The 53,123-nt window shown below is 48.6% G+C and overlaps 3 protein-coding genes across 3 annotated transcripts; 2 read left to right on the forward strand and 1 right to left on the reverse strand.

The window, feature by feature from the left end:
- The first annotated feature begins 1,014 nt into the window (after positions 1-1,014).
- Positions 1,015-16,770, forward strand: LOC122372178 (solute carrier family 23 member 2-like). Its single transcript, XM_043349073.1, has 14 exons — positions 1,015-1,195; positions 9,725-9,868; positions 10,304-10,461; positions 11,063-11,268; positions 11,806-11,932; positions 12,439-12,556; positions 12,865-12,966; positions 13,213-13,366; positions 13,622-13,761; positions 13,929-14,076; positions 14,620-14,699; positions 14,841-14,982; positions 15,294-15,408; positions 15,766-16,770. The coding sequence occupies exons 1-14, from the start codon at positions 1,157-1,159 to the stop codon at positions 15,905-15,907; spliced, it is 1,815 nt and encodes a 604-aa protein (XP_043205008.1). The 5' UTR covers positions 1,015-1,156; the 3' UTR covers positions 15,908-16,770.
- A 482-nt stretch (positions 16,771-17,252) lies between these two features.
- LOC122372173 (solute carrier family 23 member 2-like) lies at positions 17,253-31,584 on the forward strand. The gene is made up of 14 exons (XM_043349067.1): positions 17,253-17,549; positions 18,069-18,215; positions 19,570-19,727; positions 20,211-20,416; positions 22,679-22,805; positions 22,919-23,036; positions 24,061-24,162; positions 24,446-24,599; positions 24,893-25,032; positions 26,054-26,201; positions 29,225-29,304; positions 29,465-29,606; positions 30,304-30,418; positions 30,580-31,584. Exons 1-14 carry the CDS (start codon positions 17,511-17,513, stop codon positions 30,719-30,721), a joined length of 1,818 nt encoding a protein of 605 aa, XP_043205002.1. The 5' UTR covers positions 17,253-17,510; the 3' UTR covers positions 30,722-31,584.
- Positions 31,585-35,301: 3,717 nt separating this feature from the next.
- LOC122372174 lies at positions 35,302-38,049 on the reverse strand. Its single transcript, XM_043349068.1, has 3 exons — positions 37,915-38,049; positions 36,527-36,725; positions 35,302-36,244 (listed from the first exon to the last, which is right to left on the reverse strand). Exons 1-3 carry the CDS (start codon positions 37,982-37,984, stop codon positions 35,602-35,604), a joined length of 912 nt encoding a protein of 303 aa, XP_043205003.1. The 5' UTR covers positions 37,985-38,049; the 3' UTR covers positions 35,302-35,601.
- Between the last annotated feature and the right edge of the window lie 15,074 nt (positions 38,050-53,123).

A 53,123-nucleotide genomic window follows, 5' to 3' on the forward strand; every position in this document is an offset into this window, starting at 1 on the left:
CATTACTGCCACTGACCCCTAATTTTCGAAGTGTGTTTCGGACAATCAAAATACTTAGGCATTCTATAGAATGCCTGGGAGCTTAAGCCAGGCATTCTATAGAATGCCTAAGCAGTCAGGGATTCTATAGAATACCTAGGGATTCTATAGAATGCCTGGTCGGTCAGGCATTCTATAGAATGCCTAGGCATTCTATAGAATGCCTGATTCCACACATTGCCTGTAACAGTGCCACCAACGCCGGTTTGACCAACAGCGGGTCTTCATGCGCCGACTGATTACCGACACCGTGCAGGTGGAATACAGGGCACATAACCGCTGGCCGTCCCGCTTGCGTGTTGGAGTGAGATGGACGACCTTTTACGAATTTTGCTCGGACTGGCATTTGCGCCATGCTGATTTTGTTATATAACATGCCCGTTGCCCGCCAATAGCTAGCAGCGCGTCACACGGTCTACTACATATTTTCAAATACATAAGACCGACACTTGAGCCTCAGTCTGCAAGACTGATTGGACTGGAGGCACGTCATTTACTGATGTCAGAAGTGATAGGTATAGTTTTTGCTTCCTCCGGACTGGTGTTCGACGCGCCAACTCTCGAGCTAAGGAGAGACACTTCCCTGCGCAATGTTTCCTCCGATACTTTGTCACATAGGCGACGAAATCTTAGTTTAAACGAGGTATTTGCAGGACCATAAAGTTTGATTTGTTTCTAAAGATATCATTTTGCCTTCAGAAGTTTGAATAATGCTAAAAAAGTTGATAAATGTAAATCTTTCAAAACCAGATTATTGCCGCATGGTAACATAATTGATGTCGAGTGTCGACCACATGCTACCCCATATGATCTAGCCCGCAATCGGCGGCCAGTCCGCCGTGGCTCCGCCGTCCCTCAGAGCACCTGTCGATCGTACACCTGTCAGGACCAGCGTGGGCCGGGCGCCCGCCGTTCTCGGCTCGACCCGACCGCACGGCCCGACTGCTCGGCGCTCACCGCTCGGCGCTCACCAGCAGTACTACAGTGAAAGGCCGCGCGGCCGGTCAGTGCTGCGTGCACACGGGAGCGGGGTTCACGGCTGTGCGGGTAGGTGGCGAACGGTGGAGACTCGGCGAGAGACAGTGGAGAGACGACCGATCGGCGGACGGACCTAACCATGGCCGAGTCGGCGTCGACAACCAACGGCGCCGCACAGGTAACCATAGCAACGGAGGGATGTCAGGCTGTGTCTTGGTTGTGACCTAGACAATACGACGGCTGTTGTAGCGCCTCTCGTCTGCCTCAGGGCGTGATCAGCTGTCCAGCGCCGTCAGGTTGGAGCTGACAGGTCATGCAAATACATGCAGATGAGAAGCCTGACGGAGAAATCCAAAGGAGGCCAGGCGAGCTGCAGCTGAAAAGTTTTAAAGCTCAAATGATGTGCTGATTGGTTGGATACGTTTATTTAGCAAAAGAACGGGTGGCAGGTTCGATTGGAAATGCAGCGGTCTGGCGTTTAACAAGGACATGCACGGTCGCAGCTGAGAAAGAATATATATTACTGGACGGTCTGGGAAAGAAAAATGGAAACCGAGGTCTTAAAAAAAATGTAGGTAGGTACGAGGCGTAGCCGAGTGCCGGATATTTTTTTTAAGGCCAAGGGGACCGAGGTTTCCTTTTTTTCAGAGCAAGTTCGGTAGGATATTTCCTATGCGTCGTCTCGCTATCCATTCACAAACTCACAATTTTATTATTACATCACTTTAATGATAAAATCGCCAGCATTTTCACCAGTACTTTTTCAAACAGTATTTTATTATAAAATCACCATAACTGTAGGTCATCAACCCGTGCCGGAAAACAGGGCAGGAAAAATCACGTAGTGCAATGTTTCCTGCGCGGCTAGGATAATGCTAAAGGGATATCTCGGCGTATAGGAAAATAGCTATTGTGGTTGACCACAACTGCGACACCGCTGCGGTGTATGTAGTTTGCGTTTATCATATAGAATTATACCATTTCGTCAGAAAAAAAAAAAACACGGGAAAAGCCTATCCTTCCATTCCGAACGTTTGTCGAGCTCCCACAACCAACCAGTTACTTCAGTTGCCTGTGGAATTGTGTGATTTTAATTATGGTTGAAGTTCCTTTTTTAACTTGCAGAACTTTTGTATTATAGTGAAAACCCTGTCATGCGGATATGTTATATAACATACTTAATGTCTATGTTCCTATGTTAACATTCTCAGAATACTTTGAAATGTCTATAAAATGAGAATGTGAAACGTGAGACAGGAGAGGGTTTCGGATCTTCGTCAGCAACCGTATATCGTATCATAATTTCCGGTGGCATCAAATTGTTCATTGACTTGATCCGACGTAGACAGATTATTTGATACGATTCCTGACGATGATGCGTAAATACAAATCGGAAGCTTCGATGATATAGCGAACTTTGTGAAAAAAATCCCTTTTTGACCTTTCTTCATTTCAAACTTCTCCGTTGTTCGTAAGCTATATAGAAGTTACGACATTGCATTGGCATCACTTTCGGCGTCCGTGTCGATTCGCTGTATTGATTATTCCTATTCCAGCTTTGAATTATGAAAGCTTTGTTTGATGGGCTTAACTTCTGCTTGATGACTTTTATTACGTCCTAATCAAAGCGACCGATTTCTCTCATTTGTCAATCTGCACCAATGGCGGCTGTCATTTCTGAGGCAGCACTCACATTAACACGTGTGATGATTCAGCAGTTTTGCTGCTGTTGTTTTACCCATTCCAGCCGGTTATTTGAGTCATCAGGACGACTTAGCTGTGCGACGTGGTCTGATCAGTGATCAGGTGCATGATAGCCGTTTTCAGTGAATGCACCTTATTTGACCAAATCTGCACCTAATCTCTTTTACAGCAAAGCTCTTCATTTTATGAATTTATTTCAGTGTTTTAATCAATGATACTCTCTGATAATATGACAAAGCAGGCATATAAACAATTAGTGCAACCCTAGCTGATAGCTACTAAGAGACACACTGAACCTAATTTGACCAAATCTGCACCTAATCTGCACCATATGTGCACCAAATGTGTACCAGATGGCCGTCGTGAAAACGGCTGATATCCACCAGTCGAGGACGTACGCATGCCAAAAATGTCCATTTCGTGCACGTTGTTACTTAGCAACATAGGTATGTGCCGCCTGCAGAACCCGCATTTGGCAGTTGCAGTCGCCACTCACCGTTTCAAATCAGCTGATTTACGTCATGCGGTGGCGACAGGTTTCGTGGCCAGTTAAACATCGGTTGTCTTGTCGTGGATACTTGTTCCGGTTACGGGTAGGTGAAACCTGTCACATTTCTGTAATTAGTACTTCAGTAAGAGCAGGGGCTTATTTTATGCATTCGAGCGAATGTCAACAAACACACGATCCTAAAAGAATAGTTTTAGGATTGTTATTTAATGCTATTTTAGAATTGTGTGCTTGCTGTCATTCACTCGAATACATAAAATCATGTCTGATAATTCACAGGGATCTATTTTCGTTTCAGCTTCATTGGCCTAAACTTGCTCAACCGCAGTACCTCTGAAAACGAACAGAATATAGACAAATTATACGGAGTAAATGCAGTGTAGCGTTAGGTATAGATTAGGCCTGAGAGACGGCATGGGCTCTCAGCGGTCGGCGTGGTGCCCAAAAAGACCAGTGTGGCTCTTCCCGTCAGAAGCTTACTATACGTGGGGCTCTCAGAGGCCGGCATGAGCCATCAGCGGTTAGCACGGACCCTCAACTGTCAGGGAGAGGTAAAAAAAAAGAGGCTGATTTTGTGCCGACATAGGTCAGCATGGGCTCTTCAAAGGCTAAAATGGGATGGCGTAGAAACCTTGACGCAGGATAGGTACATTGACTGAGATGGCGAATTACATACGTTAGTTAACCCGCGCGGGGCTGGGGGGGGGTAAATTTTACCCCCCCTCGCGAATTTTTGCGATATCTCAAAAACGGCGGCGCGCAGCGCCGCCAAACTTTCAGTACCTTTTCTTACATCAATTTGACACGTTCCCTGAAAATTTGAGCGAAATCCGTCGGAAATTTTTTGAGAAATTGACGTTTTAGTGACGTCATGTTCGCCATTTGTTCGCCTAAAAACATGTACTTAATTTAAAGTTTGAGGTCAAGGTCAAGGTCAGGTCAAGGGTACAAATTGCAAGTTTCTACAGTATCGGCCTTGCACCGTAGTTGCCGAAGAATGGAGTCATGGACTGAGACTGATCGCCCAAAACGTGTTCTTAGGCTACCAAGACAATATTCGTTGCATACAACATCATTCAGAGGTCAAGGTCAAGGTCAGGTCAGGTCAGGTCAGGTCACCAAAAAACAAAATATAGAAAAGGGCATGTGCGACACATGTTTTATGGGTCATTTTACACATAGAATTCAATAGGCACACTCAATAAGTGATATGGACCACCTCTGGATGAATTTCAGGTCGAGGTCAGGTCAAGGTCAGGTCAAGTGAGGTCAAATTTTGAAGTTGGTTGTTAAGGCCTAAAAAGGTGTCTATCTGATGCAGTTTTTCACGGCGAATCGAATGGTGCTATTTTTGTTTCCGTACGAGGTCTAGAACTTCCAAAAAAGTCATTTTTCAAAAAATTTGTGTGTCGTGACGTCATAAAATTTTGAATAACTCCCACATTTTTTAACCGATTCTTCTAAAATTTGGTATGTAGGTGCACATAGACCACTTCTCTGACATATATTCCGGCTTTTTTGATAGACTCAAAATTTTGGATTTTTTAATGATTTTCCCAAAAAAATCAGTTTTTTGAAAAAATTTAGGCCAAAATCCAAAATTTTCAAAAACCGAGATAGCCATTTGATAGACAAAGTAAAATTACGTATAACCTTTTTTGTTACGTCTTGATTCCTTTCAAATGAAGATGTCAGCGGCGTTTGAACTTTTACCGTTTTTGAGGCGAAAATGGCGAACATGACGTCACTAAAACGTCAATTTCTCAAAAAATTTCCGACGGATTTCGCTCAAATTTTCAGGGAACGTCTCAAATTGATGTAAGAAAAGGTACTGAAAGTTTGGCGGCGCTGCGCGCCGCCGTTTTTGAGATATCGCGAAAATTCGCGAGGGGGGGTAAAATTTACCCCCCCCAGCCCCGCGCGGGTTAAAGTTGACCCCAACTCAACAGTTCCTAACCTAAGCATTCATTAGCGGCTAGAAAGGTCAAAACAAAATGACAATTGAAAGAAAAGATATAGCGTTTCCGAAGTCTTCAGTCTCTCTCTGTACCGAACTATACTCCCTAGTCCCTAAGTCAAACACCATATCGCCAAATTTATATGATATGTTGTATAACCGAAAGTCAGCCCGGCCCAAACATTAACCCGCGCACCGACGGGGGTCTGCGCCAACTTCGCACCGACGGGGGGGGCGGATGACCGCCCCCCCCCCCTGAGATCTCGAGAACGAAGCAAGATAGCGACAAGCGGTAAACGGCATCGGATACGCACGGCCAAGATCTACAATTTTTACAAAGGTCATTTTCAGGTCAGGTCAAAGATGACGTCACAGGGGTCGAAAAAGTCAAAATGGCGGCGCTAGATATGGAGAGAGTTTTTCTCGAATAACTTTCGAATTAGTCAAGATAGGAACAAACTAAGGGCATCATCGTGATTCTCTCGTCAATCCGCATCGAATGATATATATGTTGACCTCGAAAGGTCAAGGTCAAAGGTTGACCTCAGGTCACGTGACCTCGAGGTCATCATGTATATCATTCGATGCGTCTTGACGAGCTGAACACAATGAGACCATCCACGCGTCTGTATCTTGTTCCTGTACGGAGTTATTGGCCAAAAACCTTTGGTGACCTTTGATGACGTCACATGACCTCACAGCTGCCCAACAGCAAAACAGACCTCAAGGTAGTGAAGGTTGATCGTATATGAAGTCACGTAAAGTATATGGGACCATTCCAACCCGTTTTAGTGGTAAAAACAGGGAGTTGATTTTTCCCCCATTGACTTATCCCTCGCCCGCACATGGGGGGGGGGGGTTGCCACCCCCCCCCAGGCAGTCTTTCTGCTCTGAACTCAACATTTTTAGAGCTAGAAGGCTGATTTTTTGTATAGCTGCTTGTCTATCATTTTTTGATGTTCACTGAAAATTTCAAGTTTCTGTGATTTTTGGTTTCGGAGATATGACCTTGTTTTTCAGGTCATGTCATGACCCAAATGGCCAATTCTCAACATCTTGCGTTTGCCATGGGCCTTGTGAGCTTTTGACACCCTGATTTCGGCCTTTTTTGCCAGTCTTACCTCCCACCTATTATGGAACATGTTGTTCGACGATGTACAGGGGTCAAGGTCAGGGTCAAGGTCAACCTAGGTCATCTAAGATAATTGCGTTTTAGGCAAGCTGAATTTACTTTTTGTGAAGTTTTTTGACTGCATTTTTGGTAAAAGCTTCTCAGATCATGATTTCATGTGATATGGACCCAAAAACAATCGGTGCACACATCAGTATACACACAGACACACACAGACATACAAACACATATAATTGACCTTGACCTAACTTGACCTGAAATGACCTCAGCAGCAAAATTCTGGTCGGATAGTGTGACAAAGAGGTTCTAGCTGGCTTGGCACCAGAAAACAGCATCGTCATCGGTATTTGATAAGCAGCGCACTTGATATCCAACGGTGACCCAAAACAGCAACATTTTTTAGTTTGACCTGACCTGGAAGGTCAATGACTGACCTGAGAAGGTAAAACTGGGTATCATTGGATTCGTCTCTTCCCAAAGAATCTTTTTGGTCTTTACTGCTAAGCTCTATCTCCAACAGGAACGAAATGGCGCGGGGGGGTGGCAACCACCACTCCCCCCCCCCCCCATGTGCGTTCTAGGATGGGAAAATGGCATGTGCGGGCGAGGGTTATAATGGGGAGGTCGCGAAATTGACCTGACCTTAGGTCACCGATATCAAAATTCCGAGATATACAAATTGTAGCTACTAATGACCTAATAATATCCTGCGACTTTCAAAGGCCTCCGACATCTACTGTAGCTGTGGCACGGTGACAAAGTTGCAAAAAAGTGACTTGAGGTTGGGTCATTCAAAGTGACCTGGTGACCTGACCTTAAAAGGTAGGAAGTTCAAACTTGCACACCATGTGTAAAATTGATGAGGTTATAGTCATACCAAATTTCGCGGCGCTACGCGCCGCGGTTTTCCCACTATTCGCGAAAAACCTCAGGGGGGGGGCGGATATCCGCCCCCCCGTCGGTGCGCGGGTTAAAATTCCTTAGACGGCTCCATGTCCAACTGCGCTATGCCAGAGTGAGTAAATGATAAACCGCCCCCCCCTCCCCTTCGTCACGAAAAGGCTAGCCACGAGGACAAGCGCACCACGATTTTCTCAGGTCAGCACGACACTGGGGCCAAACGTGTATCGGTCTTGGAATTATGACACAACTCCAGAACCGGTGGACATACCAGCGTTATGCTGAAAATGACCACGTCGAAACTTATTGTTTTATTAGGCTTCGATACACTGTCGCGATGTTCAGCCATCACACAATCGATAGGTTGCTGAACATTGTTTAGGCAATACAGACTCTGGCAAATAGAACAGAATCACGAAGTCCTACCCTTTCCATCCCCCTCAACAATAGTCAGATTTCAGCGGGAAGTCATATGCGGCATTGTATTTGCAGCTAATGCGTTCTTGAATCATTTTTATTTGTTAAACCAGATGTCTTAACCCTCGCATGTGTGCGGCGTTTGCCAGCTTCTAATGTGTAGGGGGGGGGGGTCGGTTGGACCCCCCCTTGCCGTTTGGCCCCTGATCAAGCTAGAGCTTCGCGGAAAAACGAGCGTGTTGCCCGTGACGAGAGGAAGCCGATGATAACCAATTTTAAGGTCCTAGGTCATTGGTTAACCTTCCAGGTCAGGTCAATGACCCAAAGTCGGGAAAATCGGGACCTGTTAGAAAGTCGTAAAGTGTGGCTGCTGAGAGGTTTTTCGGGGTGTTCATCACGAATATCGTGTCAGTTTTGATCAGAGATGATGTCTTTAAGCATTTAGACCAGGTCGGGTCAGGTCAGGTCAGGTCAACCAGTAGGCGTCGTGACGGGTATTCGTAGTACGTGTCAATCGCCTCTGACAGCTTCGTAACGTGTTACGAAGTCACCAAAACTACTTCGTAAATGTTCAAATGGTTGCTAAACTCGAAATCAGCTCCAAAAACTAGCCTAGAACATGTAAAACTCGCAAAAGTGAACCGAGGTCACCCGAGGTCACCAAAGGTCAATGACCTGACCTGACCTTCAGGTGACCTTTACACCCTCCCTAATGCATGGGGGAAACATCAAATCACATGTTTGAACGTTTGAAACCACGAAAAGCTTGCAAATGCGCGGCTAATGCGAGCCGACATACGCGGAATCGCGATTCCGGCCAAACATGGTCTCAGAAAAGAGGTCACAGGTCAAAGGTGATTTGTGTCAGGGTCATGAAATTTTCAGGATAGGTGTAAAATTGATCAATGCGAGGGTACTGAAAGTTTCGTCGCAATCGGCCGCTTTTTACGCGAGTTATTCGCGAAAAACCATGGGGGTCCATCCGATCCCCCCCCCCTACACATGCGAGGGTTAAGTATGGAGAAATGATTGCAGAGAAACAATTTTGATACTGCACTTCTTTGCTCTTCTTGGCTGCTTCCAGTGACCTAAAATGACGCATTTAACCCTCGCCCGCACATGCCATTTTCCCATCCTAGAACGCACATGGGGGGGGGGGGTGGTTGCCACCCCCCCCCCCCGCGCCATTTCGTTCCTGTTGGAGATAGAGCTTAGCGGTAAAGACCAAAAAGATTCTTTGGGAAGTGACGAATTCAATGATACCCAGTTTTACCTTCTCAGGTCAGTCATTGACCTTCCAGGTCAGGTCAAACTAAAAAATGTTGCTGTTTTGGGTCACCGCTGGATATCAAGTGCGCTGCTTATCAAATACCGATGACGATGCTGTTTTCTGGTGCCAAGCCAGCTAGAACCTCTTTGTCACACTACCCGACCAGAATTTTGCTGCTGAGGTCATTTCAGGTCAAGTTAGGTCAAGGTCAATTATATGTGTTTGTATGTCTGTGTGTGTCTGTGTGTATACTGATGTGTGCACCGATTGTTTTTGGGTCCATATTACATGAAATCATGATCTGAGAAGCTTTTACCAAAAATGCAATCAAAAAACTTCATAAAAAGTAAATTCAGCTTGCCTAAAACGCAATTATCTTAGATGACCTAGGTTGACCTTGACCCTGACCTTGACCCCTGTACATCGTCGAACAACATGTTCCATGATAGGTGGGAGGTAAGACTGGCAAAAAAGGCCGAAATCAGGGTGTCAAAAGCTCACAAGGCCCATGGCAAACGCAAGATGTTGAGAATTGGTCATTTGGGTCATGACATGACCTGAAAAACAAGGTCATATCTCCGAAACCAAAAATCACAGAAACTTGAAATTTTCAGCGAACATCAAGAAAGGATAGACGAGCAGCTATACGAAAAATCAGCTTTCTAGCTCTAAAAATGTTGAGTGCAGAGCAGAAAGACTACCTGGGGGGGGGGGGTGGCAACCACCCCCCCCCCCCCCATGTGCGGGCGAGGGTTAAATTGGTTGTTCAAAGGGACGACTCGCTTTTTGACCAACTCCCCGATTTCATTGTATTTCCAGAACTCCTATGCCGAGGACCGACACCAGGCCACAACGGACCGACATGCAGAAAGGCATCCGAAGACCGACGATCCTTCTCATGAGCTGTTGTACGGCGTTAACGATGTTCCTCCGTGGTACACGTGTCTACTGCTCGGGTTTCAGGTAGGGCTGTCGCTGCTGTGCACAAGTGTTTAATGGTGATTTTGCAGTGATTATTTTGATTTAATTGTCTAGTTTACGTGTTATGCTTTGTTAGTATATCAACTTCCAAATAAATTTTTCACGACTTTTTTCTTATCCCCAAATACCCCCAATACATGACCATCTGTTGCGATGCATAAAAGCTCCAATAGCCGACGGCGACCGTCCATTTAGGCGTTGCTCCGGTCCCAAACAATTTTAGCTCTCTGAGTTCCTATTGCAGTAATTCCTGACCCGTCTTCAACTGCTGTACGACCATGTCTGTCCCACTCGGTCCGTCCTGTTGCACCAATTTCTGACGATCCGTCCATGCGTTGCAGCAATTCCTGACGACGTTGAACGGCTGGGTATCCAACATTCATCCCTGTCTCACTGTCATCTGTCCGGGCGTTGCAGCAATTCCTGACGATGTTGAACGGCTCTGTGGCGATGCCCCTGATGGTGACGCCGCTGACCTGCATGGCAGACGACGACCCGGCGAGGGGCTACATCATCGGCGCTACCCTCTTCGTGTCCGGCATCACCACGCTGCTACAGGCCACCTTCGGCACGAGGTCAGAATATCAGGCTACCCTCGGCACCAGATCAGAACAGGTCACCCTCGGCACCAGGCCAGATCAGGTCACCTTTTGCACCAGGTCAACATGTCGCCTCAGTCAATGCAGGTCATGTTAGGCCTGTAGGTCGTGGACCGTGGATATCCTTGTACCTCTGTTTCTGCTGTGACACGTCTGTAGCTGTGCAAGGTAAGCGATAAGACGCTACGCTACAGTACGGATGGCAATGACCACTTGACATTCAATGCATAGATGCTTAGTCATCTGACAATGGTATGCAGGAGGAAGGCATGCCCGGCTTCAAGGCCGAAAAACCGGTTTGCCAGTGAAGTTTTACATTGATGCTTCCTCCCTCCCCATATCCCCAGCCAATCATTCAGTTGTCCCTAGAGACCTCTTCCCACTTCACCTCTCACAGAATCATCCGACCATTGCCACTCTAGACTGTCTCTCGTCATTCACTAAATGATGCTTCTCACCCCTTCTCATCCATGACAGACGTGTCTCGCCAGTCTACAGATTGTCTCCAGCCCCCACCACCCCACTATCTCTCATTCTTCTCACACCGATTGACCCCCCCCCCCCCTCCCTTCCGCAGGCTGCCGATCGTACAAGGTCCGAGCTGGACCTACCTCGCGCCCATCGCCGCCGTCATGCAGCTGCCCCAGTGGAAGTGTCCTGATGATGACCTGCTGGCGAACATGAGCTCCGAGGAACGCAGCGCGCTGTGGCAGCCGAGGGTCAACGAACTGCTTGGGGCGCTGGCGGTGGCTTCGGTCATACAGCTGCTGCTCGGTGCTACCGGTGGGTGGGGCGATCGGTGGGCGAGGTTGATCGCTGGTGGGTAAGGGTGATCGCTGGTGGGTGAGGGTGATCGCTGGTGGGTGAGGGTGACCGCCGGTGGGTGAGGGTGACCGCTGGTGGGCGAGGAAGCAATCGGCGGCTGATGGGGAAGATGGCAATCCCACCGGCAATCGCCGGTGGGTGATGGGGGCTAGTAAACGGTGGGTTGCGGAATACGGAATACGGAATACGGATGGCAGTTGCGGAATGCGTCACATGATGTGGAAAATGAAGGCCTGCTGTTGGATTTCACTTGGGCAGTATCGTAGAGGACATTTCAATCCGTCTCTGAGAAGATTTTTTGCCTTTTTATTCAGGTGTTTGATAAATTGCCTGATTACAAAATCAAACAGGAAGCAGCGATGGGGTCGCATCGAGTGGAACGACGGTGTTTTTTTCTTTTAACTTTTTTATGAATGCATGAAGCAGTTCAATAAAGAGCTAGCATAGATTAGACGTCAACTGCCGTGTTGTGAACCATCGTGTCGTCGTTGACAGGAGCCGTCGGCCTGCTGTTACGCTTCATTTCGCCCATCACGGTCGTCTGTACCATCACAGTGCTCGGCATCGGTTTCTTCGAGTCATTCCGTGGAATGATGTCTTCCCACTGGCCTGTGTCGCTGCTGTGAGTGAATCCGATGTGAGCTGGGTAATTGTGAGTTCGTTTGAGCTGTGCTTTTACAGGCTGCTGTAGCTAGTTATAACTTATAACCTTCTGTAGCTTATAACCTGTGTGTAAGCAAAAGTTGCTATCGCTGCCTTTGCCCTGCCGTTTCCGTTACCCGTTGCCCCGTCTCTTCCGTTGCCGTTGCCCCGTCTCTTCCGTTGCCCGTTGCCCTGTCGCTTCCGTTGTTGGCTCCCGGGGTAAGGTCGGAATGAGGGCCTGTCACAGGATGTACCTCATTGAAGTTAATGGTAATTGGACAAGCGACCCTCCTCGCGCTGTAATTGGGACGTGCCTCGAGGTCAAGTTGTTCTGCCGAGCAGAGATCCCAAACATAATGTACGAGCCATTCCACGGAAATAATTTATTGCATTCAATGTTAGTATTTGAAACTTGGTATTTCTAGGATCATAAAACCTCCGTAAATTTCTAGCTGTGACCTAACTCACATTTTGTACCTTTTTCAGAACGATGTTTTTGGTGATTTTATTCAGCCAGTATCTACGAGACGTGAAGATACCATTTCCATATTGCACAAGGAAAAGTAAAGGAGTGATACGAGTTCCCATTTTCAAGCTTCTACCGGTGAGCTAACAAGATTTTCTCATTTCATGTCATGGGTTGTATTTTATTTTGTTGGTTTTGTGGGTTGTGTTTTATTCAAGCCATTTGTAAGAAGATAAAACTACTTTGATAAAAGGAAATGTCATTAAACCGTAAAACTGTCAAGTGGAAGTTCAAAAAGGTTTTCTGGGTTCCTGGCGTATTCTGCTGCAAGTCTCATTCGGCTGCTGCTGCTCAATGGTTGCTGTTCTTACCCGTCCCAGTCCATGATTGGTTCTGTCGCCTGTCCACACTCCACAGTTGGTGATTGGTGCCCCACCGGTCCGCAGGTGCTGCTCAGTATAATGCTGAGCTGGTCTCTGTGCGCCATATTGACTCACCTCAACGTGCTACCGGCCGGTTCGGCAGCCAGGACCGACCTGAATATTAACGTAAGACCTCGCCAATTTAGAGGTGTTATGAGTGGTTTATTTAGCATTATAAGATAAAGATCATCGTCATTCGGATTCGCGGTCTATCTATATCACAAGTATGTTTTTGCAAATAAATGTTGCAACACGCGCAAGCCGTTCAGCGTTTTAAAATAAACCCGCTCTGCTCTTCCCTGTCTCGTTATTCCCTACCCGTGTTCTGTCGTACTTTCCGCGGCCCCGTCCTGATCTGACCTCCCCCACCAGGCGCTGAGCGAGGCGGTCTGGCTGCGTGTGCCGCTGCCGGGACACTGGGGAGCCCCTACCGTCCACATCGGACCCGTGCTGGGCATGACTGCCGCCGTTCTGGCCTCCATCGTCGAATCCATCGGAGACTACTATGCGTGCGCCAAAATGTCCGGTAAGCACAACTGACGCCGTGACGAATGATGATGCATGTGCTTTGAGCTAACCATGTGTGGACTACGGGGGTCCGTTTGTTTTTTCTTCTAAGAATGTACATAGAAGTGGGTGTTTATTTTCATTTTCTAATGCTGCCAGGCAAACTTGGTCCTTTGAAAGTATGCATTACATACAGTCCGCCAGCTTTTATAACGCCGAAGCAATATATTTACCAGACTGTACGACTGTTTTCTGGATTGTTTTCTAATTCCAGGCGCGTCGGCGCCGCCCGTACATGCTATGAACCGGGGCATCACCATCGAGGGTCTGGGCGGCATCCTTTCGGGACTGTTTGGAGCCGCCAACGCATCCACCAGCTACAGCGGCAACATTGGCATCATCGGCGTCACCAGGGTCAGTTAGAGCTCATAGTTTTTTTTTTGTAATTCCTTCATCAATTGCTTGGAATTGTTTAATGGAACAAAGTCAAATCAAATAGTGCTTTGTTATTACAATTCTCTCAATCAAAGCTGGATGAATACAACAGTCGCAGTAAATCCATGCATTTGTTCTGTCGTCAGGTGGGCAGCCGCCGTGTGGTACAGTTTTCCGCCGTCTACATGATCCTGTTCGGCTTAGTTGGCAAATTCGGCGCACTGTTCGTGTCGATACCGGCGGCCATTTACGGCGGCGCATTTGTCGCCCTGTTCGCCATGATCGCAGGAATGGGTACGCTGGTCAAGGTTCAGCGCAGGCGTATACAGTCTCGTGTCTATCTGTTTCTCTTTTTCCACTCTGTTGCTCTCTATTTCTTTGTTTTTTTTCTACTCTGTTTCTCTTTCTTTCTTTATAGGTATCCTTCTTTTTCTTTCTTTTTCTTACTTTCTCTCTCTCTATCTCTCTCTTTCTCTCTCTCCCTCTCTCTCTCTCTTTCTCTCTCTCTCTCTCTCTCTCTCTCTCTCTCTCTCTCTCTCTCTCTCTCTCTCTCTCTCTCTCTCTCTCTCTCTCTCTCTCTCTCTCTCTCTCTCTCTCTCTCTCTCTCTCTCTCTCTCTCTCTCTCTCTCTCGGCCGTGAACGGATGCGAAGCGAACCGTGAGATGGGTCAATCCGGGAAATCGCATCACTCATGCCTTCCTTTCACTATCTGTTTCAGCATGGGCTAGTATTTACGTCGAACAGAATCATCTGCATATGCTTACCTGATACTTGTATTTACCATTCGCCATGTGTACATACATAATTATAGCTCTAGTGGGTGTGTTTGTTTTACAGGACTATCTCCACTGCAGTATATCGATATGAACTCTCCAAGAAACATGTTTGTGGTCGGATTCTCCGTTCTCATCGCATTGGTAAGAAACACCAATTTTTAACAGTAAATGTCCGCACATGGCTCATGTCATGCATGCACTGAATGAGTTATTATTTGGGTATTGGAGGGCACGATTATACCTGCTTGCGTTTATTTTCATAAGCTTTGTTAACCGTTTCAGGTTATTCCTGGGCATATTGAGAAGAACCCAGAGCTTCTGACCACAGGAATACCGACTCTGGACCAAATGACATATGTGGTCCTATCAACTGCGATGTTCGTGGCTGGACTAATATCTGCCGTTCTTGATAACACCATTCCAGGTAATATCACCGTCAATGCAATGGTAATATTTTCTGTTATTTTAGACTCTTTTTATCTCTTCGCAAGTCAACTTTTCAATCCTAAATAAAATGCATGCATCAGTTCCTTTAAGACAAACTGATCCGACCTGCATCGGGTTTGAGGGTTGTGCGGTGGATTTCGAACAGGAGAACGCAATGTCAGTAAGACACTGACCAGGAGCGTGTTTACCCGTCAGGTACCGACAAGGAGCGTGTTTTACCAGTCAGGTACTGATAAGGAGCGTGTTTTGCTCGGCACGTACTGATAAGAAGCGTGTTTTACTCGTCAGGTACTGATAAGGAGCGCGGGGTGGACCGGTGGCGAGCCCTGACAGCGGGAGCCGCTGCGGGGGCCGACAGTGACCCCACATACCGCCTGCCCTGGGGCATGCGCCTCCTCGAAAGGTAACTGGCATGACACACTAACATAAGGCTCTTAAATTCTATCTACTAGGTATTGAATGATAGCCAGGTATTTTTTTTATGAACCAATCCCCAGCAGTCGGCACGAATGAATGAAAAGTAACGCATGTTGAGGAAAATATAATAAGAATGCACTAAGTCTATTTCCAATAATTGTTAAAGATAATCAATGCGCTGCCAAAGGTGTGCGACATACACAATCCATTTCTTACAATCGCACGCATTTTTGTTCAATATGTTTCCCCCTTGCTATCGATCGAAATAACTTTACATATGTATTGTTACCGTAATGGCCAATAAGACCCCCGGTAACCGCCATCGCTCTGCCCTCGTGCCCAGGTGGCGGTGGACCCGCCTGCTGCCCTTCAGCCCCACATTTGAGGGTTTCCCAGAGCTGGGAGACACGAACTGCTGCCGCCGGCCACGCTCCCGACAGTGCAGCGTCGAACTCAAGAAGGCTGCGGCCATCAGCCCCGCCTAGATGAGGGCGGAGAGGGTCACTACGTGAGGGGAGGCGTGGACCCGTGAAGAGGTGTACCAGCTTGTGAGAAAGGATGTCGTAAAATGGTGTACGCGCCTTCAACGCCGACTGTGATCCTGCGTGATGCCTCTCGGTGCCTTAGTAAGGGCAGGTAGTGCCGCATGGATGCCGTCAAGCCATGCAGATGGCCCCTGTTGGATGCGTTGAAGAATTAATGACATTTTTACTATATATGTATGAACGTTTCATCATGGATTGTACGTTTGGGCAATGACGCCGTATTTTCCATGTCGTGCACCATATATAACTATATACTTGTAGGCATGCGAGATGTCAATTGCATGTATGGTTATTGGTTATCGTCTATTAAATGTAAACGATACCTAATTGCAAAGGCTATTTATGCTTTGTTCTTTATTCACATGCTTTTTACACCGTTTGGAAGGCGTAAATGTATTTATAAATGTATTTAGGTAAAAGCAAATGGTAATACTTAGCTCTAAAAATACCTTTCACTTTCAGAGTGCGTCAGCCACTTCTCTATACCTGATCGCATCAGAAGACGTCTCGATTATAAGTCGATACTGCGATCATGAGCAGGCAACAGCTTGAAGGTCGTGTTATTATGATTTTTTTTTTAGAATGGTCTGAAAACGAATGGACCGACTTAATGTAGGTAGAGAACAAGTACGTCATCCAATCACTTCAGTACCTACTCATGAACACCGTTTCTTCAAAGCCGTCCTTTTGAACCGCGTTGTATTTATAATTAAGGCTGATGTTATGATACTGGAAATAGTTAGTGCAACGGTATGAATATTGTTCAATACAACATCGACACTGACGTCCATAACCATCACGAATCGTGCCTTTTCCTCTAGGAAACTGTATCTACGTTTAGCAATGCTATTAACCCGCCCCCGTGTGGGCCTCTCAGCCCTCTTCTCCATGGTGGGAGGGGGGATATTTGACCACACCTATCTGTTCCATTCTGTCTCTGACCCTAGAGCATAATGCCAATAAGCAGCCAACTGCATCATGTAGTGCTGCGGTGCATTATTTTCAAATGGAGACGGACACTCAGGGGCTCACCGTGCGCCGCCGACTGGACTCGTTAGCCCACGTCGTTTACTGTCAGACTCAGCAGGTGATCCACGGTATATATAATATAGAGGATTATCTAGCTGATCAATATATGAATACCGACCGGGCTGACGAAATTATTTAATCAGCTGAACAACATCATCCATAACAGACATGGTTTACAAAATTGACGGAGGCCCGAGTGTGAATCACGAGGGCCGGAGTCAATTCTTTATTTCTTTTCTCACTCCGTGCTTACTCCGTGCTTGCTCCGTGCTGATCAAGGCAGTAGGATCAAGGCCCTATCGTGCTGATATTTGATCGACCGCCGACAGACAGATGCAGCAGTGAAAGGCCGCGCGGCCGGTCAGTGTTGGGTCAGTGCTGCGAGGCCTTGGCTGCGAGTATACCCGGGAGCGGGGTGCACGGGTGTGGGGTGCTGCGGAGTGGTGGCGAACAGCGGACTGAAAGACCGGCGAGAGACAGTGGAGAGGCAACGGATCGGTGGACGTACCTAGCCATGGCTGAGACGGCGTCGACAGCCAGTGGCGACACACAGGTAAGCAACGGATGGATGATAGGCTGCGACTTGGTTGTGACCTAGACAAGACGACAGCTGTTGTAGCGCCTCTCGTCTGCATCAGGGAGTGATCAGCTGTCCAGCGGGGGCCAGTGGCGGATCCAGGGTGGGGGGGCAAAATGGGCTTTTGCCCCTCCCAAACGGCATTACGCCTATGGACGAGGCATGGAAAGAATCGATAAATTGTTATGGTTTGCCCCCCCCCCCGAAAAAAAACTCTGGAGTTGGATCCGCCTCTGGCGGGGGCAGCCCCCCCCCCCTCGCTACAACCCGCCATCCCTTGTTCCCGGGCCTGTAGTAAGAAAAGGTCTGACGAGGATCAAGGGTAGGTTTATCAGTTTTTTTTTTAATTCCGGAGTTTTAGTGTAACGTGTAAGCCAGCCCATAGGCTAAACACCACCTATGAAATTTCAGTCAAATTGACGATGCCAGCCAAGCGCTGAGAATCGCTATCAAGTCCGTCTTTTGTCCAACTGTCCAATTTTGCTTCATTTACAGAACTCCTCAGCAGAAGACAGGCGCCAGCACACAGCGGATCGAAACGATCAGAGTCCCTCTGAGACCACCGACGACCCTTCTCATAAGCTTCTCTACGGCGTAAATGATGTTCCTCCCTGGTACACGTGTCTGCTGCTTGGGTTACAGGTAGGGCTGACACTGCTGTGCACAGGTGTTGAGTGGCGATTTTGCAGAATATTGATATGAGGGGCTTCCATTCTAAGCTTAGCATGTGAATTTTCAAAACAGCTTTTCTTACTAAAATATCACCTATCCCGAAGACCCGATTTTCTAATTCAAAGCATGACAAAATTAACCCGCGATGGGCCCGGGGTGGCCTATTGGTTTTCTACATACCGAGGGGGCCGAGGGGGCGGGGGGGCGGGTACGACCCCCATCCTCGCCGTTTCTCCCATGATGGAGCTAGAGCGTCTTGAAAAAACAAGCATGTGCGCCGTTACGAGATGCAGTGATCGGTACCCACTTTTAAGGTCTCAGGTCAACCGGTGACCTCTGAGGTCAGGTCAAGTGGTCCAAGGTACGGTTCGGTTTTTGGCAAATAACTTCGCAAAATGGCCGCAGAACCGCGATTTTGATAGTATCGTGCTCGCCTTGCTCAGGCGCGTCGAATGGCATACTTTTTGTTTGGGTGAGGTCAAATTGAGGTGTTGACCTCGGGTCACGGTCAGGTCAGAGGCCCCAGGTCACGCTCTTGGTCGAAGGAGGTCATGTCGCATATCATTCGATTTTGCATGTTTTCTCGAGTCCATTGGTGGATTTCTCGAGTCGCTCGCTTAATTTGAACAGGAGTTATTGACGAAAAGCTTGGTGACGCCATATATGACGTCATGCAAGGTTAACAATGCAAAGGTGAAGCATAAAAACTTGCAAGGAGTGAGATCACGATTCCGTGTGGTTGAGATAGTTTGAGATCGTTCCCGGCGCCAAAATAGCAGTTTTCATTTTTCCCATTGAAATAATGGTGAGGTGACGCAACTGACCTGACCTCATGTGACCTTAAGAAAAAAAAAATCCGAGATGTACAAATTGTGAAGCCTCTAATCTGTTGACTAAAGCGTTAATGTTTTTCGACGCTAAGGGTAGGGAGAACAGGAAGAACGTTAAAAGAGCTATCAAACTCGCTTCTTCTCCGCGGCGTTCTAACTCTATTCGTTCCCTAGTTCTGCGCCTGTTTACATAAAAAAAATGGAATAGACAAAATTCGACCTTAAATGACCTGTTATGACCTGAAATTTGACATGACCTAAGAACGTCACATGTACTTATGTCATGATCTTTGACACTCTTTCGAATGCTGCTTACCGCTTGTCGCTACGTGGCCCAGTAGCCGAGTTAGAGGATGGCATGGGATGGCGTTCAAACATCCCCTAGCCCGGCGCGGTTGGCACCGAGCGCCGTCGCGGCGCGGGTTAACTTTCAACCATCAATTTGGGGATTACCTCGGTTCAGCCGGTTTCAGCTTTTTGTCCTCCTGTTGCAGCAATTCCTGACGATGTTGAACGGCTCTGTGGCGATGCCACTGATGGTGACGCCGTTGACCTGCATGGCAGACGACGACCCGGCGAGGGGTTACATTATCGACGCTACCCTCTTCGTGTCCGGCATCACCACGCTGCTACAGGCCACCTTCGGCACCAGGTCAGAATATCAGGCTACCTTCGGCACCAGGTCAGAACAGGTCACCCTCTACACCAGGTCAGAACAGGTCACCCTTGGCACCAGGTCAGATCAGGTCACCCTCGGCACCAGGCCAGGACATCAAAGCAGGTCAACTCGGCCAATGCATGCCATGTCTTAGGCTCGTAGGCCGTTGACCGTTGGCATACTCGTAGCACTGCTCCTACTGTGACTCTTCTGCTGCGGTGCAGGGTAAGCGATATAGACTAGACGCCCACAACCAGTCGATCACCATTCAGCCGCCTTCTACTCCGCCTGTCTCTCTCTCCCACCATTCCCATTCCGTAGATGCCTCTCGTCATCTCCAAATAATTCCACTCACATCCTCCCTATCCGTAACAGACCTACAGGCTGCCTCCGACCTCAACACCAACAGAGAACCCTCATATCGCACCACTGTCTGTCTCACCCCCTCTCACATCGCTTCACCTTCTCTCTCCGCAGGCTGCCGATCGTACAGGGTCCCAGCTGGACCTACCTCGCGCCCATCGCCGCCGTCATGCACCTGCCCGAGTGGAAGTGTCCCGATGTCGACCTGCTGGCGAACATGAGCTCCGAGGAGCGCAGCGGGCTGTGGCAGCCGAGGGTCAACGAACTGCTTGGGGCGCTGGCGGTGGCTTCGGTCATACAACTGCTGCTCGGTGCTACCGGTGGGTGGTGACGGCCGACGGGCCATCGGTGGATTACGGACACCGAAAGGCAGGGACGGAATACGTAGCAGGCTGGTGGCTCGTTTTTATCACGTTTGTGTGCTGTAAAAAAAATTGTAAAGGCATACGCGTGAAACATGTCAGAGATTTATGTTTTTATGGTCGCCATCGGTGTTTGAAGACGTTTCACCTAGTTGCGAAAGCCTATATTAGTTGGAAAAAAACGAGACGTGAATGGGATCCTGCGATAAATGCGTGAAATCAACAGGCATCGGTAAAATCCTTTTTGAAAGGATTGCATTCCCAATCCACATTCCTAGTGCCGAAGTGGATTGCATTCCTACCCGCAGTCCCCTTTTTCACTTGGATTGTGATCAAATCCACAATCCTTTTTTGCAATCCTGTTGTATTATCCCGCGCCGTGCTGGTGGCCTGAACTTTCCGCCGAGTGCTGGGGGGGGGCGTTTTCACGCCCCCCCGTCTAACTCGGCTCCTGGGCCACGTAGCGACACGCGGTAAGCGGCAATCGAAAGAGCGTCAAAAATAAGGACGAAAACACTTCGGTCATTTTTTGGGTCAGGTCAAAGGTCAGGTCACCAGAGGTCACCAAAGGTAAAATGTTGACTATTTCAACATTTTGGAAACTGCCAACGGCTATCTCGGGAACCGATAGAGCTACAGCGCCGCGGAAAAGCGCATTCGATAGCCCTTTTACAGACCTTTCTGAGTAATGTTCTCAGATTTGACCTCAGGTCAACGGTTTAGCCTCCAGAGGGCAAAAACTCCAAAAATAGCCAAAAATAAAAAATAGTTTTTACGAAAAACGTTTTTTCGTCAATAACTTTTGACTCATAAGCGCCATGACATTACTTTTGCCAGCATCGTGTTCGTCTCGTCGAGACGCGTCGAATGAACTATTTGTTGACCTTGAAAGGTCATTTTGAAAATTTGACCTCAGGTCAAGGTCATGACCTGACCGAAAAGGGTCATGTTGCATATCAGTCGATCCGTATCGTCGAGCTGAACACATCTAACGTGTTTTCACCGCTCTAGCACGTCTCTATCAAAAGTTATAGCCAAAAAACTGCTGGCGACCGTTCATGACCTGAGATGACCTCAGGGGCACACAGAGGGGTCACAGGTGCATTTTTCCTATTCAGTGTGTCATGTTTACCTATGAACCGATGTTTGAGAGCGTTTTGAACGATATTCGTCCAAAAGAGGCGCATTTCAATTTTCTCCCATTGACTTATAATGGAGAGGTCGCAAAATTGACCTGACCTTAGGTCACAGATATCAAAAATCCGAGATATACATTTTATACATACTGTTACTCATATCAACCGCTGAAAGTTTCAAAGTGATCGTTCAGTCGGTGTAGCTATAGCGAGCCTTTGAACTTTTTCTGAGGTAAGGTCACTTGACGTGACCTGGTGACCTGACCTTGAACGGCCTAGGTCTGAAATTTTCACAACATGTGCGGAAATGATGTAGGAACACGTGTACCAAAAACGGCGGCGCTGCGCGCCGCCGTTTTTGAGATATTCGCGAAAAACCTGAGGGGGGGGCGTAAAAACGCCCCCCCCCCAGCACGGCGCGGGTTAATATGTGCACTATATGGATCTGGGGAGGGAGGGGGCATAGGGCCGTGCCTCCATCCCCAAATCACCCATTTCTAGTACCTAGTCTTGCGAGTAATTCCTATCTAACGCACAGGTATTTTATGGGAAATATTTTTTGCCTCAAACACCCCCACATTTAAACCTCTACCCAACCAGTGTTTTACATTTTTAAAACTCGCCTTCAAATACATAATTTTGCCCTTCATATGTAGTTCATCAGCGTATATTATTTTGAGCGTTTAAATCAAAAGCTTTTAAATTATTTCAAGTTTCGATGCAAAGCCCTTGATAGCAAAGTACATTAAGCCGATGAAGCCGATCTCATAATTTTCAATCGCAGCAACCATTTCAAAGCACTAATCAAACACAATCCGGATTGGATTACAAAAAATTGGAAGTATGATGCAATCCAATCCGCAATCAAATCCTGTTTTTTGGAATGGATTTCAAATCCAGGTGCAATCCACCAAAAAGCAATGCAATCAGGATTTTGCAATCCTGCAATCACAATCCTACCGATGCCTGGAAATCAAGAAAGATGATACTGTTCCTCTCTGACCATAACACACTCAAATGCATAGAGCTCGATCATGAATGAAACGCGGCTGTGCTGTGTACCATATACTGTTCTCGCTTACAGGAGCCGTCGGCCTGCTGTTGCGCTTCATTTCGCCCATCACGGTCGTCTGTACCATCACAGTGCTCGGCATCGGTTTCTTCGAGTCGTTCCGTGGAATGATGTCTTCCCACTGGCCGGTGTCGTTACTGTGAGTTGATCCGGTCCATATTCACTTCGGAGATGCCACTTGATACTTTTAGGATCATACAATCTCCGTAAATTCCTTGCTGTGACCTAACTCACAGTTCATACCTTTTTCAGAACAATGTTTTTGGTGATTTTATTCAGCCAGTATCTACGAGACGTGAAGATACCATTTCCATATTGCACAAGGACAAGTAAAGGAGTGATACGTGTTCCCATTTTCAAGCTTCTACCGGTGAGCTGCTATTTTATTATTTAACCCTCGCCGGCACAGGGAGGTTGATGCTACGGGTTTTCACAAATAACTACGGGTTTTCGCGTTGATGCCCCCCCCCTACGGGTTTTCGCAAATAACTCGCGTAAAAAGGGGCCGATCGCAACGAAAGTTTCAGCACCTTCGTGTTCATCAAGTCTGCACCTACCCTAAGAGTTTCATGACTCTGACCCAAATGACCTTTGACTGTGACCTACTTTTCGAGACCATGTTTAGCCGGAATCGCGATTCAGCGTATGTCGGCTCGCATTAGCCGCGTTTTTGCAGTTTTTCGTGCATTAGGGTATTATTACATTAGGCATTAGAGTTTTTTCAAGCATTCAAACATGTGATTTGATGTTCTCATGCATTAGGGTAGATGTTAAGGTCACCTGAAGGTCAGATCGGTAGACCTGACTTGACCTGACCCGAACTGGCCTAAATGCATAAATACATCATCTGTGATCAAAACTAACATGATATTCGTGAGCAGCACCAAGAAAAAAACCCATGGCAGGCACACTCTACGACGTTATAATAGGTCCCAATATCCCCGACTTTTGGGTCATTGACCTGACCTGGAAGGTCAACCGATGACCAACGACCTTAAAATTGGGTATCATCGGCTTCTTTTCGTTACGGGCTATGCGCTCGTTTTTTTTCGGCGAAGCTCTAGCTCGATCAGGGGCCAAAAGCGAGGGGGTCGTACCCTTATGCCGTCGAAGGACGCAAAATGGCCTGTGCCGGCGAGGGCAATGGATGGGCCATATGTTTTATCGTGTAGTCCAAGTCATTTGTAGCACGAGAAAACAGCTTTCATGAAAGAAAATGTCATCAAAACGGTAAACACATTACTGTTTAGTTCAAGTGCAAAAAAAGATTAGTGTGGTCCTTACGTATTCCTATTCCTTGTTTTGCATTCCCCTGTACTCTGCTTCCAGCTCCTGCTGCTCAAAGATTGTTGTTCATGTTCGTGTCAGTGAGTGGTGCTCTATCCTGCTGACAGGTGCTGCTGAGTATAATGATTAGCTGGTCTCTGTGCGCCATACTGACCCACGCAGACATACTGCCGGTCGGTTCCGCGGCCAGAACAGACCACAATCTCAACGTAAGGCATTACAGATTTAATCCGGTGTTTATTTCTATTTCATTTAGCAATGTAAAAATGTTCATCACGAACTGCGAAGTGGATATGTCTCCTTATGTTTATTTTGTATCACTGCACTGGTGTGGTTCAGCAAACAAATGTCAAAACTCGCACATACGATCTTGCGTTTTGCACCAAGGAAAGCATTCTACTCTGTATGCCCCGTTTTTCCTGTTCAGCATTCAATGCTGTCTTGCACTTCCTGCAGTCCCGTCCTGACCTACCTCCTGCATGTATGTACCAGGCGCTGAGCGAGGCTGTTTGGCTGCAACTGCCGCTGATCGGACGCTGGGGCGCCCCCACCGTCCACATCGGACCCGTGCTGGGCATGACTGCCGCCGTCCTGGCCTCCATCGTCGAATCCATCGGAGACTACTACTCATGCGCCAAAATTTCCGGTGAGCACCCGTGGAAAGCTCAATGTGATTCATGTGCTTATATAATCATTCATTTCATTGAGTCCATTTTCTCTAATCATTTACTTATAGAAACGATTTTTGTGCATGCTTACGGTCAGACTTCTTTGTTCTGTTGAAATCCACCAACAACTAAACTGCCAAAGCAATACAATGATCATGTCGGTGCCCTCTGTCACATACTTTTTGCAGTAGCGGATGGAATGCATGGCGTGTGTGACGGTGTATAGTAACGAGACTGTACGGCTGTATTTTGAATCGTGTTTCGATTTCAGGCGCGTCGGCGCCGCCCGTACATGCTATGAATCGTGGCATCGCCATCGAGGGTCTGGGCGGCATCCTCTCGGGACTGTTTGGAGCCGCCAACGCGTCCACCAGCTACAGCGGCAACATTGGCATCATCGGCGTCACCAGGGTCAGTCAGAGCTTACATATCCTTCTTGGAGCTTATTGAGGGCAGAAAGGGAGACAGAAATATTTACCTCTGGATTTTGTTCAAAATATTTCGGTCCCGAACAAAGAAGTTGAATTGATTTTTGGTACATACGTTTATTGTATATTCAGTAGCAGGTACGCATTGCAACGACAATATGATGACTTTATGTGGCCACATTTGGCCTTCAACACTCAGCCTCGACACGTCCCTCTGCGGAGGGGCTCAAGCGCCGCGCAGTAAACTCGCCGAGATTTGACCGTGCCGCCTCGAGGGCCAGCCTCAGAGCGGTGATGCTGCTGTGTCGCGTTGCATGCACCTCCCTCTCCAGGATGGCCCAGGTGGCGAAGTCGATCGGCCAAGTCTATCGGGTTCAGGTCTGGACCTGATAGGTGCTGAATATTCTTGTCCCAGAAGCGAGGCATGTGGCCCGTTCACCACTGTTGTGTGATGTTGGCCGTTTTTGACGGCGCACCGTCCTGGTTCTAGACGTACACTGTAAAAAAGTTTAGCACCACCAAGCAGCTAAATGCACTAAAGTACCATGGTAGAAACGAGCACCACCCACCGGCTTATTTTAAGCAGGCTAAGAGGGTGCTATTTGAGTTATTTATTTTTAGCACCATAAATATCGTAGCATCATGGCTCCTGATGGGGCTAACAAGATGCTTTCTAATTAGTACCTCATATTTAAAAGATATTGACTGAAAAGGAGAGGGTCTGTTTTGCCCTCCCCCTTCCAATGGGCGCGGGTTTACATCGATACACGAGTTAGTTGAAAAGCCGCATGCACAATTTTTCCCAAATCTGTTAATCACTTTTTGACTTATTGACTGAAAACAAACAGGTAAATATTTCTGCCCTACCTTATCATCTACTGCTTGACACTTTTGAATGAAAAAACAAATGGAATCACGGAAGGTTTTGATATTACGATTCATTCAATCACAGGCCACAGCTATTTTTCGCAACCAGTGCAAATGCAGTGTTTCACTGTCGTCAGGTGGGCAGCCGCCGTGTGGTGCAGTTATCCGCCATCTTCATGATCCTGTTCGGCCTGGTGGGCAAATTCGGCGCACTGTTCGTGTCGATACCGGCGGCCATTTACGGCGGCGCATTTGTCGCCCTGTTCGCCATGATCGCAGGAATTGGTACGCTGGTCAACTCAACACACTTTATATTGTGCTCTGTCTGTCTACCTGTTCTTCCTTCTCTCTCTCTCTCTCTCTCTCTCTCTCTCTCTCTCTCTCTCTCTCTCTCTCTCTCTCTCTCTCTCTCTCTCTCTCTCTCTCTCTCTCTCTCTCTCTCTCTCTCTCTCTCTCTCTCTCTCTCTCTCTCTCTCTCTCTCTCTCTCTCTCTCTCTCTCTCTCTCTCTCTCTCTCTCTCTCTCTCTCTCTCTCTCTCTCTCTCTCTCTCTCTCTCTCTCTCTCTCTCTCTCTCTCTCTCTCTCTCTCTCTCTCTCTTCTCTCTCTCTCTCTCTCTCTCTCTCTCTCTCTCTCTCTCTCTCTCTCTCTCTCTCTCTCTCTCTCTCTCTCTTTCGCTCTAGCTATAACATTCCATTTCATAGCAAATTAGTGCTTGTTCTTTTTATTTTAGAAAACAGACTGGCCTTTTTTATTGACATCAATGGTGGAACAATTTATTTTATTACGGAGCGAGCGAAGCGAGCGGAGTCTTACGTAGAATAACGGAAATTTCTGAGTATGAGCGGCCGGCCGGCCGGCCGGCCGGCCGTGCGGACGCTTTTGCGAGGCTTATATCTCAGCAACCACTTGACCGATTTACATGCGGTAATTTTTGTAGGGTAGCTTCATTCCTTCTACCAAGTATTGGACTATTCCCGATGCATGTGGGTGACCCCTTATGCACGTGCCACGTGCAAAACGAAGAGGTGTCAGTTTTGTAATTGTTGCAATATCTCGGTAACTACTTGGCCGATTGCGCTGAAAGTTGGCATGTAGGTAGGCACCCACTAGGCACTGCATATCCATGTGCCAGAGTTGGGGTGCTGCTGCACGTGCGCACGTGCAGGGGTCGTTTCCAGATCTCGAGAACGGCTGGACCGATGGCGCTCAAATTTGGTACACAGTTAGGGACCAGTTAGTAGGGTGCCGTGCACAAGTCAGTTGGGACCCATTTTGCACGTGCGCACGTGCAGGGTGCCGCTCCCAGATCTCGAGAACGGCTGGGCCGATTCACGATTGTGCTCAAATTTGGCACATCGCTAGAAACCGGTCAGTAGGGTGCCGTGCACAAGTCAGTTGGAGGTACCCCCTCGAAATTTCGCACGTGCAAGACTCACCCCCTCGCTCGCTCCGTTAGTCGCCCCAAAAGGCGCTATACTGGTATTAAGTGCTGTCAAAAAACGCAAAATTAAGTTTTAGTCAATTTACCGTTGTGAGGGATGAGAGGACCCGTTGCGTGGGTCAGGAATGACGTCACTCAGGATCCGCCTCTGATTGGCTGGTGGGAGAGTGGCTGTATCTTCTATGGATGAACGTGAAACAAACCGTGGAATGGGTCGACCGGGAAATCTTATTAGGCACCCATATCCTCCTACAGTATCTGAGTCCTATATTTGGCCTTGATCTGAGTCATCATGGTTTAAAGTGCGCTTTTCTTTAAAGGACGCTGGCTCCCAGTTCATTTTCGAAGCTCTCACGTAAGGTTTGGCAGCTTCAGCGTCTGGTCGATAATTTCTCACCGAAAAATATTATATTTCAAATTGTGGTAAGCACCCATAAATTGTACTGAAAAAAAAATTAACTATGATGACGTCGCTGGTGACAGCAAGCACCCAATGTCCGTACGATGTGTCGACAAATTTGGGGAAAACTTTGTTTTGTTTTGTTTTTCACTGTCGCCGAGGTTTAATCGAATTAGCGGTTCCGTCTATGGTATTTATACGTTACAATGCAATACCAGTAAAACGCCTTTTGGGCGAAGAACGAGCGAGCGAGATAGTGAGCCCTGCAGGCTGCACGTGTGGAAGGGCGAGAGGGTTCTTCCAACGGGCTTGCGCATAGCACCCTTCTAACCGGTCGCTAGCGGTGTACCAAATTTGAACGCAATCGGCCCAGCCGTTCCTGAGATCTGGAAGCGGCATTCTGCACGTGCAAACGGGTCCAAACTGACTTTTGCACGGCACCCTACTAACTGGTCCCCAACCGTGTACCAAATTTGAGCGCAATCGGCCCAGCCGTTCTCGAGATCTGGAAGCGCCCCCCCTGCACGTGCGCACGTGCAGTAGCACCTTAACCGCAACACATGGGAATGCATTGCCTGGTGGGTGCCTATACCTGTATACCAAGTTTCAGCGAAATCGCCCCAGTAATTACCGAGTTATTAAAATGGGAACAAATTTGACACCTCTTATTGTTGTATTTTGCACGTGCACTGGGGGTGCCCCACATGCATCGAGAGTATCCTATTTTTGGTAGAAGAGATGCTGCTACCCTACAAAAATTACCGCAAGTCAATCGCCCAAGCGGCTGCTGAGATATGAGCCTCTCAAAATCACTACTTTTGCAAAACAGCTTGAACACCCTTGACTTTTCACGTGGCACGTGCCACGACGGTCACTGAGATGCATCAAAAGTAGTCAATTACGGGGTAGAAGGGATGGGGCTACCCAGCAAAAAAGACCGCAGGCGAATCGGTCCAGCGGTTGCTGAGATATAAGCCTCTCAAAAGCGTTACAGGCCGGACCGGGCCGGGCCGGGCCGCTCATACTGAGATTTTTCCGTTATATTGAAAAAGACTCGCTTCGCTCGCTGCGCTCGCTCGCTCGTAACAAGCTCTACAGCATGACGTCACTACTGTTCTAATCAAGATTACTTTACTACTCGTTCTAATATCTAGTCCCAAAAATTGCACGTACCTATGGAAATTATCGGGAAAAAATTACATGTTAGAAAAATTCGACGTTCAATTTTCTCAGGTTCAGTTTTTGCCCGTTTTGCTCGCTAAAACACGTGCTTATTTGAAAACAAATTCACTTGGATCCAAAGTCCTTAAAAAAAAACGCTAGAGTATTTACCTACGGCACTAACAGAATCATCTGCATCAATATTTGCATACATGTCTGCTTGACAGATTTTATTCAATGTTCACCGTCTGCACGTGCCATCTTATCTAATGACCGTCTGATCTAATGACTGCGTTTGTTTTACAGGTCTATCTCCACTGCAATATATTGATATGAATTCTCCAAGAAACATGTATGTGGTTGGATTTTCCATTCTCATCGCATTGGTAAGAAAAAATAGGTACCCTCAGTTCTCAGTCAGTATATTCACAATGCAGATAATTCAACAAATGCACTGTATTGGCTACACATCGTTCAAGCATTGGTGTAGGCACGAATATACCAGCTTCCGCTTATTTTTTGTGACCATTGCCTAAACCGTTTTAGGTTATTCCTGGTTATATTGAAAAGAACCCAACGCTTCTGACCACGGGAATACCGACGCTGGACCACATGAGCTACGTGGTCCTATCGACTGCAATGTTCGTGGCTGGACTAATATCTGCCGTTCTTGATAACACCATTCCAGGTAATATCACCGTCAATAGATTGTTTGTATTTGCATTTTAGTCCTAATACCATCTTTGCATCTTTGTATCTCGGCGCATTTTATATCCTCAAGCTAACTTTTGAGGAAAAATTAAAATACACGTGCCAGCTCCACAATCATTCAGATATACCGATCCGACCTGCAAGGGGTTTGAAGTTTATGCAATACGTTTATACTATCAGGCGGGTGACCGTTTTGTCAAAAGAATACTGAATTATAGGGCCATGTTCTACTGCAGGCATTGATAAGGGGCGTGTTTTACCCGTCAGGCACTGACCAGAAACGTGTTTTACCCGTCAGGCACTGACCAAAAGCGTGTTTTACCCGTCAGACACTGATCAGGAGCGTGTTTTACCCGTCAGGTACTGACAAGGAGCGTGTTTTACCCGTCAGGTACTGACAAGGAGCGTGTTTTACCCGTCAGGTACTGACAAGGAGCATGTTTTACCCGTCAGGTACTGACCAGGAGCCCGTGTTTTACCCGTCAGGTACTGATAAGGAGCGTGTTTTTCTCGTCAGGTACTGATAAGGAGCGTGTTTTACTCGTTGCAGGTACTGACAAGGAGCGTGTTTTACCCGTCAGGTACTGACAAGGAGCGTGTTTTACCCGTCAGGTACTGATAAGGAGCGTGTTTTGCTCGGCACGTACTGATAAGGAGCGTGTTTTACTCGTCAGGTACTGATAAGGAGCGCGGGGTGGACCGGTGGCGAGCCCTGACAGCGGGAGCCGCCGCGGGGGCCGACAGCGACCCCACCTACCGCCTGCCCTGGGGCATGCACCTCCTCGAAAGGTGACTGGCACGACACATTAACACTGAGGCTCCTAATTTCTATCTATGCATGTTTGTACATTTACATCCATAGATACATTTCTATATATGTACTTTTATCTATGTATCTATGCCAGGTATTTTTTATGAGGTAAACGCTCTCGCTCTGCCCTCGTGCCCAGATGGCGGTGGACCCGCCTGCTGCCCTTCAGCCCCACCTTCGAGGGTTTCCCAGAGCTGGGAGACGCAACCTGCTGCCGACGGCCACGCTCCCGACAGTGCAGCGTCGAACTAAAGAAAGCTGCAGCGATCAGCCCCGCCTAAATGAGGGCGGAGAAGGTCACTACGTGACCCGTGGAGTCGTGGAGTGACAGCTTGTGAGAAAGGAGTGTCGGAAAATGGTGGACGCGCCTTCAATGCCGACTGTGATCCTGCAATGCCTGTCAGTGCCTTAGTAAGGGCAGGTAGTGCCGCATGGATGCCGTCAAGCCAGGCAGATGGCCCCTGTTGGATGCGTTGAGGAATTAAAGACATTTTTACAATGGGTATCGACCTTCCAGCATGGAATATGCGTCTCAGAAAGGACACCGTATATGTTCCTATTTGTCGTGTGCCGTATAATGTATAGGACTACATAGGTATACTTGAATGCCAGCTATGTCAACGGCAAGGTTATTGCCTCTTTAATTGTTAAATATAGCTATAATGGCTATTTTATATTTTGTTCGTTATTTATATGTGCCTTGCATCAATTGAAAGGCGTAAATGTATTTAGGGAAAAGCAGAAAGTCATGATGCTTAGCTTCAAAAAATGCCTTTCATTTTTTTAGAGGGCGTTGGCCACTTTTCTACTTGATCGCTCCAGAAGATCGTTCCATGAACAGTCGTAAGCCGGTAATGGGCAATCAACAGCTTGATGACCGTATGAATGTTTTTCTTATACATAGAACAGACAGGAAACCAATCGACCAGCTGTACAGTACAGTACGCATGACCACCCTGTCTTCCAAGCCGTCCTTCTGTATCGTTGCATTTAGAATAAGGGCTAAGATTATGGTCGTGGAAAGCAAGGTCTAGTATGTAGATTGATCAATATACGACATCGACATCGTAACGATTACGGGTCGTGTCTTTTCCTTTAGGATACTGTAGCTGCGTTTAGCAGTGCTAAAATGAGCGAAAATGCCTAGATTTATGTGTCAAATGTACGAGTATGCGATGCATTTATGAATATGTTATCACTTGTAACTTTTATTGATTCTTAAGCGGGACGAATAAGAATATGGCAGCCGTCAATCCGTCATCATCATTGCGGCGACTCACCCAAGTTCAATTCATCTGGTGTTGTTTTTCTGGCTGGCTCAGGGAAGAGCAGGGGAGCTTTCCGTCCCTCCGTCCTCTGTCGTCGCGTTTGACAGGCCTCACCTCGAGGGAAATCAACATTCAACAGTGCCTGTGTCTCCTCAGATCGGCATGGAGGCGATCGACAGATCTGTCAGCGCGATCTCTCTCCCCGTGCGATATCTTCCTGCACGCGCTATTTCGCTGTCCGCGCGATCTCTCTGGCCGCATGATCTCTCTATCCGCTCAGAGCTCTTCAGCGGCCTTCTGCGTGGAGGGGGAAAATCCATGCCACAAAAATAGAAACACAAGAATGGCGGAAAAGGTTTCACTCGACTGAAACCCTTCTTATTCTTGCTGAACGCGGTTACCGCATGAGCTGATACATACATGCTTATTGCTCACTGCTCAGCGATCTGGCAGGGTGGGGAACATCGGCAGCGCCTTCACTGTAGTGTCGCCGCTCACGGAGCTGTCCGGCGGATCAGAGGTGGCCGCTGACAGTCTGTCCCACCGGTGACCACCCGGCGACGGTGGCAGCTGCGTCCCGCGGTACCCCGTCCCGGACAGTGACACCACCACCGACCGCACCCCCGCGCCGTGACGCCGGTCGCAGACCGATGACGCCATTCGCAGACGGATGACGGCTCCGGCCGTCATCGTCGCTGGCAATCGGTAACCATTAGTGAGCGGCGGCGGCGGCTGGCTGCTGCGGCTCATCACGCGACCGCTGGGGACAGCCCTCCCCTGCGGTCACTCATCCCCAGGGACAGCCCTCCCCTGCGGCCACTCATCCCCAGGGACACCTCTCCGCTAAAGACACCCTTGTCCGTCTGCACCTCATCCCTCCTCTGTGTTACACATTAAAACTATCATTATTTGGCGGCTCTATCAGCAGACAGACTCGAGTTGTTCCGAGCTGTCAGGCGCGATTCTGTCCGTTCTGCCTTCTTCTCACTGTTGAGCCGATCAAAAAAGTTGGCCACCGCCTTGTACAGATCACTCATGAAATATTGATACGCGGAGAGTGGGGTTGGTTTCTCTCTGCAGCGTGTTCCGACGTCCGGTCAACAGCAAACACTCGGCGAAAAACGCGCCGTGTTCGACGGGCCGCGCTGACGAGCGCCGACAGCGCTCTGTCGATTCGCCGCGGCAGAACTGACGCGCCGTCGTTCGCCGCATTAGCGGCGCGGCGGCGTGTGTGGCGCAGTGGCGGCGCGCGGCGCGGAACGGGACACCCAGCGCGTGCGGAATGGCTCCGCCGGCGGACAGAGGCGGACGCGGGTGGAGCGCCGTGCCCCCGGGGGCAGAGCGAGGCTCACATTTCAGCTGATGGGAGCGTTAATTGGTGCCGCTCATGTGTCAGTAGGACAATGAATTGAATGGTGCAGCTCAACGATAAATAAACGAATGACAGATCTACCTCAATTTTTTCTGTGAATTCGATTAACAGCAGGAGGTGCTTACATATATGAAGCTTAAACAGAATTATCAAAATCACTGAAAGACTAAACAATAATGAATATATGTGGCGCCCTTTTTTGCATAATAAATCATCAGCTTCCATCACACAAAAAAAAAACGTGACACGCAGTGTCAAACTGTGTAGGGACAAAGGTAAATGGCAATTATGATATCTTTCGATAAAATGGATTAAAAAGAAAAGATTATTACGGAGCGAGCGAAGCGAGCGTAGTCTTTCCTTAGATTAACGGAAATTTCTGAGTATGAGCGGCCGGCCGGCCGGCCGGCCGGCCGTGGTCACGCTTTTGCGAGGCTTATATCTCAGCAACCACTTGACCGATTTACACGCGGTAATTTTTGTAGGGTAGCTTCATTCCTTCTACCAAGTATTGGACTATTCCCGATGCATGTGGGTGACCCCTTATGCACGTGCCACGTGCAAAACAAAGAGGTGTCAGTTTTGTAATTGTTGCAATATCTCGGTAACTACTTGGCCGATTGCGCTGAAAGTTGGCATGTAGGTAGGCACCCACTAGGCACTGCATATACATGTGCCAGAAATGGGGTGCTGCTGCACGTGCGCACGTGCAGGGGTCGTTTCCAGATCTCGGGAACGGCTGGACCGATTGCGCTCAAATTTGGTACACGGTTAGGGACCGGCTAGTAGGGTGCCGTGCACAAGTCAGTTGGGACCCATTTTGCACGTGCGCACGTGCAGGGTGCCGCTTCCAGATCTCGAAAACGGCTGGGCCGATTGTGCCCAAATTTGGCACATCGCTAGAGACCAGTTAGTAGGGTGCCGTGCACAAGTCAGTTGGAGGTACCCCCTCGCAATTTCGCACGTGCAAGGCCCACCCTCTCGCTCGCTCCGTTAGTCGCCCCAAAAGGCGTTATACTGGTTCGTATGTTCGTCGTCAATTCATGGGATTTAGTAAAGAGTCGCTTTGTCCCGCAAATGCCAGTCGTTACAGGGGTAGCCAGTAACAGTTGGTAGCATTACGCCAAATGGGCGCTCAAAAACTACTACCCCATAGGGTTTGCGTGTTAAATCGACCTTTTTCAAGCGAGCCCCACACGTAAGCTAAAAGATAAAGTGCCAATATTATTGTGGGGAAAGGTAGCCTCAAGCTTCCTCTACAACCTTTTTATCTAGCGTTTTTCGATGCGGAGGCCATAACAGGTCCAAAACGCATTGGGCGCTGCCCGAGGTACCAAAAGCCCCTCCATGAGAGCACTGGTTCCTGCGCATGCGCACATTGCCTCAACCCTGTACTAGCGTAAGATAGCGATACTGCTCACGGACTCGATTAGCCAATGAGCGTCCCGGATTGCATTAATAGATGTCGCTAGCGTCACGTAAATTCTGCTTGCGAACACATTTCAAGAATGAAACAGCTGCGCCATTTCCGCCTTCCATAGATTCCTTCCATTTTAGTATCAACTATAGGCTTTTCAACTAACTTTATGCTAAGTTTTAAACTATGGTCAGTATGTTATTTCTGGTTCATATAATTTAAAAATAACTGCTTTATGAATTTGGCTTTACTCGTCAACATAGAATACTCTATTTATTCCATCTTCAAAAAATATATCACCTACCATGTAACTCATCCAGGTAAAATGGGCGCTTTCCGCGTCGTTGGTGTACCCGTTGTTCTATATACCCTGAGTCGTTATCCCTCTCAACTGCACGCTCCATTCACGCTCCATTCACCATCCATCCATTCACGTTGCACGCTCCATTCACGTGCACCGTGCACCGTGCTGCGCTGGTGACACTCGCCGTCTGCCCACACATGCGAGCTATGCCGGCTATGCTGCCGCCGGAACAGGGTCGTTTCCGACGAGTCGCAGTATGTCCTACTGCAGTGGCCATCCGGCGAGCCGCGCCGCGCCGCGCGGGGCAGTCAGCCCGAAAACACGCGGCCCAAAACGGCCCGCCCGGGGTTCCGTCATGTCGGTATTGCATTTTTTGTCATCCTATGACGAACGTTCGCACATCAAAATGTTATGCAGGAAAATAGAGGTATGCCGCCAGATGCTTGTTTCTTCAAATTATACCCAGTGACGCCTTCCGAGCATTTTGGCGGCATGACAGATTTTGAGCCAAACAATGTTTATTTCAAAGCATCTTCATAAACATGCAGGCATGGGTAGCATCAAAAGATGAAATTACATAGACTTACGCGAATCGGAACAACGCGTGCCCCACACTTAGCCCACACCCAAACAGTGTTTGTCACTCTCGACGGAAGTGAACCTCCACCATCCAGCACCCCGCAGCCTCGTGAAGCTGTGCCGCTGCCTACATATGTTTGATAACAAGCAGTAAAAATTTAAAGTGCATACTCGTCAATCGTGCTCCTAACTCATCCCCCGTGCAATCGCGCAGTCTTAGTTCACACTGGCTCCTCCGTGTCCTGTTGCTGGAGCGCCTCGGCCACTGCTATGGCCCTGCTGATGAGACACTGCTCCGGCGCCGTCTCACTCCAGCAGTTGATGATGGCGTCCAGATCGGTCTGCGGACACGCTTCCAGGATGTCCAGGAGGGCGTCGCTGTCACCCAGCTCGGAGATGGCCGTCTCCAGCTGGGCGCGATCCACAGTGTCACCGTCGGCCAGCGAGACGTTCCTCATGGCACAGCCGGTGACGTCCACGGCGGCAGCCAGCAGCTCGGAGCAGTTGAGCGCGCCCCGCCGCCACCAGCCGCCGGGCAGCGAGCCGCCGGGCTCCTCGAGCAGACAGCGGCGCCGGCTGCTCCACGGCAGCAGGTTGGCGAGCGAGCACCTCCGTCTGCGCAGCAGGCCACTTCTGGCGCGCCGGCACAGCGCGGCGTCCTCATCTTGGAGCGCGCAGTCGAGCTTGAGTCTCCCTTTGATGCAGGCCAGGAGGAACACGGGCTGCTGCTCGGCGGTCAGTTCCTCGGGCAGGGCGCCCAGACACGCGCTGGAGCTGGTTTGCCAAAGACTGATCAAATCAGTATCACTTGTGAGGCCCTCAATGGCCGCGTCTAGAGATTCTTGGCTGTTTTCAATGGTTAGGCTGCAAAGCAAAACGGGATGAATAATGTTATCGATAATATGTTTATCCGCCTATCAGCCTAATGTGTTACCTCGCAACAACAGTCAACAGCATTTACTAAGCACGACTGTTTCCGCCTCCGCAGAGGAGATAACACCGTGCACCACGTCAGCCATGAATATGTCTGCATTTTGCAACACCTTCTATCGATACCCGATCATGCTTATTCGTCACAAAGGTTTTGAAAAAGGAAAAAGAAACGACAAACGTAAATGAGTCGTTGGGATGCATAACGAAACTTACTTGTTAGCCACACATCCATACAGAGCTGCCTTCCACGCCAGCCATGAGTCGCGGCCGCGCTGGCCACCCCTTAGGGAATCACGGCACTGGCGCACAATGGCACAGACGGCCTCCACCGTCGCCCCGTCGTCATCAGGCGCGCACGTGCGGGGCACCAGGAACCGACTAAAGCGGCCACCGCCTCGACTGCCACCGCGAGCTGAGGAGGACACAGAAACATGAGCGGGGACTCACTAATGAGGCGCGTGAGATTCACTTATTCATATTGATCGGGCCTTCTCATAAAATGGCACGTTACTACTGCTCTTTATGTATATTTTTCTTTATACAAAATGCGCAATCAAAATATTTTTTCCCGTGCCGTGCATTACAATCATCAGTTTACTCGAGGTTCGAGCCTACGACATAGCAGCTGTGATAAAATCAAATCACTTAGGACAGAATCTACAACTGTTTCAATGAAGAGAGGGAAGCGGAAAGATTATCTTTAACTACATATTTAACCAATAATTTCCCTAACTTTTTACATATACCTACTTGGCTTCGCGTAAAAATTATCAGATAGCGACGAAGCATTTACAGCCCTCGAGTTGCTCAATTTTACACCTACCCTAAAAAAGTAATAGTCCTGAATTAAACGACCTTTGACCTGTGACCTCCCCCTTGAGACAATACCAGGCCAAAATGGCAATTCAACGCTGTTTGTGCCATGGTTTATGGTGGCTTTCAAGGTCACGTGAGGGTCAGATCAAGGTCATTGCCCTTTGGAGACCTAGCTAGGTTGACCATTCAATTTTACTTACTTTAAAGGAAGTTTTTTAACTGATTTCTAACAAAGCACTCACTTACGCATTTCGAAACCAGTTTGTGAGCGCATGGGGCACATGTTGCGAAGCTTTCATTGGCGGTGAAAACCTTTCAAGAATTCTCAACCTGACGCCTGATAGTTGACCCGACCTAACCCGACGTATGTATGCCAAATGGACAAAGGCATCCTTATCGAGCAACATAAATGCTAAATTTAGAATCGTACCCCAAAATACGCTAGAAAGAGCTAGCGTATTTTGAAGTTCTAGTAGGACCTGATACCCCAACCCTGTGTTCATTGACCGCTTGGAAAGTCAACCAATGACCCGGGATATCACACTTGGGTATAGAATTAGCTTCCTCTTGTCGCGAGGACTTCACTCTTGATTTTCCGTGAAGCTTAAGCTCGAGCAGGGACCGATCACCGAACGATTGGAGGTCTTAACAACCCCCTCCCCCCTCCCCCCGTCATACACTGCGGCTGTGAAAACGTGCCAATACGGGCGACGCGATGGTTGAAATTAGGCATAGCCAAAACCTGAATCTATGAACTGCCCAATATGGCACGCAAAGGTACTCGCCATGAGTCCAGCCCAGCAGCAGAGCCGCCACCAGGAGCCGCCCGACGAGGCCGCTGTGCAGTGTCGCCATGCCGCCGTGACGTTCTCTGACTGCCTGGAGAGGAGTGCCGAGCTGTGCTGCGTGTGAGGGCCGCGCTCCGCTGCAACTGTGCGCTGCCGCAGCCGCTGGGTGTGCGGCAGACTCACACAGGCCTCCGCAGCCCGGGACCAACGGGCGCGGCTCGGCAGCTAGCCATTGTGCTACATGAAACGGGCATTTTTGTGCTGCTATTGCAGATGCTTATGTAATTGGTCAGCGCCGTCGAAAAAAAAAACGGAAGCTCCCAGGTGGAAAGATTCGTCACCATATCGCTGCATTTTTCAATGGCCGTGTCTAGGTGTTTAATCTATGTACGAAGCGGGACTGCTGGATTTAAAAGCCCTGCTGAGGGTAGGGGATGTTTGAATATAGTGACGTAAGTGACGTTTGAAAGAGCGTTAAAATTCATGAAGGAATTGCTTCAGTCATTCTAGGTCACGTAGCTCCAGTCTCTAGGAATATAAGGACATCGATGATCGAGCCAACTTTTACGCACTCCTGTGCTGTCGAAAGATGCAGAATGGCCACTAATTGCACTGCACTGAAAACAATTGAACCCGAGGCCGGCAAGTAAACATGTGCCCATCTGCCACTACCATTTTTAACACTCGCCGGACCTATTGGTTTTCTACATACTTACCCCTCGGCCGGCGCGGCCGAGGGGAGGCGGGTACGAACCCCCCCCCCTCGCCGTTTCGCCCCTGGTAGAGCTAGCGGGTCGCGGAAAAAACGAGCGTGTGCGCCGTTACGAGACGCAAAGATTGATACCCGATTTTTAGGTCCTAGGTCAGCCGGTGTCCTCTGAGGCCAGGTCAAGTACGCCAAGGTACGGCTCCGTTTTTGGTGAGTAACTTCGCAAAAAACGGCCGCAGAGCCGCGATTTTGGCAGCATCTTGTTTGCCTCGCTCAGGCGCGTCGAATGATATAGTTTTTGTTTGGGTGAGGTCAACTTAGGGTGTTGACCACGGGTCACCGTCAGGTCAGCGCCCCCAGGTCACGAAATTGGTCGAAAGAGGTTATGTTGCCATATCATTTGACTCCGCAGGTCTTCCTGAGTCAATTGATGGCTTCCCCGACTCGGCAGCTCAATTTGATTGGGAGTTATTATTGACAAAAAATAATATGACCCTAATGACGTCATAAATGACGTCACGCAAGGTCAACATTGCGAAAGTGACGTATCGAGCTTTGCAAGGAGTGCATGAAATCACGATTCTGTGTGCCAGAATAGCAGTTTTCATTTTTCTCCATTGACTTACAATGGTAAGGTTACGAAATTGATCTGACCTCATATGAACTTTAGGAAAAATCTGAGATATACAAGTTGTGAGACCTCTTACGGATACTAGGTCCTTTTGTCCCTGAGGTCATATAAGGTCATGAAAGGTCCCCAGCAGTTTTTTGACAACAACAATAACATCTAGCATGTCTTAACCCGCGCCCGGCTGGGGGTCCTGGATTTCCACGCCCTGCTGGGGGGGGGGGGGGGGTGTTTGAACACCCCCCCTTGTAACTCGGCTCCTGGGCCACGTAGCGATACGCGGAAGGCGGCGTTCGAAAGAGCAGCAAAAATAATGACGAAATCACTTCGGTCAATTTTTTGGTCAGGTCAAAGGTCAGGTCACCAGAGGTCATTGAAGGCAAAATTTCGCCGATTTCCAGGTCGAATGTCGAAAATTTCCAAGAAGCCAACGCATAACTCGAGAACCAATAGAGCTACAGCGCCGCGGAAAAGCGCATTCGATAGCCCTATTAAAGCCCTTTCTGAGTAATTCTCTCAGATTTGACCTAACGTCAACGGTTTTGCCTGCAGGGGGCAAAAACTGCAAAAATAGCCGATTTTTTTCGGAAACAGTTTTTCTGCAATAACTTTTGATCCAAGCCTTGAACGAGCTTACTTTTACCGGCATTGTGTTCCTCTCGTCAAGACGCATCGAATGAACTATAAGTTGACCTTGAAAGGTCAACTTGAAAATTTGACCTCAGGTCAAGGTCATGACCTGACCGGAAAGGGTCATGTTGCATATCAGTCGATCCGTATCATCGAACTGAACACATCTAAGGCGTTTTCATCGCTCTAGCATGCCTCTATCAAAAGTTATTTGCGAAAAACTGTTAGATACCATTCGTGACCTAAGATGACCTCAGGGCATAAACAAGGGTCACGGACACCATTTTCATGTTCAGTGTGTCTAAACCACTTGTAATTCGGTGTTTGGGAGTGTTTATAATGTCTTTTGTCCAAAAGAGGCGCATTTCAATTTTCTCCCATTGACTTATAATGGGGAGGTCGCAAAGTTGACCTGACCTTAGGTCATCGATATCAAAATTCTGAGATATACATTTTGTACATGCTATTGCTCTTAGCAATCGCTGAAAGTTTCAAAGCGATCGGTCACTCGGTGTAGCTATGACAGACATTGAAACTTTTTATGAGGTGAGGTCACTTCAAGTGACCTGGTGACCTGACCTTGAATGACCTTGGTCTAAAATTTTCACAACATGTGTAGAATTGATGTATGATAAGGTGTACCAAAAACGGCGGCGCTCCGCGCCGCCGTTTTTGAGATATTCGCGAAAAACCACAAGGGGGGTGTTCAAACACCCCCCCAGCAGGGCGCGGGTTAACCCGCACCCCACTGGGGTCTGCGTATAACGCGCCCTACTGGGGGAGGGCTATTCATTGCCCCCCTCCTAACTTCGAAACTACTGGGCCGATCGTCAAAATTCAAACGGCTTGTGATAGCCCCGTAAAAACTGTTCCTTGAAACTTAATTTTATTGACCTCAAGGTCACCGATGACGTCACAGGTCAAGTCAAAATAAAAATTATGGATGTTTGGCTTGTTCACATTTTGGGCTCTAGCCGCCGTCTTAACCCTATTCCTGGCCTTAAGGCCCCCTTCAGGTTTTTTTTGTGCGATTGCCAAACGCCGCAAGACTGAAAGCTCATACTCTGTGACTTTTTCTAAACATTCATTGCGCACATTTTGACAAAAAAAAAGTTGCCGGGTCAGGTCAGGTCAGGTCACCAGAGGCGGTTTAGTGACCCCACCTCAGAAAAGTTTGCAATCACGCCAGAGCTAGAGTTTTTGACCGATCAATTTCTTCTCTTCAGGTTTTAGTTAGGGTACCAGTATGTGCAATTTGTATATCTCAGAATTTTCATATCTGTGACCTGAGGTCAGGCCAGACTCGTGACCTTTACATTGCAAGCCTATGGGAAAATAGGTATTGAAACGCCTCCTGCTTCGTGTAAAACTGTAAACGAGTCAAAACCACCCAATTCTTTCAGTATTATGAAAGATTATCTCATCGGTGATGATCCTGGTGCCGCTAATTGACAGGGGCACCGGCAAAGGTCATCTGAGGTCATGTGACGTCATAAATCGTTTTTCTGTCAATAAATCACGACATGATGGAAAGAGTTGTAAGTGGTACCAAACTGCTCGCCTGGTCAAGGCGCGTCGTTTGGTATGCAGCATGACCATACCTTACAACCTCATTGATAATGAAATGACCTTGACCTCAGGTCAAATTTCAAGTTGACCTGTGAAGGTCATCACATACTTATTTCGCATTGCCTCGGCGAGAGTAACAAAAAATGTATTGGTTTTATGTCTCTATGTTTTTTAGTTTAAAAGTTATATAGGTAACTAATTCCAAAACATTTTATCGTTGATGACCTCTGGTGACCTCAATATTGACCTGACCTGAAAATGTTTTATATAAAAGTTGTAGATCTTTAAACGACCTATCAAATGCCGTTTGCCGTTTGTCGCTGCAATGTGTAGTTTTTGAGATCTGAAGGGGGCCGAATCGCCCCCCCCCCCCGCCAGTTTCTTGTCCCGGTGGAGCCCGCCAGGAATAGGGTTAAAAGTCAGATCAAGCTCAGTTTTGGGTTTCACACTCGTAAGCAGATGCTTTAGATACCCTGAGGGTACCAAACTTGTACTTTAATTTTTAGATCAAGGTCAGGTCATCACAGGTCACGGAAATCTGATATCATACGTCGGTCACGTGACACATGTTGTATGGTCCATTTAGGTATAGACCATAGATTTCGAATTCAATGTCGTTTATGTCATTCGAAGTCATTTTGAGTTGAATTTAGCTTAGATCAGGCTACTTTCAGGTCAAAAAGGTCACATTTTGAGGTTGAATATTGGAACAAAAAAGTGTCTATTGGATGCGGTTTGAGCTCAGTAACACGATGTTGCCATTTATTTTGGTGCAAGATGTCAAATACGTACTGAAAAATTGATTTGAAAAATTTATATTTGTGAAATATTGGCTATAATGCGTATAACTTGGCCATTTTTGAAGATAACTGACTAAGTCATAGCGTGTGTTCTATCACATATATTCCGGTTTTATCAAAAAGTCAAAAACGTTTTGAAAAAGGAAAAAATATAAATTTTGAATTTTAATATAAATAATTTTCGAAATTTTCAATATTTTGACAATTTGAGATAGCAGTTTGATAGCGCAATGTATTTTGAGCCCTCCCATGCAAAGAAATTGGATCTAGCCAGGCCCATGTCACTCCACTTTTGATGACATCATATGGGGGCCTCAGGACAATAACCCGGCCGGGCCCGGGGGGTAATCCCAACCACCGCAGCCCGGGGGGGGGCGTTTTTCGCCCCCCCCCCCCCTGTCTAACTCCGTAAATAAGGGAGCTACGGAAACAAAAGCGATACCAAACGAAAGCTCCTTACGAGACGATTCTAAAACACCTAAAATTTTTGACCTCAGGTCAATTTCCAAGGTCAGAGGTCAAGGTCAAAGGCAAAAACCGGCACATATGTAGTGATCTCAAAGTAAGCCTTCTAGAGGACGGCAGGCTGCATCAAACCGGCAAAATTGGGTGTCAAACGAAAGAAGAGAATCTGAGGATTCCGAAACTGTGATCAAAATCAAAGGTCAAGGTCAAGGTCACGCTCAAAATTGACCTCAAACTTGGCACTTTTTCGCACATCTTGCGTGCTAACTTCCAAGATGTTTTGAAATGTTTTGAGGCTTATCAGTTCCCTATTTGTGGTTCATCTTACGATACAAGGCTGCTCAAAGGTCAAGGTTACAGAAGAGTATCCCTGCTAGAGGCTATTTCACTAATTCAAGTTAGTTATAATAAATAAGACAATTTTGCCATCCGGAAGCTCTAAATGAAGACTGAGAGGAAAATAGATGCCAGATTCGTGATCAGCGGATACAAATCGATCATAAACGACCTTTCATGTGTCAAGGTCAACCAGAGGTCATCCGAGGTCACATGAGGTCAACATAAAATTTGGCCTTTTCCGAACAAAATATTTTCCGCTTCCCCTTCGAGCTGCCAGCAAACATAGAGACAATTAGCTATGCTATGCGTAACCAATCTCAGCGCAAACCTCACAACCAAGCCCCTCCAGGAAAACACTGTAGCTGTACAAAAAGGGGCTATTGGTATATTCAGCCCAAATGAACACGACACAAACATACTAGCAAGTATACAAGTCTCAACCGAGACTGCCCTGCCAACGGGCCGCCACCCCTCCCCCCGCGCGGCGCAATGGTGTCCCCACCCAAACTAGAAACCCTGTCGTGTGTGTCCTCCCCCGGAAAAAGTCCTAACTAGAAAAAAACCGGGGGACCTAGCTGGGGAAAAACCACATTTTGTGGAAAAAACCCATCTTTATTTAAGAGTGTGGTGCGTGTAAAAAAAAAAGTCCCAAAAATGGTGGTGGGTGGGTGGGAAACGCAAAAACATTTCAGAGCGAGAACACTGCTGACTTGCGTCAGACCGGACGGCTTAGAACAGAGTGACCGCGCAAATGCACTCAAACCCCGCGCCGTCACCGTCACGTGACACAAGTCGCTCCACCAATCAGAGGAGGCCGCCGCCTTAGCGGCCTTGCCGCCCGGGGGCGCAGGCGGCCGCTCGCCTGCCGCCGAACGCTGCTCGCCGAGGCCGGCCCGGCTCCGGGGCCGCCCCAGAGAAGACGCTCGTAGTATCGCGGAAAAACCGGTTATATCTTGTCATATATAACCGGGCGTATTTTCCGCTTCCCCTTCGAGCTGCCAGCAAACATAGAGACAATTAGCTATGCTATGCGTAACCAATCTCAGCGCAAACCTCACAACCAAGCCCCTCCAGGAAAACACTGTAGCTGTACAAAAAGGGGCTATTGGTATATTCAGCCCAAATGAACACGACACAAACATACTAGCAAGTATAAAAGTCTCAACCGAGACTGCCCTGCCAACGGGCCGCCACCCCTCCCCCCGCGCGGCGCAATGGTGTCCCCACCCATTCAATACATCCACCCAGACACCAATGCGCCATAAGAAAACACCCCCTTCCCGAGACCAGCAGACCGAGTGGGGGATACAAATTAACACAAAAGACCTACAGTCGCCGCCAGGGTCGAGACCAGTGGCGGAACCCACCCAAATACGTGCTTGGTTGAAGGTAGGTAATTATTTCCTCAACCTGGCCCGAAGCTTACCAGAAACGCCACGATTCCTTAAACCTGTCAACATGAATGTGAGCGATACAGCGGTCACCAATGAAGAACAATATTACGGTATTTATACCGAAGCCCTCACATGACTAACAACCAGAAGATTAGCCACTACTGCGATGATAGCCTCCACCAAGTAAAGGCCCTCGATATACCCGCCGAAAAAAACAACCATCCATGAGTTCTGAGGCATCTGCCAACGGAAGCTGTATTTTCCTTTACCTTGAACCCTATGCACATGCTTATCAGCGCGACCATTAATTTTCCCAGAACTTTGGAAGGGGTTAGAATAGTATCAACGAAGGTCGTTGACAGCCGCCCAGCAAAAAAGGAGAGGGCTCTCAGCCCGCTCCAGGAATCAGGCTGTTGTAGGAGGGGACGCCTGCGGGCAGACCAGCGAGCTGCCCAGAGGCCGTGTAGAAGGGACACCCCCGGGCAGACTAGCGGGCTGCCCCGAGGCCGTTGTAGAAGGGGACACCCCTGGGCAGACTAGCGAGCTGCCCCGGGGTCGTAGAAGGGGACCCCCCCGGGCAGACTAGCGAGCTGCTCCGGGGTCGTTGTAGAAGGGGACACCCTGGGGCAGACTAGCGAGCTGCCCCGAGGCCGTTGTAGAAGGGGGCACCCCGGGCAGACTAGCGAGCTGCCCCGGGGTCGTTGTAGAAGGGGACATCCTCCCCCCGGGCAGACTAGCGAGCTGCCCCGGGGTCGTTGTAGAAGGGGACACCCTGGGGCAGACTAGCGAGCTGCCCCGAGGCCGTTGTAGAAGGGGGCACCCCGGGCAGACTAGCGAGCTGGCCCGAGGCCGTTGTAGAAGGGGGCACCCCGGGCAGACTAGCGAGCTGGCCCGAGGCCGTTGTAGAAGGGGGCACCCCCGGGCAGACTAGCGAGCTGCCCCGGGGTCGTTGTAGAAGGGGACCCCCCCCCGTGCAGACTAGCGAGCTGCCCCGGGGTCGTTGTAGAAGGGGACCCCCCCCCCCGGGCAGACTAGCGAGCTGCCCCGGGGTCGTTGTAGAAGGGGACACCCCCGGGCAGACTAGTGAGCTGCCCAGGGGTCGTTGTAGAAGGGGACACCCCCGGGCAGACTAGCTAGCTGCCACGGGGTCGTTGTAGAAGGGGACACCCCCGGGCAGACTAGCGAGCTTCACCCAGGACTTGCAGAATTGGGCATCCCAAGATTCTCCGAATGTCTAGGGCAATTACCCGACCTGAATACCAAAAATGCCCGCTTTTGAAATCTGATAGTATCCGCATCACCCGCCACGGGCAACAAGCTTGCCTTTCCGCGAAGCTCCGGATTGATCAGGGACCAAATGACCGGCATACAGACAGCCCCTACGCTGTAAACAGGCCAATATGGGTATAAAGGTTGCCGTTGCTTCCTAGCTCGACACGTTTAGGAGGAGCTTACTGCCTCCAAACGCCGAGCTGGCTCAATGTCACCCATAGAAGGTACAGTAACTCACCCACCAACCAACCATAGGCAGGTCCTGAGTGACGTCAACACTGATGCTGGCGAGGGGTACCAGTGCCCCCAAACTTTGCTGATTTAGGTGGGAAACGACATCCAAATGAAAATCATTTTCACTCGCCTCCATTTTTTAATAGCCCATTTTCCACTCCCAATTTTACCAAGAAAAAGCATTTGCATGGATCGATAGCCATTTTACTTCCCATATACCAGCCTTGTATTAAATTTTGCTGTACATTCTTTTTCCACTCTTTTTGGGCCTTATCTGACCATCAATTTTGCACCCTTATCCCTTATTTGGTGAATAATTTTCATAGACCCGGGAAACAGGTGGGCAGCGGGGGCGCTTGCCCCCCCCCCCCCCACCTGAGAGCCGAGGGGACGGCGCCCCCTCAACATTGAGGCAGCGAGAAAGGATCTTTCCTCCCTTTTCCGGACTTCCTTTTGTTTCCTTTATACATCTAAACATCAACACACGGCATTTTCCTTGCCATCTGAATGGTTTCTGCTGTTACAGTATCGATTTGACATCTGCCGTTGCCATCCCGCTTTTGTTTGGGCCTGGCCTTGGCCATAAGTTTGGCAGGCCAGCTTTTATACTGGACCATTGTGAGTCAACCTTGAGAAATACCCAACGTACAACGGTGGTAAAATCGTTGCTACAGGTATAACACAGGTTACCCGCTCCGGGTGTAAGGGAGGGGTGTGGGGCAATGAGTGCACTTACGTGGCGTCCTTGGAAGGCCGGTATGGGATTAAAAGCTCAGCGACACTAAGGGCTTGTATGGTGTCTTCGGTTATCGTTAGCATTCTCAGAATCACCGGCGTAGGGCCCTCAGAGCCGCCGGTAAGGGGCCTTTAAAGGCACTGGTGTGGGAATGTCATGCCGGTGCCGGTGTGGGCGCTCAGAGGTGCCAGTATGATTCTCTCAGAGGCGCCGGTGAGGGTCCTTACAGGCGTTGCTGTGGGCCCTCATAGACGCTGGTGTGGAGCCGTTACAGACGGGTGTGGGGCCTGAGCTGGTGACGCGAACCCTCTACAAGCCGGCAGGGGGTCTCAGTGACCGGCAAGAGGCCCTTAGGCCAGCAGAAGAAGTTCTGTGGGGTCCTTAGAGACCGGCATGATACTATCATACGCCGTGGGGCCCTGAGAGTCACCGGACCGGTGTGGGGCCCTCAGAAGTCACCAGTGGGTGACCTTTAGATGCGCAGGTATTGGGTAGGGTAGGGATTCGGGTCCTCGCTCCGAGTCGCCGATATAGGGCATTAATAGGCACTAGTGTAGGCACTCAGAGTTGGGGATGTGAAACCCTCAGAGACACCGGTGTGGGCCCTCATAGGCGCCGACTAGGGCCCCCACAGTTGCCGATATAGGGCCATCAGAAAAATAATTGTGGGACCATCACAGGCGGGAAATGCCCCTAGAACTGGGCCCTCATAGGCCGGTAAGAACTTTCAGAGGCCAGTAACGGGCCTTTGGAGACCACTGAGGGGCCCTTATAAAAGCCCAGAAGGCCCTCAGAATCCGGCGTGGGGCCCTTAAAGAGGTCTTAGTGTGGTAATTAGGGTCCATGAGGAGCTCTAACGAGCCCCATGGGGCCCTTCTATATGGCCATTGTTAACCCCCAGTGGTCAAATGGCGCCGCAGGGCCCCTCGGACCCGAGGCTCCCTTTGAACCCGATGGGGAGGTGGGGTACGCGTCCCCTTAGACCCCTAGCTACGCCACCGTTTCACATGCATTAACGCCAGGTATTTTATATGCTCGCCCCCCCCCCCCCCCACACCTTGAAAATCGTTCCCGGGCTCCTAGGAATTTTCCTTTGACACCCAAGCCAAAATACAATTTTGTGACACTGAGGGAACTCCCAGTCCTAACAACGCATACTGACTTCCTTCATTTTAACTATTAATGATAGTACCTAACCTGTATTGTTCAATGTTCATTCGCTGTTTTGCAGGAGAAAGGTCATCTCATATTTTATAGCGACAAGTAGAAATAATTTGCTAAGAAATAGACCGCTTTGAAGATAGTTACAGACGATTTAACAACCCTCAGCAGCAGCAGCAAACCAAGGTTGAAAACACGTCTAACGTTAGACTTGATAGATTTCATTGTTTATCTTCGGGCTTCGCCTAACGATTTTATCACAATTTTATATACTATCATAGTATCTTACTTTCCACCAGCATTGCCCTCATGTCCCTATTGGTGGAACCAAACATCCCCTCAAAAATGCCGATATCGCCCCTGCCCAAGCGTTCACAATCCACCCTATCGAGTCCCCTAGAACCTCCATTAACAGACATGTACCGGGCCCCGTACATGGAATAACGTACCTTTCAAAACCCCGGCCACCCTGGCCTATACCTGACGATGTCCCGTAAGACCTGCTAGGCAGCACCACTGGAGCAAGATGAGCTGGGAGGGGTCGGAACTCCCTCAGCTGACACAGGAGCTGTGAAGGAATCCTTCAGCGGCCAGAGAAGACTCTGGCAAAGCGGGCCGGCCCCGCCGAGTGTGCCGATCCGTCGCCGTTCAGAGTCGGATGCCAAACACCAAGCCATGGAAGAAGGAAAAAAAACAGATTGTGTCACATAACCATTTTTAGCCGAAATCTCGTATCAAAAGGGGCTATATATACCGGGGCCATTTATCTGACAATGCGTGTGATGACATAGCGGCAGGATATGCATATGGCATACCAATATTACTATGATGATTGTCGCTTATGCATGCCTAGGCAATGCTCTGTTGACCAACGACAAGAAAGGCACCCCAACCTGGCAAAAAAAAAAAAAACGATTTACAAACGACACTACCATAAAAAAACGAAACACAGTTAACTCGTACCTCAATGCAGAGTGAGAGCCACCCAATCATGGGCTATACCCTAAAATTGCATCCTAGAAAATGGCATGCCTACCTACTGCAGCCTTTAAACATCGACATGGGTGTGAAAACTTTCTCTGGGTAATAGCCTGTAACTTACTATGCTATCGCTAAATGCATCCCAGAGCCATCTTACATAATTCCCCATCTAATCCATAATATCCTAGTCCGCCGAGACTTATCACACCCAAACTGGGTTCCACCGTATCACCGCTGTACCTCTGTATCTAACACCAGATAACAATACCAATTAAGACCAATACCATTGCATTGGTTATCCTTAGCATGAATTCCATTTACCATCTCAAGTCTCACCCGGTAGTTGGTACCCTTGTTATCAACAATCCCTAACCCACTAATGAAAACCCCGCTCGGACACGCTCGGACAGAGCCAACATCACCAGCAGCTCATTCTCCACGGGGTACGCCCACCTGGCACACCTTACGCCAGTAACCGTTCACCTGTATGGGAACCACAGTTCAACCAACACCAGGCACCACAAACGGCAATTCTACCAACTCCCTGCACAACCACCGGCCAACACCGCGTGGCCACCAAACCCTACGCCGGCCAGGCCGTGCACTCTGAGCTGCTACACCGAGAAAGCATGAGCTGATTTCACTCACACGGAGTGTAGAATGGCAAAGTCCGGCGCTCCGTTCCAGGGAAGAAACAAAAAACAGTTACAGCTATGTTACACCTAGCAAATACCTACACCCAATCTCCCAAAATCTGAAAAACACACCAAGCCTATTTCTACCAGCAGTCCAAGTTTCGTTGTCTCATCTAACCTTCAAAGAACCTATAATACCGGGCATTTGCCGACCCATTGCTCATCGACCCTCTTCTTACCGTGATAGCATAACATAAACCCAAAAAAACAGACCCCATGCCGAAAATGAAAAAAAAAAATCAGACAGAAACAACAAACCAGTAAAAAATAAGCATAGAAACCCCGAAAGGAAAAAACTTCCTCGTCAATCAATAACATTGATATAAAACCGAACTTATACTCCCCTTGATGTCTTCCAGTTTCCACTGAACACGACCGCAGTAAACGCAAAAACATTTCAGAGCGAGAACACTGCTGACTTGCGTCAGACCGGACGGCTTAGAACAGAGTGACCGCGCAAATGCACTCAAACCCCGCGCCGTCACCGTCACGTGACACAAGTCGCTCCACCAATCAGAGGAGGCCGCCGCCTTAGCGGCCTTGCCGCCCGGGGGCGCAGGCGGCCGCTCGCCTGCCGCCGAACGCTGCTCGCCGAGGCCGGCCCGGCTCCGGGGCCGCCCCAGAGAAGACGCTCGTAGTATCGCGGAAAAACCGGTTATATCTTGTCATATATAACCGGGCGTATATATCATTCGACGCGGCTTGACAAGGCAAATGCGATGGTACCACTGCCGTAGCTCTAGGACCATTTTTGTCGAAGTTATTTGCGAAAAACTAAAACCACATTTCCGGGTCGTTGACCTGACCTCTGACCTCAGGTCACCAAAACTATTTTTCTATTTTTCTCTAGGTCAAACGCTACACAACCGTGCTCGTAATTTGTCTTTATCGCTAAAACTCTATTTTTAGCAGCTATTTGAAGTTTTCGTCTGTGACGCCGAAGTTTGCCGTGCAGGGGTCTAGAAAAATGGACCTTGTGACGTCATCAAGGGGGCTAGGTCCAAATTTTTTACTTCAGAAGATGTCAAATTGATGGGAGAAAAGGTACTGAAAGTTTCGCTTTCCTATCCCTAAGCGTTCGGGAGCTATCGCAAATATTCGCCAGGGGGGGGGGCGAAAAACGCCCCCCCCCCCGGCCCCCCCCGGGCCCGCGAGGGATAATGGCGCGGCGCGCCACAATCGCTTCAAAGCTACTTGCCAACAGTTGCCATTTTTGAAAATATTATTTTGAAATAAAGTTCCAAGTAATAAAAATATTGTAATAAAGTTGTTGAATAAATCGATACCATATCTAAAAACTTACTGAAAAATGATTTATTCATAGTAAAAATGTAAGCTCGATGCGTTTTTACGTTGCTTTCCTGCAACTGCAGAGGGTTTTTAAATCGTCTATATCTTCAAAACCGGCCATTTCTTAGCACATTGCTGCTCTTTTTTTATCGCTAGAAAATTAGTTGGACTTTCCAATGACATCAATGGTTGAGCGATATGTGTAGAGTGTCACCAACAATCTTCAAATAAAGTTAGTCATTTTTACGTTGTAAAGGAATGGAGTACCCCTTTCGAGCATCAGGGATGACGTCACTCAGGATCTGTCTCTGATTGGTCGTCGTGGGAGTGACTGTACCTTCTATAGATGGCCTTGGGATCTAGCTTAAAAACTGAGCTCTTGGGAGCGATTGCCGTGTTTCAATGTTTTGCGTCCAAATCGGCCGAACATGACGTCACTCTGACGTCATTTCCGGCCGACCTATGGTAGCTACGATGAGCTCATATTTTGACACAAGGTGTCAAATTGATGCAGCCGAAGGTACTGCAAGTTTGGGCTTTGGCGTCGGCGCGGGTTAAAGACATGCTAGAGCGATGAAAACACATTAGCTGTGTTCAGCTTGATACGGATCGACTAATATCCCGACTACAAGAGTCGTGATAGTCACACGTGGAAAGACAGGCATTGACTACACGGAGCAGGATGGGACCCATGGCTTCGAAAGAAATGAGCAGGATGCGAATACAGACGCCGTCAGGTCCGACTCCACACGCACCGGAACGCTTCATGGAGAGCACCACCTCCCGCAGCTCCGCCAGTGTCTGTCTGACTAGTGACTACATGTCTTGACAACCATCTTCTCTCTTCATCCCAGCACGGTTTTCGTCCTCTTCACTCTACCGAAACCGCTCTGCTCTCTGTAACTAATCGCGCTTTTTCCAACATGGACCGTGGCCTTATCTCCCTCCTCTGTCTTCTGGATCTTAGTAAATGTTCTGATGTCATTCCTCACTCACTGCTAGCTTCCAAGCTCCAGCTCTATGGCATCCACCCGACCTGGTTTTCCTCCTACCTCACCGGCCACACTCAGTCTGTCGGTATCTCTTCTCCTTCCGGTGACAGAGCGGTTTCGAGGCCCCTTCCTAACACCATGGGAGTCTTCCAAGGATCAGCCCTCGGTCCTCTGTTATTCACCATTTTTGCCAACGACCTCAGTCTGCACGCGCCGGACGCTCATGTGAACCAGTACGCTGACGATACCCAAATCCTTATTTCCGATACCAAGCACAATCTTCCTTACCTCATCCAACGCATGGAGTCTACCCTCACCTCCTTGGCATCGTGGTTCCATGCCCACGGACTTAAACTCAACACGTCCAAAACGGAAATCCTCCTCCTTGGCACCCGACAGAATACCAGAGATCTCCCCCCTGTCAGCGTGCGGGTCGGTGGCGGGACCGTTCAGGAGAGCCCATGCGTTAACCTTCGCCGGCACAGGGGGGGGGGTTGATGCAACCCCCCCTAAGGTTTTTCGCGAATAACTCGCGTAAAAAGCGGCCGATCGCGACCAAACTTTCAGTACCCTCGCATTGATCTTTTCGTAAAAACGGCTATTTTTGGAGTTTTTGCCCTCTGGAGGCTAAACTGTTGATCTGAGGTCAAATCTGAAAGCATTAATCAAAAAAGTCTGTATAAAAAGGGCTATCGAATGCGCTTTTCCGCGGCGCTGCAGCTCTTTCGGTTCCCGAGATAGCCGTTGGCAGTTTCCAAAATGTTGAAATAGTCAACATTTTACCTTTGGTGACCTCTGGTGACCTGACCTTTGACCTGACCAAAAAATGACCGAAATGTTTTCGTCCTTATTTTGGACGTTCTGTCGATTGCCGCTTACCGCGTGTCGCTACGTGGCCCAGGAGCCGAGTTAGAAGAGGGGGTGTTGTGTTCAGACACTCCCCCCCCCCCCCCGGCCCGGCGCGGAATCTCAGAGCACTGGCCCGGCGCGGGTTAAGTGACCTTGGTCTGAAATTTTCACAACATGAGATATTTGCGAAAACTCGCAGGAGGTGTTGACCCTCCCCCCCCCCCCCCCAGCAGGGCGCGGGTTAAATATACCCGATCAATCTGAAACTTCACAGGTATTTGATCATCGTTTTACACCATATTTCGGCCTCCGCTCGTTTAAATATTCACTTTCAAATGCTACCTACAAATAAGGACACCTTAGGCACCGCTTTACCCGCCGGCCTCTGGTTAAATTGTTTTCAGAATGTGCCGCCGAGTTGAAAAAGATGCTTGTAAAATGCAATGCTCTGCCCATGGGCCG

The sequence above is a fragment of the Amphibalanus amphitrite genome, unplaced genomic scaffold (genome assembly GCF_019059575.1).
Source record: "Amphibalanus amphitrite isolate SeventyFive unplaced genomic scaffold, NRLGWU_Aamphi_draft 001326F_arrow, whole genome shotgun sequence".
Taxonomy (NCBI): Eukaryota; Metazoa; Arthropoda; class Thecostraca; order Balanomorpha; family Balanidae; genus Amphibalanus; species Amphibalanus amphitrite.

Bases quoted from the DNA above. Each gene is read 5' to 3' on its own strand.
- LOC122372174 (XM_043349068.1), bottom strand. From the start codon at position 37,984: ATGGCGACACTGCACAGCGGCCTCGTCGGGCGGCTCCTGGTGGCGGCT. The intron at 36,726-37,914 runs GCGAGTACCTTT...TGTCCTCCTCAG, and splicing joins GCTGCTGGGCTGGACTCATG to CTCGCGGTGGCAGTCGAGGC. The intron at 36,245-36,526 runs GTAAGTTTCGTT...TTTGCTTTGCAG, and splicing joins TATGGATGTGTGGCTAACAA to CCTAACCATTGAAAACAGCC.
- LOC122372178 (XM_043349073.1), top strand. From the start codon at position 1,157: ATGGCCGAGTCGGCGTCGACAACCAACGGCGCCGCACAG. The intron at 10,462-11,062 runs GTCAGAATATCA...TCCCTTCCGCAG, and splicing joins CAGGCCACCTTCGGCACGAG to GCTGCCGATCGTACAAGGTC. The intron at 14,077-14,619 runs GTACGCTGGTCA...TTTGTTTTACAG, and splicing joins CGCCATGATCGCAGGAATGG to GACTATCTCCACTGCAGTAT.
- LOC122372173 (XM_043349067.1), top strand. From the start codon at position 17,511: ATGGCTGAGACGGCGTCGACAGCCAGTGGCGACACACAG. The intron at 17,550-18,068 runs GTAAGCAACGGA...CTTCATTTACAG, and splicing joins CAGCCAGTGGCGACACACAG to AACTCCTCAGCAGAAGACAG. The intron at 30,419-30,579 runs GTGACTGGCACG...CCTCGTGCCCAG, and splicing joins GGCATGCACCTCCTCGAAAG to ATGGCGGTGGACCCGCCTGC.